The sequence below is a fragment of the Helianthus annuus genome, chromosome 11, assembly GCF_002127325.2.
Source record: "Helianthus annuus cultivar XRQ/B chromosome 11, HanXRQr2.0-SUNRISE, whole genome shotgun sequence".
NCBI lineage: Eukaryota > Viridiplantae > Streptophyta > Magnoliopsida > Asterales > Asteraceae > Helianthus > Helianthus annuus.
Window position 1 is genome coordinate 171,563,664 of NC_035443.2, and position 72,089 is coordinate 171,635,752.

The window sequence follows — 72,089 nt, forward strand, 5'->3', positions numbered from 1 at the left end:
GGTATGTTTCATTAACGGTTTGAAAAGTTAAAGTATCTAGTGAATTTATGCGTTAATTTAGTTGTCCCAAATATGCAATATATATACAAATCTCCACAATTGTTTATTTTGAAACCACTCTAAAGATTTTAATAATATAATTCTATTTGTATGTCAACTAACTCTTGGAAGATTTAGTTTTGGTTTTTGAATTGTAATCAACTTATTACTTGTGGGATAAATTGCTTTTATTAATATGGTTATGAGTTTTGATTGGTCCATTAATTAGTTTTTGGGGTTTCAAAGAGACATTACAAATTCTAAATCATTATTTGCTTTTATTATTATGGTTATGAATTTTGATATCATTATGTGCTTTTATTATTATGGTTATGAGTTTTGATTGGTCCATTAATTAGTATTTGTGGTTTCAAAGAGATATTACAAATTCTAAATCATTATATGCTTTTATTATTATGGTTATAAGTTTTGATTGGTCAATTAATTAGTTGTGGGGTTTCAAAGAGACATTACAAATTCTAAATCATTATTTGCTTTTATTATTATGGCTATGAATTTTGATATCATTATGTGCTTTTATTATTATGGTTATGAGTTTTGATTGGTTCATTAATTAGATTTTGGGGTTTCAAAGAGACATTACAAATTCTAAATCATTATGTGCTTTTATTATTATGGTTATGAGTTTTGATTAGTCCATTAATTAGTTTTTGTTATTAGTATTTAGACAATTTATGATGAACTACCAAATTACAATTGGTATTACAATAATGCACATGTTTATATGATAATATGTTATAATATGACAACAACTTAGTTAATTTTGTTGTATATCATTGTTATTGCAATTGTATAAGCCTTTTAGTTGCTATTTGATATTTAAATATGTGATTTGATTCTATGAAATATTTGTGTGGTAAAAATATTATTTGCAAATTAACATGACACTCAAGATGCCTGTTATATTTTCTTAAGCAACAAAATTTATTAGTATAAGAAAGCTCATTTACGAGTAATAAATATTCATATGTTATTATATGATCGAGAAAGTTGATAATGACATTTGTTTATGTTTTAAACTATAGTGACGAATATGTGTATATATGATATACTTGTGATTGTCTACATCATGTTACATTTATGCATAAATTACACAACATGTCATAAACAAATGGGTACGTTACTTTAAATGACCTTTAATATCCATTTAATTACAATCTTAAATAATATGGAGTTATGAACATGGATATTAATATATATGATGTTGGTTAATGCTTAGAAAATAAAATCATTAAATATCATTTTTCCCATTTAATTGATTCTTATTAATATCTTTTAATCATATATGTATATGTATAATGTCCTAGGATTGTGTGTGATTTATATATGTAATTGATATGCATATAAATTGTGAATAATTAACATGCATATGACTTGCTTATGGGTAGATATTACGGATTTCATTTGTTTAGCAATACTTCTGTTGGTCTCATTATTTTATATAACATATATGTTATATGTATGGCATTGATATAGTCATTAGAAATGTGCCCTCACATGAAAATGATGAAAAATAGCTATGAAAATAATTAGTGGACTTTAGCTTAAGTAAACTACTCTGATGTTAGTTACTTAAATTGATAGATAATAATTCATTTGAGTTAGTGTTGATGCTCACATGAATACTAAATCAAAGATGAGAACCCGAAGTTCTCCCAAAAGTATACAAAGTCCCGTTTGTTTTTAATAATGATTATTCAAGTTCAACCCAAACTTTAGTTCATCGCACTTGGCGTTTTTGGCTAACATATAGCCTAGTGATGGAAAACCTTATGAATAGTACATGTTTTCCCTCTAAACAAAGGCTAAAACTATAATATTTTACGTGTTAGAGACGCTATTGATACTATTTCACGTGTTAATAGCATATTAAATGCTCCAAAAGAGCATCGATAGGTTACCCGGTGATATCGAATTTTGTAATTCATAATGCATCATATTATAATGTATACCGAAGAAATTTATTAAGTTTCCACTATGTTTGAATGAAAAGTCATCACCTTAGAATGGTGTAAAAGAAAATGTATTAAATATCTAAAATATATCATATAGCAAATATGGCCAGAAGTCTATATTAGAAGTTACTAGAAATGATACTAATTTTCCACAATATTCCATTAAATCAAATATGGTGAGTAACCAGAAGTTACTAGAATATTTATACGTTCACCACATGGCAGGTCATCAAGATAGCATCATAATATGCTAAACAATCAAACATGCTAACCGGTACCTTAGCACCTCTAAGTAATCTAAAAACATTGCTCCCAAAATGCCTTATTATATGTCTAGTTAGTTTTTTTTGTGGCAAATAAATTTTTATGCCCTTCCAAACAATAGACTCCTACAAACAATCCCTCTTATATGGGACCATTGAAATGTACAGTTGTGTGGATAGTGGCATTCATACATGGTTACATGTGAGTTCTTAGCTACCCGTATGTAGCATATGCCCAACACTATGGAACGTTGTTTTTTTACATGGTTTAACACTGTTCTTTGACAACCCAATTGTAGGGACCATTGTTGGGCACAATGTGAAATATAATGAGAGGCATACGTAGTCGAGACGGAATTCGTCGATTAATTATATAATTCAAAACCAACTGCTTATCACAAATACTCCCCATTACAACTGGTCTCCTGAAGAGAACCAAGTTTCCATTTTTTTTATATATTTTGTTGTGCAACCTATGTACCAATAGCACCACCATAACATATAAATGGGATATGTACATCGTATTCCCAGTCTTAGGGGGAGACAAGAAAATGAAAGACTGGTAACATAAAAAAAATGCATCATATTATATATCGACCCCTGAAGTGGTCAATACAAATCTGAAGTCCAAAAGAAAGAGCGTGTATTTGCAAATAATAACAAATAAAATACAAGATGCATTCACTAACACAAATAAGGTGACAAAGTCACATATACCAGCTTAAACTTATCTGCTTGAATGGAAGTACTCACAAAATGATTATCATATTAATAAATTATGAGAGATAAATCGGTTCCAAAAAGATAAAACCCACAAACACAAAAAGAGCAGAGTAACGCAGTTGGTGTAACCCCAAAAGAGGTGGCACACAAAACACCATAAGTGGTTGCATACAAAACCCCAGAAGTGGTTGCATACTAAACCTTAAAGAAGGTTGTTGTCAAAACCCCAAAAGAGGCTAATGGAGTTCTAAAAGAAACTCTAGTACCAAACAAATATGAGATTGCGATGAATTATGTACAAAATAAGTACACTATGGAACCGTAATGAAACACGTGTAAAATGATATATTTGATTATGCTATAGCAATATATGTAATCAATGAAGAAAAGGATTACATATATAGAAAGTGTGCAAGAGTGTACGCACACAAATAGTCAAAATGGCTACATGACTTAAGGTTGAACTAAATTTGCTCGACAAACTAAACGTTTTCGAACCAGCAGTTCGAACACCCATAGACGTCAAACCAGTAGGTTATAAATGGGTGTCTTTAAATAAAAGGAAACGTAAATAATGAGTTTTTGCGATGTAAGGCACGCATTTTAACATAAAGATTTTTCCCAAATCCTAGCAGTTGATTATGAGGAAACGTATACCCCTGTAGTGGATGCGATAATCTTTAGATGTTTAAGCGGCCTCGCAATCTCAGAATGACTTCAGATAAAACAACTTATGGATGTCATCACCGTATACATGTACGAGACAATTGCAAATGGCATCTGTATGAAAACCCCTGAATGATTAAAAATACTCAAAGCATTATGAAACAATAACCCCATATGTGTTATATATATGGTACATTCGACTATACTCTGAAAAGAGAGGCAGAATTATAAAGCGCATTAAATAATTATTTGACATATTTACAATCTCGAGACACGGGATAGTTCCACAAGAACAATATGGCGTCCTGGGTTATGATTGATATATATTAGACTTGCATAGAGTTCGATCTCAATCCAGATACAAGGTATGAAGGTCGAAGATTTCAGCATATTTAAGAAGTATGTAGATTAGAGTAGATCAAGAGAAGCTCAAGCCATACTGTATGAAGACAATGCAGACAACAACACTTAAATCAAAGAACACTACGCCAAATATCAAGTCAAGCAATTGTCACAGAAGATTGGATTCAACATCATCAAGATATACAAGTAAAATTAAGGGGGAGTAATGTACCCATAATATACACAGTGTATGTACTCTTTTTCCTTAATGAGGCAACATACCTGATCCAGAAGTATCAGGGGGAGACAATACGCGCTGCACTCTTTTTCCCTTAGCTGAGGTTTTGTCCCACTGGGTTTTCCTAGCAAGGTTTTTAACGAGGCAGCATCACCAAGCATATTAAAGAATAGTATATCATCATGTCGATAGTCAAGGGGGAGTGTTATGAATGCATCTATTATTAGTGACTATCCACATTTCAACCTCCATGTCAAATTTATGTTTGAATTAATGTTATAGCCTATATATAGTGGCTCATGTATTTTGTATGTGATATCAATAAGAAATTCATCTCTTGAACTCCCATTCTCTTCTATACATTGCAAATAGGTTCTAGTTATTACATAACAGATCTTAAATATTACCATTTTTTTTGTTGAGTTGTAATAGCTTATGGCTATTAAATTAAAATAAAAATAAATTGAAAGGTTAGTTGTGTAAGTAACGAAAAAGTTGGAATTAAATCATGCTATTTTAGTAAATTATGAATATGTCCCTTTGTCATCTCCTTAACACCGGCAAGATTTCCGATCGCATAATCCTTTCCATTTTGAATTCATTTCCTAACCGAATAAACTTGAATGTTTGAGCATTAATAGAATATCTTTTGTAGCCGATAATCATTGTATATACTCTTATATCGACCCACCGTTCCATTGTTATGTTCGTCTTCAAACCCGATCCGTAAGTTTTCACCGTCAGCGCACTTGTTATTCTATGTCACTGCACTCCGTCACCTCTGGTGATCACCGTCAACACTCAACATGATTCTGCATAATCTTCAGTTCACCATTAGCCGCCGCCACACACCGTTCGATGCCGCACCGCCGTTATTGGATTGCTTTTCGCATGTTCTTTTGTCATCTTCGTAACAACATTGTGTCCCTGGATTAGTTTTGTTTGGCAATTAAGGTACCAACTCGAATCCCATTCTCTGATATACGAATTATGTTTGGTCCGATTGTTCCCGCGACTAAAGATTTTACAATCTAGAACTCAACATAAGCTGAAAGTAAAGAACTTAAAATTTTCATACAATAAGAAGTTGTGTTCGTTGTCCTTACCTTCATGTACATTGATTCATGCCTCACTTAGTCTAGAAATCCAAGAGTTTATAACCCTCTGTAAAGTTTTAGTAGGTGTTGTGTAGTGTAAAATTAAATTAAATATATAATTATTTCTTTTATAAATATTTAGCCACTATTTCAGCATGTTTAAGGAAATTCCTACGGGTTACTAGGAATTCTTTTCTATTTATTTAAAATAAATAGGCAGTTTGACAAATAGCAATTTAAATTATAAATAATTTATTAAATAACTCAAATGGTTAACACATGATAAGAGTGTGTTAAGAACGACCAGGGACTTATTTTATACGTACTAAACTCAAAACGTATTTTGTAACTAAGTAATTGGTTTCAATAAAAGATATATAATTACATACATAGATATAATATAATATGTGTTTTCTTCAAATATGTTAGTAACTTGTGTATCGCTATCCTAATCAAATGCGTATATAACAAATTTCTTTTGGAATGACTACTAGTTTAACCCATCATTAAAAGAAGGTCATGAGTGGTAAGGTCTTGGTTGTCGGACAATCGAATAGTCAACGGATCATATAGCCGAATTAATGTTCGTAAATTTTACAATTATAATATAGGTTTGCATACTTTTGAGGACGACGTGTTTTTATTTGTTTTGTTTGGCTAAACTAAGGTACGGATTCCGTTTTTTTTACATCATAGTATAATTTTATTTTTCGTTACTCGTTGGTACAAATCTGTTTCTTTTTATCGTAATATAATTTTCAATTTCTTCTACGCGTACGAATCCTTAGGTCTTGATATCGTAGTGAAATTTGTATTTTCATTACTCTCTGTACGAATCTTTGTCTTTGTTTTGAAGTCCGGTAACCATGGTTTGATACCTATATCCTTTTGATATGTGATACATTATCTGAGTCAGTATTATATTGTCTACTTGTTTGTTAGTGTGTTGTAGCATGCCATACCTCAGACTTGTATCATGGTCGCATGTTCCTGTTAGTATTATTTCCAGTTGCCTATAAATTATTTATAAGGCTTAGTATTTGTACTCTGTCACCCAAGCATGTCTGGCTTGTCGTTTGGGCGTCAACGGCATGGCACTTGTCGTGACAGTGCGTAATCAAAGTTCACGGCATCTCTAGCTCGTGCTTGTGTAGCACCTTGGCCACTAGAGGCGTATAGATCGATCTTAGCTCTGAGTTTGAGTTTGTTTGTCTGGAGATGGAATAAGGGGTGAACGCCACACTCACCATCTCATAGGTGCATGGACTAGCTAGCTGTGTACCAGTCTGTTTCTGTTTCTTGCTTTGGGTGCTTCTGTGTTACACGATTTATTTTGTTGGTATATAGTTGTCGTGTAAGTTAGTATATGTTTCTGTATGTAAATATGTTAAGTATCTGTTCTGATATGTCTGATATGTTTGTACGCATCCGGTTTTGTTTCCGATCGTGTATTGGGTTAATTATGCTTCTGATTGTATTCAGTATCCGATTCTGTTATGTATTAGCTATGCCTGTTTTGACTCAGTATCTCTACCGGTTTGTATCACATTTGTCTCGATCACTATATCAGTCTCAATTTGGATTTAGATTCCGTGTTATACGTTTAGTTTGTGTCCGGCAATATCTGTATTCAGTATTTGATTCAGTGTCTGTCAATACTTGTCATTGACTCTATCTTTGTTCCGTGTCCATTTTTCTTATTGGTTTAAGAAATTTCGTAAGGATTAAATTATTCTACTTTTAAACTCAAGTTATCTAGATTATTTTGGTTATTAAATATAAATCTCCAAAGCTATACAAATAGTTGTTTTTTTAATTAAATAATAATTTATGAACTTTGATTAATTAATATAGATGGACTTGAATCTAAACATTTATTTAAAAATAATAGCATTATTAAACGTTGTTTAAATATTCGATAGTTATTATTTCTTGGATTTGTTTAAACGTTTCATTTTACAAACTACGAACAATAGGTTAGAAACTTTTCTGATTATACGGATACTAGATTATTTAAACGATGTTTTCAATAAGTTCGTTTATACAAGATAACATATTTTAGTCATCGTGGTCAGCTATGTATCAGTCTCTACAACGGTTTTGTGTTGGGTTCGATATCAGTTATGTGTATGGTTGACTTTTGTTTCCATATCAGTTTTCGTTGAAGCTTCAGATCGGTTAGTGAATCAGTTTTCAGTCTTTTGTCTGCATCTGTTTTTCAATACTCGTGTCAGTAATCGTTTCAGTTCAGTCTTAGTTCTATTATGTTTTTTCCGCTGATATGACTTTACTTGTACTGTTGATTTCTCCGTTACTGAGCAATTTTTGGCTCAGCCGTATTTTTCTTTTTGTGTTTTTTCCTTTTTGTTTTACAGGTGATATGGGATGATCTGGGATTTCAGTGAGGAGCGTTAGAAAGTTGTTGGCCAAGATTCGTTATTTCAGTAATGTAATAAATGTAATTAGGATCTTTTATTTAATGCTATGGATTGGTTTTTAGTTTTGATATCTGTAAGAGTGACACGTCAGCCCTAGCAGTGGGGTTGGGGTGTTACAGGTTACCTGAGAAAATGTAGTACACGTTTGAGAAAAGTCCTTCACAGAGATGTTCACAAAGTTATCCTCTCTATCATCCCATTTTCCAATACCACACTTGTGAATGGCTGTCTGAATTTCAAGTTGCGCATCAAAGAAAATTGTCCGTGTGTATATGTTTGCCGCCTGTTATTCTAAGACAAACTCTTTTGCAAATATTTGGGGGTTTGTGTGCCTAGTATCGTGATCATTCTTCCTGTGCTCGTGTTGGGCTTCAATTGCAGAATCAAAATGCCTCAAGAATTCAACAAGCGTACAGTTCGGGTTGCAAAACTGCCCAAAGAAATGGTTCTCACTCTCCGAACGTGATGAGGTACGCATCAGCCCAGACATGTGTTGATCACGATAGTACGCAGGGATCCATGTATCCCTAATCTGATAAATTAACTGTAACCATTCATGATTCACCAAATCAAAATCAGCCAATATAACACCCCATTCGGTTTCAAACTGTTCTGGTAGTAATGCATCGGTCCAAACAATATCACACAACCTCTTCTTAAAATCGGTGCTATTGCATAGGTTGGCGCCAACCTAATTGTGACATCTGTGTCACTTCAACCATCAAACAAATAGCAAATGAATGAAATATTGTATTTCATACTTGGGATTTGTAAAAATATGTGTATCATTTGCACATATCAATTCTTGTTCGATTTCGGGCTCTAAATCGCTTTCTGGAAGGTTATATGCGCACTGATGCATAAATATAACCACTTTAATGCAACAAACACTCCGGAACAGTGACATAGGCTTAACATACCTTAAATAACCTTTATATAACTTAGAAATAAATTTTGGAAGGTTTGGTATGCCGAAATCAAGTCTTTTCGCTTACAGGGACTAAATATGACAAACTACGAAAGTATGCCAATTTGAACTGTAACGAACATTCCGGAACTTGACCATAAAACATACCCTAAATATCCTTTACATAGCTTAGAAATAGACTTTGAAGGGTTCGGTATGCTAAAATAAACTTTATTAATCAATAGGGACTAAAAGCGTCAAAAAATGCACAAGTTTGCATTTTCGCGCATATTTTACGTTCTGAATAAATCCGGACATCCAAAAATTTATGTAATCATTAAAATATTATGTTTTAGTGTATGGCATGATAAAATTTCATTCGTCGCTTAATTTGGATCGTTTTTGCGTTCGTTACGACTTCCGTCGTAATTAACCGAACAACGCAACCGTACGACCAAACGAACCGACACCCGAGATATTTTTGAGCATGTTTTGAGTTCCCTATACTTTAACTTCATTTTAGAGCCTTGAAATGAGGCTAACGGGGCTTAAACGTGTCAAAAATGACCCGAAATGCAAGTTTCTGATGTGCAGGGACCTGTTTTGACAATCTGCCAAAGTTGGCCAGGCGACCCGCGTAAGCCAAGCTTAATTCTTACGCGGGGTGCGAGAGCCTGTCAGACAGAAACTTCAGATTTTGCAATCTGGGTCGAATTCAGGGGTTTTAATGCAATTTTTGCAATACCATGGGCTAAATTTGATGGTTTTCTTGTGCCCCATTGTTTAGCAATACCATGGGCCCAAGTGGAGGGTCTAGATCGAAGCTCGTTTCCCGATAAATGATCCTAACGGTTCTACCTCTCCTATAAATACCCACCTTCATTTCATTCTTTCCTCACTTGAATTCTGAGATTTTCTCTAAGTTGGAGTGATTATCACTTCATACCTGAGAAATACTTGGAATTCAATCTTGCGGGGACCCTCTGTAAGTATTCTTTCGCATTTTCATTCGTTTTAGCGTTAAAGTCAAACTGCGTTTGACTTTCTGCATTGACTAGTTTATGGTCAACGCGAAGTTCGTTTGAACTTCATAACGTGAGCGTAATCACGATGGTTATAGTCCCTAGTGACTATACCTACTGATTACCACGTTATCTAGGCTCAGTGACGAGTCGTAGTTTCGGCCAAAATACGTTTTCTCGCGTATTTTGTAACCAAACTACTCTAGGGTATTAAAACCGTTTGTTTTAATACCAAACCTGTTTTCTCACTTAACTAAACATGTTCTAGCATGTTTAGCTCGTCACTTTTAGATTTGTGCTTGTCTAGGGTCGTAAAGGTAAGCGATCTAAACAATCGCTTATACTTTCGAACCCGACCCATTTGGTCGATCTTTAGGATCCGACCAAGCACTTTAGGTGACCATAGTTGTATAGGGAATAACCTTCTGAGGTTATACCTTATGGTCACATCGTTTAAATAGTTATATGATGAGTAGTTCTTATGCCTTAGGTAAATTACCAAAATACCCTTTTTACGCATAAATTCATTTTAAGCATATGTAACGTAACTTTTGACATATAAACTGATTTAGCAACAATATTAAACATGTTAAGGCATATTTCACTTGTCATAGGGCTAGTTAGGCGTTCCGAATGCGTTTTACGTGAGCGACGCGTTAAAGTAGCATAAGCTACCTAAACGGGTCGTAATGGGTCTTAAGCACTTAGATTAGGTTTCATTTTAGTATGTAGGCTTTATTAAACCATATCATATGAGTTCCAATACTCATTTGGTTTACGAAACCTCATACTATCCAATCCCCCGATTTAGGTCCGGTTATTTATGTAGTTATCTATATAGGGTGCCGTTTGATTCCGTGATCCCTCTAGCTTTGCTTGGTTGTTGTTCAAGACTTCTAAGCACCCTCAAGTGAGTACATAGTCCCCTCTTTTACTGTTTTTCAAACATTTTGGGGTGAAACACATGTGCCTACTTGTTACTTTCATGCTTTTCATGTTTTCATATCATATACTTGCTATGTTCACTAGTACACTATTAGTACATGATTTCATTATGTTTTTGCTATGTATGTCCTTTGTTGCATACTTAGTACATTTGATTTACATTACCTTTTCATGCTATGTATGTTCATCATACTAGTACATTGTTTTACATCACATCACATGCTATGTATGTTCATTTTGTTCATACTTAGTACATTCACATCACATCACATGCTTACATTTTGGTATGACATTTGGTTTGTTTAAATGGGACAATGTACATTCATTAACATTGATCACGCCGCTCGGTAGTAGGTAATGGTACCATAGGACTTGACAAATCCCGTTCCTAAAATCCTAGGTTTGTTTGGATGGATGGAATGACCAAATCCGAAAACATTTCTTTTTGATAACCTTTACTCTAAGGTTATCCTGCTGTCTCAAGGCTTGAATGTATGGAATTTTCACAATACCGCATAAATGTTTGTATCAGTATAGCATGCATTTCCACAAAACATAACATTGATTTAAACCGAGTTTTACTTCAATTCATTGTTTTGTGCATTTTCACCTATGGTTTAGTTGATACATATTTCACTTGCCATACATGACATTTTGTCTACACATTACATGATTGACATTTTGACATAAACATTTTGACATGGTTTTCACAATGACATTTGACAATTGGTTTAGACATGGGCAATTTACATTGGTGGTTTGTTTGGGTAAGTGATTTAAGTAACGAGACATGTGTAATGTGATACAAGCATGGTGGATACGCCGCTGGTACTTCCTATATATAAGTGCTTGTATTATATTACATGTCGTAGCGTTATTTAAATCATTCAATTTGGATTTACACATTTTTACACAAATAACATATTTTTTTTTCACAAGACATTGTTTTACTAAACAGTTTGTTTTATACAAATTCATTTTACTTGGTTATTCATTTAACCTTACAATCATTCTTTTAACTATACATATCTATCATCGCTTTTCAAACGATTTGTAAAACAAAACATTTTACAAGGATCATGACTGATTTTTGTTAAACAACTTTTTCTAAACTTATAAGTCATGAATCCTAAATCAATAAAACCTATGTACTCGCCGGCATTTTTATGTTGATGTACCTATTTTCACATGTGTTTCAGGAGATGATGCATAGGATTGATCAAGATACACATAGGCGAACTTGAGCCTTAGTGACAATAAAAGATGCAAGACTAGTTAATTTTGTTATACTTCTTTGTTTGTTAAGACATTGTAACTCTTTTTATCAATAAAACAACATTTTAATTTTTCCATGTGTTATGAAACAATGATTCTGTTACAACACTCCCCGACGATTCCGCCACGTTTTGTTGTTTTACGTGGTCGGGGTGTGACACTAATAAACAACGAGTCAACAATAAAAAAAATTAAATATACAAAATACATGATAAAACCAGATAAAACATCATATAAAAGTAAAACAACATCGATAAACAAAAAACGACATATTCAGATATAAAAAAGTACAAAAACCAACAAAACAATTCCATTAAAATAATAAACGTCGTAAACCATAATTTTGGTATTTAATAAACCTTGGTAGTAAGTTTCTCCATTATATGCCACATGCAAAGCCTGTGCCTACTTTCAGGCTAAGTATCTTGAATAGCTTTCCTCATCGCTGGGTCTTGATCAGTTACAATCACAGGTGGTGCGCGCCCAAACGCCTGCCGAAATGCGTTAAGCAACCAGCTATATGTTTCGGCAGTTTCATCCCCTATTATAGCAGCACCCAAGGTAACATTACGATAGTGATTGTCAACGCCGGTAAAAGGTACAAACATCATATTGTACCTACACAAAAAATATAAAGTTAACGAGTCTTTTCATGCATATACCACTACACTAAAAACATTATCATGGTGATAAAACACTATGATATAGATCTATTATGGATGTAATGAATCTAAAAATAAAGGTAGGATACGAACTTGTTACGACGATAAGTAGCATCGAAGGACACAACATCCCCAAAAATATTAAAATTTCTCTTTGTATCACTATCGGCCCAGAACAACGCACGTAAAACGCCATCGGCAGTTGTAAGGTATTCCATAGAGAAATTGGGCATAAATTCTTTCTTCCTTCTTAGGCGTTTGATAACCATGTCAGCATCGTACTCAGCTATATACCTATTTAAGTCTCTCTTGAAGTTTTTGAAGTCAACTTTAGTGGCACCTACCTTATAAAAACCTCCATAAAGAGTCCTCATAATGTTAAACGCTCTAACTGGACCAACGTTTGTGGCACTCAAAGCATTCACGGCTTCTTCCTGTACGTAATTCATAGATCTGTTTTCAGGAAGCAAGTACCTCTCATATTCAGCAACAAATGAGTGATTATGCGACTCCTCGAAGTAATAAACCACGTAAAGATTATCCGGGGTTAACTTAACTTGAATGCACGCTTCACATCCAGTCCTTATAGAAGGAACCCTGCGAGTAATCTTAGACTTCGAGTTAACATTAGAATTACCAGCTTCCTGAGTCGAGTCAATCGCCTTTAAGGGTTTAGTACCCTCTTTTGAGCATACGAACCATTTATTATGTATTACACCCTTTCGAGGCTCGTATTGAGTACCCTTCCTAGCTGTGAAACCTCCCGCCTTAGCATATCTTTGGTAAAAAAGAAAGGCATTTTCCAGCGAATCAAACATCATATGCATCTGAGGTTTAATCAAATCATCAACATCTGAAATAAATGTCCTCCTTCCAGAATTTGGGGACACCTGAACATTACCAACGGGCTGGTATGTAGGAATATCTACAACGAAAAATCGACACATCAGTCGTTTATAAAAACAGTGATAAGAACATGTTTCTAAATTTGATAAAAACACTATATGAAGAAATAACAATATCTGTTTCCTGTAAAGACACTATACATCTTAATTAACAAATAATCTGTTGATTTAAAACACTTAATAATAATAAAACTCTATGACGAATAAAATAAATATGTCTGCACAGAATATAACAGTATTGGTGTGGGGTAAAACACTATGAAAAGAAATTAAGATTGCTGTACATAATATAACACTATATATTGTGGATACAAACACTATACATCTAAATATCAAAAAAAAATAAAAAATAACTCTATTAATGATAAAACACTACAACATACAATTCAATGTATAAAACACTATGAAGGGGAATTCAGATGTGTGAATAGAATATAACACTATTGTTAATACATATGACACTATACACCTAAATATGAAAAAAAAATATCTTTTTTAATTATAAAACACTACAAAAACTTACTAAAACAAAAGTAAACAATTCAATGTATAAAACACTATGAAAGGAAAATAAGATGTGTGAGCAGAATATTGATCATGCATATAACACTACACATCTAAAAAACTATAAAAAGAGAATATTGATCATGCATATAACACTACTAACACTAAACATCTAAAAAATAAAAAAAATAATAAAAAAAAGTGATCAAGAAAAAACAGTAAAAGAACAATACCCTGAACAACTTAATGTATAAAACACTACATACACACAAAATCAAACCATACTAATGTCCTGTAAAAACGGCATACTAAAAAACAAAACGTCGAACAAATAACACTAATTATCGGAACATGATAACTATTAAGAGATTAAAATACTATGATACACATGTACCTGCATCGTCGGACTCCTTTGAAATTGATATAAAACACCAGAATCAAAGAAGGGCGCAGATGTTAAACAACTGTATTGTGTCTATCGATTTGATAAGCCTTGTTGTATTTATAATTGATGATGAATGATACATAGATAACAATCGTATTGTATCTTGCAAAAAAATACAAAATTCGATCCAATCCCTAAACAATCTCATCGACAGTTATTTTTTTTTTCAGTTATATTGTAAATCAATTAAATGACAAAAATGTACAATTACTAATCTACCCTTATGAATTAATTAAGAGGAGGGACACTTATCATTCCAAGATTATTTCTTACACTTCTTACAAAAGATGGACTTTGTACAGGATCCTTTACCAATATATAGATATCACTTATCTTTATCCTTATTTTTTTCTAATACTAATCTAAATTCTAATAAAAGATTCTAATTAATGTCACATGTCAACACCTCTTTAAATTTATTTTTTTCTTTATCCTTATTTTTATCTAATACTAATCTAATGTCTAATAAAAGATTCCAATTAATGTCACATGTTAACACCTCTTTAAATTTATTTTTTAAATTAATTATTTTTGTCTTTTATCTTTTTCTATTATTGAAATTATAATAATTCTATTACAACTCTTATATTTTAATAAGAAATACAATTATGGATAAAGTAACAAAACAATATTTATATTGATTAATTTCTTTTGTTTATGTTATTATGTTATCTTTTACGTTTAAAGATGTTATTTCTTTTAAAGTTATTTTTTATACTATTTCTACTTTTAATGTAGGACATGTTTAGATTTATATTTCTTTTGAAGTTATTTTTATATACTATTTTTTTATGTTTCGAGAATTTATTGATTTTTATATTTGTTTACATGTTATCAGTGTAAAATAAATAATACAAATTACATCGTAATAAATAACTTTTTACAGACAGTTTTTTTTATATTAGGGAACAAATAAGTGAATAAACATTTTAAAATTGACTAATCATTATTATAATACACACAAAACAAATATTTATATCTACATCTATATCGTTGTATGTATCTATATAAGTATCTATCTATACTATATAATAAAAAAATTACGAAGGACACGCGTAATCTATTGGAGTCATCTATTTTCTTTTTGTTTTCTCGCTTCTCTCTCTTTTCTATTTAATTATGGATAGTTATTTTTTTCAATTAAAGATAGTTATGCTATCTTTAACCAAATAAATTTAATATGAAAACCAGGTAAAGAATATCATTTCACCACATTTTTTACGATCAATCGAACGGTTGATTAACAGAATGACGCAAAGTGTAGAACATTGCAAACAATAAGTGTGTAAGTGTCCATAGTTTCCTTAGGGGGGTCGCATGTTGATTCTAACAATATAGCAGAGGGACGCAAATTGCAGTTTCTCTTGTTTTATAAAGGACAATTATTATATTATCAATCAAATGATTTAATATGGAACTAATTATTATTTTTTAAATAAAAATATATTTTTTTACTTAAAACTTCAAAATTTTCAAAATTATGTTAGATAATGATAATGATAATGATAATGATAATGATAATGATAATGATAATGATAATGATAATAATAATAATAATAATAATAATAATAATAATAATAATAATAATAATAATAATAATAATAATTGCTTTTATGAGTGGTTTCTAACAATTGTCAAATATTTAATGTAATTAGATGGTAAAAAATTTAAAAATACAATATGTTCACTAATAATAAAAAATAGTCGGTATGAAAAAATCAAAGTTAACACCCAGTTCAAAGAAATAATGTTTTAAAAACTAACTAAACAAAATTTATAACTGTCACGCAAATGTTCATTTTATAAATATATATTTTGACGATTGTGTATGTTAACAAATTACAGTATATTTTATTTTGTTAGTATAATACGTGAGTTTATTCAACCGTTCAATGCATGTATTGTTTTAAAACATAACATTTATATTACTAATTATATAATATTACATTTATCAACCGTGTAATACACGGGATTGTAACCTAGTTTGTTAATATAATTAGGATTTAGGAAAACTCTCTGTATGATTGTGAGTTGAAAATGTAAATTAATTATTGACGTACATAAAGGAATGACTCCGAAAAGTTTCCGCCCCCCATGAAAAAACCCTCTGGGTGGAGGTGGTCTCATACGCCGGATAACAAGATTAACAACACCTAGGTCCGAATCAAAGGTCACACACAGCAACGGAGGACCCAATCGGTTTCCAATGACATGATCCAGGGTTCCGATGACGATATTAATTAGGCTGGAGGGTTTGGTATAAAAGCCCCTAGGGGCTTTATCACGCCACGTTAGCGTCACGTCAACGCCACGTCACACAGGGGGCTTTAAAGCCCATTCCTTTAACTTGCAGGGTGTGGTATAAAACCCCCTATTAAACAAAATTAAAAAAAACATATTGGTTGAAAAGAGGTGGGCCCCACCTACACCCCCTTTTCTTCCGTTAACACAATGGCGAGGAGAAGGATGGCGCCCCTCTTTCATTTGCTCGGTGTGGACGATGTCGCCCTAGGGGCGCAATGGAGGCTAAGGTGGCGGGTGGCGCTAAGCCACACCCACCGGTCTAACAGACCGGTTACTTGTTCGGTGATAATGTGTGCTCGATATGTATTGCCCTCCTTGATATCACTTACTAAATTCCATTTGTTAATATCTTTTTTTCCTCATTTATAATTCCCCCTTTACCTTCCAACCTTAAATATTCATAAACTTTGGATTATTTTTAGAATAGACACAGATGTGGATATGATTTTGATGTGTACCGGGTCGGATTTACGGGTCGGCTTGCATGGGGCTGGGTCGTAAAAGCAGTTTATTGTTCTTTTTAATTATCTTTACGTGGGTAGTTTAATTTCCTTCAAGTGTGGCTAGAATAAAGGGATGGAGGGGGATGCTCCACATTCCACGTTTGTGTTTGCAGTTAGTTTTCTAAGTTTTAGTGGGTTAGTTGAAGACCATGTAATCCCTATATAAGGGTTTCTTCCTTTTATTTATTGTTATGCAGAAAAGAATTATTCAAGTTTAATACTTGTTTTTCCCTCTCGTACTCTCTATTTTCTATTTTCTTGGCCATTTGCATTATCCAATCGATACACATCATTTGGTATCAGAGCGGACGATCCAATGGAAAACTGAAAACTCTCAAATGCCGAGTTCCAACAGTAAACACACGAGCGCTTCTCGCAACATGAAGCCATGCTTGAGAAGATCCTGACCGAAATCCAAAGCATCACCGCAACCATGCAAGCACAGCGTGAACCAGGCTCATCCGGTGGTGAAAAGCTCGTTCCGCGCCCCTCAAAACCCTATCTGAAGTTATCTTTTCCACGTTTCAGTGGCGAGGATCCTGCTGGTTGGTTGTATCAGGCTGAACAGTATTTCTCGTTTCAAAAGGTGGAAGATGCGGACAAGGTCAACCTCCCTTCGTTTCATCTCGAGGGCATCGCCCTACAATGGCACCAATGGATTGAAAAGTCGGGGGGCCAATGACTTGGGCCGAGTTTTCTAAGGCTGTCCATGCTCGATTTGGGCCGACTGATTACGAGGATCCGGGTGAAGCTCTCTCCCGCCTCAAACAAACTACCACAGTGTTCGCTTACCAAGAGGAGTTCGAACGCCTCTCCCATCGAGTCGATGGCTTACCGGAGCCATTCTTGATTGGCTGCTTTGTGGGCGGGCTCAAGGATGAGATTCGCCTGGAGGTTAAGGTGAAGTCCCCGCGCTCATTGGCTGAAGCCATTGGGATGGCCCGCCTCGTTGAGAAGAAAGTGAAACTGGGCCAAACTTCCGATTCCGGCGATGAACCAAGAACTACAGGGCTGCTGGGTTCAGCTCCCACCAATCGAGTGGCACTTCCAGCACCAGGCCCGACGTCTCACCAGCGCGGAGATTCGAGACCGACAGGTTAAGGGCTTATGCTACTATTGTGATGAAGTTTATAAACCGGGACACAAGTGTTTAAAACCACAGCTCATGATGCTCGTTGACACTCACGACCCTCTCGATCTTCACCTTGAGGACAAGGCGAATTCGGGCGGCGTGGAATGATGTGTACCGGGTCGGATTTACGGGTCGGCTTGCATGGGGCTGGGTCGTAAAAGCAGTTTATTGTTCTTTTTAATTATCTTTACATGGGTAGTTTAATTTCCTTCAAGTGTGGCTAGAATAAAGGGATGGAGGGGGATGCTCCACACTCCACGTTTGTGTTTGCAGTCAGTTTTCTAAGTTTTAGTGGGTTAGTTGAAGACCATGTAATCTATACTACTTTATAATACATATTAGAAGGACTTCTTAAAGTCCATAAAAATTTCCTTAAAACACCTTTAATGCACAATGTACAAGTTTTTAAGCACAAACAAACACATTTATAACCTCACTTTCCAATAATACCCTTACTAACTCAAACAAAAACACATAGATAATGATCCTACCGTCCATCACTTCACACGGATCATGATCAAACCATCCATTACTCTTCACACGGATCATGATCCCCAATTCACTTTTGAAAGCTGTACTTGTCTACTCGTCAGATCAAAAGCTTCCAAAACATTTCCCCCAGATTTCTCTCTCTGCATTTTCAAATTTCTCTCAACTTTTCCTCTCATCTGCGTTCTCTCCTGAGTGGTGTAGATGAATCGAAGATAACAATCAAAGGGAAGATGACGATCGACGTTAAATTGAAGGTTCAGTAGGTCTGGCCGGTCTTTCGTCACCCTTGGAGAGTTGTTCATCTCTCTTGGTCGTGTTTTGGCCATCCGAGAAGCAGTGGTCTATTAGCCTTCAATGGGTGCTGAAGAGGTAAGTTTTTTGTCTAATTTAGTTCAGATGATGTCGATTTTAGACTGGATTGAAACAAGCAAATGATTTGGGTGTTTTATAGTTACGATTGAGTCTAATCTTGTACAAGTTTGAACAGATCTAGGGCTTGATGGTGCTTTTGTAGAGAAACTGACTAGCAATATGTGGAAAACGACACCAATCTGTGTTTTTGGGTGGTTAGTGATCCATATTTTATATTTTAATAATTATGCTAATTTAAGTGTTTTGTTATGGGAATGATACATTTATGAATCTGAATTAAGTATCTCAGTAGATTGTAACTGGAGTTTACTGATTACTGGTATTGTGTTCTTTCTTTTATGAGCATCTTACATTTGACAATCTTAATGACTTATATGGATTAAATTTGGTGAGATCGTGTGATAGCTTACAAAATGATGTTGCTTTAGGTTTTTTTTAAGTTAGGAAAAAGCTTGGATTTAAAAAAAAAATTGTTTTTAATTTCGTTTGGAGCTTTTCAAGAACTGTGTTCTTTAAACAGTTTATAGTTGACCCTAATTTGTGTTCCAATGCATCTTACTAGGTGTTTTGATGCTACAAAAAGCAGAATTTTGAGACCTTAAGAAGCTGTAGCGTTGTTTGCGAATCTTTATTATAACTATTTATATCGAGAAATTAAAGATTACAAGTAAAGGTCAACTACCGACATCTATTTTGAAATCACGGGCTGCGACTTTTCTAGAATGTGCTCGTGTTGTGATACCGTGCAAGACGGAGTTGTAGCTGACCCTGGTAATACTGGTAAGTGAAAAACTCATTTTTAGACGTTGCAGTTTCATTTCTTTTATCAAGCCTGGTATATTTAGATATTTACCTTAAGCATATATGATACTCAATGTTGAATCGTACATTTGCGAAATTTGATCAACGTAGCGTTTATGAAGGTAAAACATATAATTAAATGCGCTCTGTTGTTTCAGGAATTCATATCAACAAGGGCTTATTGGCTCTGTTGTTTCAGGAATTCATATCACCACCACCACCGCCACTCCCACCACAGACGCTTCAACGTCGTCCGGCGCCCTACATTCAACCGACACACCCGCAGCCGCCGTCCAACGTTGGGCCTTTGTTATCTCACAACGCTACCAACACCTGTTGGACAAGTCAACTCTGTTCTTGCTCTACCGTTAGATCGTCTTCTGCGTGATCGCGATCATCTACACTGCACGCGTGCTCCACTTGCAAGGGTTATATGTGGTGTCGTACGCGCTTGGGATTTATATTCTTATGCGCTTGGGATTTATATTCTTAGTCTCCTCATAGGGTTTCTGTCTCCTCAGGTTGATCCCGAGTTTCAAGACCTATCTGATGGCCCGGTTCTTCCTAATCGGAGCTCCGATGAGTTTCGCCCCTTTGTTCGTCGCCTTCCCGAGTTTAAGTTTTGGTAACTATTGCTACAGTTTTGTTTATTGTTTAACATGTTTTAATTGGAATAAAAGGGATTGTATAATATAATTGAAAAAAACTAAAATAATTGGAGTATCAGATCTGAGTTTTTTTCTTTTTTTTTTAAGACTTTGATATGCAGGGGCTATTTAAAAGTTTTGTTAGAGAAGATGACAAGCTAAGGAATCTATGTCGCTTAGTTCGTCTCGTGGTTTGACCGATCCGTTGACTGAAGATGAATCTATGTCACTTAGTTCGTCTCGTGGTTGGCCTTCGTCTGCTTATTTTATTCAAGGTATTTAATTTAATTTGTTTGTGGCAGTTTGGATTGTGACAGATTTATAATAAAATTTTGCAATTTTATATCACTATTATGCCGAAGAAATGGTTGATTTGGTTGCAGGTTATATTTTAGGAGCTGGTAAATCATATTATGCCGCAACACTCCTCGGTTTAATTGCCCACATGTCTTTTTTTTCAGGTAAAGAAGATTCCTTGCAAACATCCGTCTCTCTTTAGTGACTAAATGTTGTTAAAATATGTCTATAATACCCAACAGTAAAGAAAAGGTGTGCAATAACTTTGTTATTTGTAATGATGACGCTTGGTAAATTCATAATTTTTGTTTGTAAAACATTCAAGAAAATGAGACATTAAGCATCATGGAATCTTTTGCAATATAGATTTTGCATTTGCAGATGCATTAGAGGCATTTGGTGGTGGCCAACATGATCCTGTGAGCTCATCTATTATTGGAGGTTTGTTAATGGTTACCCACGTTGCTTTAGTGGACCCTTTTACCAAATACATGTTCTTTATCAAATAATCGGTTTGATACTGGCTGAAACAGGACTGACATGCACTTGGTTTTTAATGAAAACAATTTTTTTGATAAGTGTCTGAATGATAAAAAGCTAACATTTTTAATATGTATCGAACCTTTTTGTTATCACAAGTTTATTAATAACTTAAAGCATATATATGGAAAGTCAAAGTCATCACTTTAAGTAGTAATTTAACTTTGACACCTTTGTGCAACTTTTCTGCACCTGCCCAAATTATGGGATCAATATTCTGCTTAGGGTGATCGGGGCACTTTCGGTGACCCCGTGCGGGAACCTCCTTACCGATTAGAGGGGGTGCCGCCATCAAGGCGGTGAGGTATTTGGGGGACCAAATTCGGTGGGAAGTCACCGAAGAGAGGGAGGAGAGAGGGAGGAGATGGGCCAATCAAAAATTTTCTTTCTTTTTTTTTAATAAAAAACCAAGTCATCTAAGAGGGGAGTGCCGCCATCAATTTAGGGTGTTAGGGGAGTTTAAGAGGGGAGTTGACGTGGCACTCGAGGATTGGTTAAGCGTAAGAGAGGGGACTCCCCTCTTAGGGGAGTGCCCCTTACACCCTTATGAACATTGGGCTAAAATTGAAGTAAATCCTTATGCCATATCTTACATTTCTTGGTACTGTTCATCTTGTAATAATTTTTAGACTTTTAAAAGTTATCTTTTAATATCATAAAACTTATCTTTTATTATTTAAAAAAGACAAAGTCATAAAATTAGATCATTTACTGTTAGTTAACTATATAATAGTAAAAACATGCCAGAGTCTAGACGCAAGCGTAGGCTCTCGGGGCAGGGCGAGGCGAGGTAAGGCACAACTTAAGTGCCTCAAACACACTCAGGTGCTGAAAATGCTCTGCACTAGCCTGACTAACCCGTTTATATTTGTAACATGCAGTTGTCCTTTGTGGGCGGAAGGTTTGTCATTGCAAGTGATGGCGTTTGGGTGCCTTATCTGCAGAAACGGCTTGAAAGTGCAGTCGTGGCAGTAGCCCGACAAATTGTCAATGTAAGGAAACACATAATTTTCAATTAATATCTCACCCTCCTATAAACATCAAATTTCTGTTTATTTATTCTGTTTGCTGTAGAGCCTAAGGGATTAAGAGATGGTACAACTTGCATGATGATATTCTACATGAAGAAAAGATGAATACTCTTGTCTCTTTGACTATCTTTTGTGTTTTTTTATGAATTGAAGTTTGTTTTATTTCATGCCTTGTAAGGTGAAATGTTGGTCAAGGCTTTTAGTTTTGTACCATGCCCTTCATATAATGTCTCGCTGTTTTTTTTAGCAGCGGGTTTTTTCTGGGTATGCAAGTAAAAATGTCAAATGTGTTGGGGGTGGCAGGCTTTAGTAAGCTGGTTTGGGTTGAGGGCTGTAATTTGATAAACCAAAGATCAAAGATGTTCTAAATATTTATTCATGTTGAAGTTTAAGACATTAGTTTCGTTTTAACCTGGTGGGTGGGTTGACACTCCATTAGCCCATCAATGGCCAATCTACAAATATAGTTTGCTTTTTTTTTTTTTTTTTTTTTATTATAGTGTTGTCTCTGTTTAAAATTATGACATGATTATATATACTATATACTATGTTAGCATAAATAATAGAAGAACAAAATGATATCTTTACAAAAATTTTAAGAGGCTTAGAGTTACAAGATCTACAAAACAATTTACAAGTGAAAAACAGAAGAGAAATTGGTATATATATGGTGTTTGAACATGTTAATTGCTTTAACCTTATCATGAAGTACTAGACGACATACACAGAAAACGATTTTTCCTATTTTGGTCTAAACAATATCTAACGAGATAATTGATAAAATAACAAGAAAACAAGTATCGCGTTGTAAATTGTCGCATTGAGCGAGAATGGTAAACAACTACATGGGTTTGGGTTGAAACACGTAGGGTTAAGCCCAGCCTATTAACACCGTTTTGTCTTTCTTTCTTTCTTTTTTTTTTTTTTTTTTTTTTTTTTGATTATGAAGATAGTTATGATATTATGGTTAAGATATGTTATATTTAAAATGATAATGTAATTTCTTTGAAGAACAATTTTTTAGAACATGAAAGCATTTCAATAAGGCTATTTTGACACACACGTTTAACCTCATTGTGGCATTTGACCCCTTTTTTAATTATTTTTATTACTATAACAAACTTTGAATGTTTTATCCATCATTTATAAAGTCGATTTAGATTAGACTTTTCAACAAATGGGTCAAGATGGATATCACGATAAAAAATACAAAGGTATTATTACCTCCTCCAAAGACTTAGATGAGACGAATTATATATCTCAAATGTTGCTTATCGGAATGATTGAAAAACTAAAAGAAAAGGAGGACCGTGTTATAAATCGTCGTTTCCGCCACATCGTGCGGGTTTCCGCCTTGTAAGACAAACGAGTGCCAACATATCACGAATAAGAAAACTAACTTAAGTACTATACAATATATGACGAGACGACTACTGATAAACTAACGGTAAATGGGTATCCTATTGTAAATCGTCACTCCCGCCGCATCGCGCGGGTAAATGGCTAGTCCCTATATAAGGGTTTCTTCCTTTTATTTATTGTTATGCAGAAAAGAATTATTCTAAGTTTAATACTTGTTTTTCCCTCTCGTACTCTCTATTTTCTTGGCCATTTGCATTATCCAATCGATACACATCAGATTTTGATGTCGTATCTCTTCAATATAGGATTTTATAGCGGATAGCTCTTTGTAAATAAAGCTATCTTAAATATTAAACCTTATGTCGCATTGACCAATACACCTAGAGGTGCACAAACCGGGTATATAACCAATTTCGGTTTTGGAATTGGTTTCAATTTCTCGTTTTAAGGGTTGGAACCGCTTATTGCTATAACCGGTTCGGTTTCAATTATTTAACCAAAAAACCATACCCTATGTGCCCGGTTCCAGTTTTAATAAACTGGGTATTAAATACCCTATCTTCGGGTTTTAGTAAACCCTATTTCCAAGTTTTTTAGTATCCAATTGTTAGATTTTTTTAATACTCTATTGTATTTTTATTACCTTATTTTCTCGTCTTTTTGTTTATTATTATTAAATATGTATTGTATAATGTAAGAAAAAAATTTAAATAATACACTAACATAAATTTAAAAGATAGACATTAATTAGAATAATGTATCGGGTCTAGCCGAGTATAATTTGTCGGTTCTTGTCTGGTTTCAGGTATTAATTGGGTATGATCAGTTCCGGTTCTAGGTATTGAGATCAAAATGCATACCCTATCTATACCCTATGGGTAGGGTCGGTTTCGGTTTCGGGTATAGCATACCCGGGTTAAAAAAACCAGTTCTGGTTTTTTTAACGGGTCCGGTTCCAGGTAGGTTTTTTTGTGCACCTATAATACACCACATTATTTATAAATGTGTGATAATGTTGTGTTATAAGCCTAGTGTTGTTCTTTAATGCAAAAAAGGATCACTTTGCTGCTGTAGATTTACATGAATAAAAGAAATATCTGAACATATGAGACACTATCACTTTGCTGCTGTAGATTTACAAAAGAAATATCTGAACAAAAAAAGAAGGCACGTTGGCTCTACAACTAATAATACAAGTTGGCTTACGATAAAATTTCTTGCAAAGATTGCCATAATTCGTTTATTTGTTTAATTTTTGGCAAACGAATAATACAAGTTGCGGGGAACACGATATGTAGATTTTTTTTTTTTAATGTTAAAGAGGTATGTTGATGCTGCAGGTATTGGTGGTTTTGCAGTGCAGCATCTTGAACAGACATGAATCAAAATTCTACAAATACTTCTGCTTCCCAAGTAAATAAAAGTACATTAATCAAGTAAAGGTGGCAATACGGACACATTTACTTATAAACGGATTGGTTCGATTTAAGTTTGTCACGAACCCAATTGATACTTTATTGAAATGGTCGGTTTTGACCCGTTAGTTTATATGGCCCGCCTGCCCGTTTTGCAAGGATTATTTCTGAATAACATTGCATTTGATGTTTAAACGAGCTCTTTTAACTCAATCCCATATGTTTCTAGTTATATCATTAAGTGACGGACATGATAAAGAAATGCTAGATGTGTTCTAGCAGACATTTAGAAAAAAAAAACATATTGGAGAAAGTTTATTATTGTTAAGCATCACATATGAATCTCTATTTATAGGCTACACTCATTACTGAAGGATTAAGTTCCGACAAAGTAACCTACGATATAATTTGATAATCAGTTCCAAAACACAAATCCAAACAACCCGAGACTCGGTTTACCTGACATCCAAGGTACTTAGCATAGCTGTAATCAGCCAAAGGGTTTTCAAGCAGACCCATGGTGAATTTGACCCTTAAAATCCTCTTAACCGCATCGTTTACACGTCTCATGGGTATGAACTTGTTCTTGACTAGGTAAGTTAGACTAGTGATGAACTCTTTGTAGTTGTATCCTGCCATGAACTGCATACAGTCAACATGTTAAGAGGCTATAAAAAGTCAACTTTTTTAAGGATGTTACAAGATAACCGACCATGTCTATGCCAGCATTCATCCCCTGAAGTCAAATTTAACACAAAACTTCATAAGTTGATGCATTTGTGTTTAAAGTCATTTAATGTAATCCGAGAAGCAGATGTTACTCTGAATTTGAGTGTGTTCTTGACGTAGTCAGTGACAAGGAAACGGTTTTTGTGCATTTTAACTCCGTTCCAACTAGAATACGAGGTCATAATAGTAGACAGTGATACACCCTTGATGATTGAATCATAGTATGCTGAATATTCTTGAAACATAATGGTAACTTGTGGCATTAGGGGAGTGGGGGTAGTCACTAGTGATAGAATTCCATCACTCACAATATCCAATCATGTTCCGTCATGTCAGCAACCATTTTTCCATCACTCACAACCTTTTTTAGTGGCGGTGGTCATCACTCACCACCACACCCAACAATTTCCCCCCAACCAACAACTACCCTCACAACTAAAAACTATCACGCCGTGAAAAAAAATCACGGAATCGGGTTTACGTTGAACTATCACGCGTTGAACTTGGAGTGGCGGTGGGAATGTTATTGTATCACGCGTTGAACTTTGTGTATCACGGTGCTATAACGCACCGCCCCCATATGCCTTAGGGGAGTGGGGGTGGTCACTAGTGATAGAATTCCATCACTCACAAGCACCCAATCAAGTTCCGTCATATCATCAACCATTTTTCCATCACTCACAACCTTTTTTTGGTGGCAATGATCATCACTCACAACACCCAACAATAAGCCCCCACACCCCCTCACATTCATTTATCACTCACACCCCATAACGCGTTGATTTTATCACGGAAATGGTCCTATCACTCGTTACCTATTATCAACCCTGTCTCCCCAAGATCTACCTTGGTAGCCCATGAGCCATATTTAAAATTTAGCAGCCCACGAATTTCAAAGCCTCATTTCCAGCTGCAGCCCACAAGTTAAAGAAAATCCATTCTCTATATCTACAATCAAAACCTTGATGACCAGTGCCATGCTGTACCAATTTCTTTTTTTCTTTAGTAAACTGCGATTTTGGTCCCTGAGGTTTGATCACTTTTGCCATTTTAGTCTAAAACTCAAACTTTTTTGCATCTGGGTCCCTGTGGTTTCAGTTTTATTGCCATTTTGGTCCAAAAATGAAATCAGGTCATACTTGTCTTATAAAATTCTGCAATTTTGTCATTTTCCTCAGGGGCAAATCAGGTAGAATTTTTCTTATAAAATATGATATGTATTTATAAAAAAAGAAATGATCATTTGTCCCTGCGGAAAATGACAAAATAGCAGGATTTTATAAGACAAATATGACCTGATTTCATTTTTTGGACCAAAATGGCAATAAAACTAAAACCACAGGAACCCAGATGCAAAAAGTTTGATTTTTGGACTAAAGTGGCAAAAGTGGCCAAACCACAGGGACCAAAATGGCAGTTTACTCTTTTTTCTTTTAATAAGTTTTGTTTTTTTTTAACTTTTACCCTTCAAGATTTAGTGTTGACACTTACAACCCTTCTTAGCCTTTACCCTTCAACATTTAGTCTTGACACTTACAACCTTTCAAATTTCTAAAAGCTTTATAATAATTTTTTACGTGTTTTGAAAATGGGTAGTCTCAGATATAATATGTTTTTTTTACATTTCAGTTAATCCACGTTTTGGCATAAACTTTGTTTTATAACAAGTTGTGTCAAATATAATATGTTTTTATTAAACTTTATAAATTCGGCTTACTTTACTTTTCGGCACCACCACAATGCATGGTACCATTTTTTACTTCAAAAGACATATTTTTTTGCTTATTTTTTTACGTGTCGGTATAGGTTCAGGTTGGTATGTAAAATTCTTTCGCAAATAAGTGGGGTCATATATAATACGTTTACGTGTTTATTTTTATGTACATCTTCAGTTTATCTATGGTTTGACGTAACTTTTGTTTTGAAACGATTCAGGTCTTTACTTTACAAATACGAGTTACTTTACATTTGGACCCGTTACAACTCGTATGGAAATTTACTAGTTAATTACACCCAGAATCTCTGTCTTGGTCCAACCCATACCTATGAATGTCCAACATAGGGGTGTGCATGGGTCGGTTTGAGTCGGTTTTGACCTAAAACAATAACCATAACCATGATATCGGTTAATGGATAACCATAACAATAACCTTTCGGTTATGGTGGTTATGGTTAATCGGTTTTAATGGTTGTAGCGGGTCGGTTGTGGGTGGTTAACCGTGTATTTTGCCTAGCTAATAATAGCTTATTTTTTTTAACATGAAATAAATTGTTATTGTATATTTGTATATATTAGTATATTACATAGCAGTAAAAATACATATAATCTATAATGTTAATAAAGCTTATTACCGAATATATAAAGTGATATGATATATTCCATAAATTCAAATAAACATTCAAACAAAACCGCAAAACGATATGAAATAGCCCATAAATACTAAAAATCTTTAATAAAAAACATCAAATATTAAACTCATAAATACTAAAAGTCTTTAATCAAAAACATCACATACTAAAAAATGGTGAAAAGTCCTAAATCCTTCCAAGATTTATTACATGTTGGTTCGGTTCGGTTCGGTTATGGTGGGTAGGTAAACATTGAAAACCATAACCGACTTGCTACTTTCGGTTTTCAAAAAAAACCATTAACCGACCCACTGGTTTTGTATTTGTTTCGGTTTTTTCGGTTAGTTTACTTACGGTTCGGTTAATTCGGTTTTTTGCACACCCTACGGACTTATCCTATTAGAGCATTCTCATCCAATCCATCAAAACTTGTGAGGGTGAGTTTTTATATTGTAAAGGGTAAAAAAAGTGGTTGTGAGTGGAGGAGAGAGAAAATGTTACTGTTCATCTGTATATTTGGGGGGACACTGTTCACCCAGTATAATTTTTTTAATATATATTGAAAGTGGTTGTGAGTGAAGGAAAGAGAAAAATGTGATGATAATATTATTTAATTGAAAAGGATAGAGAAAAAGTATTTGTTTTTAGTGGAAATATATTGATATAGGAGTTGTTTTTTAGTGAAATGTATGTATAATTTGATGGATTGGATGAGAATGCTCTTATATACCCCTTTATTTAAAACTTTGTTAATTATTAATATATCAAATTTATATAAGATTCATTTATTTATAATTAAAGATAAATCTATAACTTTGTAAAAAAGAAAAGAAAAGAAAAAGACGGTCATGACTAAAAATTATTTCTTTTTTATTTCTTAATTATAAGCTCAAAGCTAAAAACTAGTCCTTTCACAGTTTCAACGATTGAAAAAGAAACCGCTCACAAAAAAACAATACTATTCCGTGGACCCCACGTTTCTTATCTTTAACTCCTAAAAGCTAAAAAAGCAAGCATATGATTTATAACCTGAATTCATAACTTTCTATACTTTATCTGCCATCAATAAACAAATTAAACAATCTCAATGATATATGTCCAACATCAACATTTACCAACAATATTGTGTTAAAGTCGTACATAACAATATTGTGTCCATGGCTTTATAACAATAGTCGCATTTTTCAGGTGGGATAAGACTTTGGTAGCAATCAAGGGCGTAGCTTTTAAGGGGCCGGGAGGGGCGCCCGATCCCCCGAACTTTTCGCTCAATAGTGTTATGTATGTACATTTCGTGTAGAATTTTTTAGGTATATACGTTTTCGACCCCCCCGGTTTTATAAAAGAAAATTTTAGTTATAAAGAATTTTTAGGTTCGGTGACTTCCGACCCCCCGGTGGAAATTTTCAAGCTTCGCCACTGGTAGCAATAGGTATTGAGTTCGATTTCTATAAGGGTTTTTTTCCTCATATTTATTGGGTTTACTTCTGAATTGATGTATAGGTATTATGCCTAGTGGAGATGGATATGATCGGGTGGTTCCGCTGGTGACATGATGATACTTCAGTCAGTGGCGAAACTTGAGATTTCGGATCGGGGGATCGAAAACGTATATACCTAAAAAAATTATAAAACCGGGGGTCGAAAACATATATACCTAAAAAAAATTCTATACGAAAACTACATACCGGGCACTACTGAGCGAAAAGTTCGGGGGGTCGGGCGCCCCTCCCGGCCCCCACAAAGCTACGCCCCTGACTTCAGTGATCCGTCAGTAATACAAATTTGCCGTTAAAAAAAAGAATAACGTTCTATAAAAATAAAAAATGAAAAACCAAAATCTATTACTATTAGTATCATAATCATTGTATTATAATTATTAATTAACTTATAAAACTATCACTAAACCACCATCATCAACTTCTTCCCCACCAATCAAAATTACAATTTGCTCCCTCAAATTTGACATTTGAAACTTTACCTTTAGAACTCAACGGAACCTTCAAATCACATTCATATTTAGCTTTAAATTTTGGTGTTTTCATCCACAACACTTTATAACTAATCTTCAACTTCAGCTTCAAATCAATTTTGTACACACCATCACTCTTCTCTGATTCATATTTCGATCTATCACCACCATCAAACACCACCACTTGCTCTCCTTTAAACACGGGACCAATATATTTCTCCTTCTTATGTCCCAAATAAAAACCATCAACCTCCTTGGTCGAAAACCGCTGACTGGAGTACATTGTGGTGGCCTCGATGTTGTCGTAGTAGATTCCTAACCGGCGGTTGGGGTTGCGAAACGTCATGTTGACGACGAGGTTGTAGTTGAGAGTGTTATTAGTAGGGGACATGGTGAATTGAGTGAGGGTGGCGTTATCGACGTGAAATTTAGGGACGTTTGGGCGGAAGATGAACCAGAAGATTAAGCCGATGATAGCTGCGAAGACCGCGATGGTGATTAGGATTTGGCAGATGAGTTGGATGATGCAGTTGCAAATGCAACTACAACAACATGTTATAGGGTTACACGTGCTGCCGCGGCCAGGGCGGTGGTAGGATTTGGTTTTTGGTTGGACCGGAGGGCCGTAGAAGGCGCCGTTGAGGTGTGGCTGTGCAGGACGCGATGACATTTTCGTAACGCACTAAAGAAGTTATTGGGAGGAAGTTGGATTGATTTGTGGGTTGTGATGATGTGAGTTTTATGGTGGAGTGGTGGCTTTTGATGGAGTGGGGGCACTAAAAACATGAACGAATATAATGTAATATAACATATTTGGTTGTACACATGATTTAAAGGTTACTGCCGATTACACGGAGATGTGACATACACGTTTTCATTTTTGTTAAAAAAGGTTATTGTTTTAAGCTATGTTGTCAAAAGCTCTTCAAGCACGCGACTAGGCCCTCAAGTGAGACGAGGCGCGAGAAAACACCTTTTTGCCATGCAGGCGCTTAGGCGAGATCCTAGCCAAATCCTAAAATTTCTGGTAAAAATTGCAAATTCCGACAAACTGGTCCGAAAAAACCTAAAGTGGTTTAGAACCACCCTAAACATGTCTAAAACCCACCAAAATGGTATATCTATTAGAACCAGCCTAAACATGTCAAAATGGTATATCTATAATACGCTCTTTGCTTATCCCGGGTTCTCGCTTTTTAAGTGCTTTGTGCCTAAGTCCAAGGCTCACCCTTTGCACATCGCGTGTTTGACTAACATAGTTTTAATCAATTTTTTTTAGATATAACGGATTTAACATTTGCTATTTATTATATTGCGTAACACATTTTGTCCTTTGTCACTATTTGCGTAACTGACTTTAAATGACCTATTTTTAAAATTGTATTTAAAAATAAAATCAAAAGAATAAAGATTAAAAAGGAAAGCCCACCCATCATCTCTCCATTCCTGGGCGGATTCTCGGGCCGACCCCTGCAGTACACGCTAGCCTGATAGTCCATGAAGCATACACGTTTTGCTCTTTTAATCATTTGTTTTAGATAATGAGTTTATTTATTGTTTTAGAACATAACTAGGTTAGAACCCCGTGTATTACACGGGTTTAATAAATGTAATTTTATATAGTAAATAAAAAACAATATATTTTTAAAAACCCCTTTTATTACACGTGTCGAGTAAATATAATTTTATATATTAAATAACAAAAAAAAATTATATTTTTAAGAAACTCGTGTATTATGCAGTTTGAATAAATGTAATTTTATATACCAAATAGTAAAAAAAGTTATATTTTAAAAAAAACCTATGTATTCACGGGTGGAAGAAATGTAATTTTATATACTAAATAATAAAAAAGTTGTATTTTAAAAAAACTCTGTATATTGTACGGGTTGAATAAATCTAATTTTCTATAGCAAATAATAAAAAAAGTTATATCTTTAAAAACTCTGTGTAATACACGGGTTTATTTATTGTTAAAAAAAATCTTTCTAAATCAAAATGGATTTTTTTTATTATTTTTATCCATTAGTTTTGATAAATATAATTTTCTTATTATTTGGTATATAAAATTATATTTATTCAAGACGTGTAATACACGAGGGTTTTTAAAGATATAATTTTTTTTATTATTTGGTAAACAATATTATATTTATTTAACCCATGTAATACACATGGTTTTAAAGATATAACTTTTTTATTATTTGGTATATAAGATTACATTTATTCAACCCGCACAATATGGTTCCTATATATATAACTTTTTATTATTTAATATATAAAATTGCATCTATTATACCCATGCAATAAAGTAGGTTTTTAAAGATATATTGTTTTATTATTTAGTATATAAAATTTATTTATTCAACTCGTGTAATACACGTGGTTATAACCTAGTTATTATTAATATTAAATATAAATTTGAAAATCTATCAACATCTAATTTGATTTTTCATTGGGGACAGTTTCGATTCTTTCACATAAATACTGTAGAATACCGAATATATGTGGCAAAATATCCGATATTATTTTTGTATATAAGATTTATATTAATGCAATTAATATTTAATAAATGTGTGGCAAAAAAGGTTATCCGATATTATTTTTGTATATAAGATTTATATTAATGCAATTAATATTTAATAAATATGTGGCAAAAGAGGTTATCCGATATTTTTTTTGTATATAAGATTTATATTAATGCAATTAAAATTTAATAATTTAAATTAAATAATTAATATCTTTAATTAAGGATGCTCTAGAATAATGACAAGTGTCCCTTCATTGGTTTCTTTTATTATATAGTATAGATTGGGGTAATTAGATAGAGCCACAACTGAATTGAATGGTGTAGTTTTATAGCAATTGATAAAATGTAAATTTGGTTGATTAGATGTAATCTTTGGTGTATCCTCGTTTTTTTAGCTCCTTGCTAAGCCGATTCTCATTCTGATTTGAAAAGTTGCCGTTTGGAAAAAGATAGTAAGATTTGTAAGGGTGGAGGGTATCGTCTCAATTTTCTCCATTTTCCCTGTGTGACACGTTAGCGCCACATCAGTTTTTTTTGCGAGTTAACTGCCATTTTCGTCCCTGTGGTTTGGTCACTTTGGCCATTTCAGTCCATTTTTCAAAAATGCGCCATTTTCCTCCCCGACGTTCTGGAAAGGTGCCATTTCAGTCCAAAAATCGTAACCCAGTTAAGTCAGTTAGTAAACAAGGACTGATTGTGTAAATTTGTAACATAAAGGACTGATTGTGTAAATTTGTAACACCACCACCACTCCGCTGCCACCACCACCACCACCGCCACCACCGCCACCACCGCCACCACAGCCACCACCGCCACCACAGCCACCACCGCCACCACCGCCACCACAGCCACCACCGCCACCACAGCCACACCGCCACCACAACCACACCGCCACCACAGCCACTGCCACCACCACCACCACCGCCGGAACCGGAGCTCCGGTGGTCACCACCGCCGCCGCCGGAACCACCACCATCAACGTCATTTTGGCTTTTGAAAATTCACCGTTCCAAGAAGAATATTCAGAAATGTCAAGCTTTCTGTAAGCAAATGCTAGTGTACGTAACCCGGCTTCTGCATATTCATTTAAATGCTTTTTGGTGGCTTCCTCATATAATCTTCCGTTTTTTGGATAAACGATCAAAGATGATGCAGTATAGTGAAGCTATTATTAAAAGATGATTTATGTAACCAACCATTAACAAAAAATTTGAACTTTTTGGACAAAGAGTGTTTCCAACCAGATTTTAAGGGTGGTCTGACCTGTCTGCGCCTTTGCACAGTAACAATATATGTCCGGATTCATCCTGAACAATAACTGACATCCTCTTTCGTTTGCTTGTGAAATCCAAAATATTCAGAAGTTTGAACTCCCTGTGTAAGAAAGAATATGATGACATGACAAAACAAAACAAAAGATCAATTATATATGTATGTATACACGGTACCTACCTCTCAATGGGCTCTTGAGATGGGATGTGTCTTTCACGAACAAAGATACTTGATTGAGTTCTTTTGCAATACGCAAACCCAAATTCTCTTGCTGCGATAAGAAAAGCTCCTTCATCTGGTGACTCCGCTTCATAGTTATACATCCCTGTTTCCTCATTTAGCTCCGGAATTGCAGTGTGACAAAGAGCAAGAATCCGGAAAAACAACAAGATAACATCTTTGTTGGGTTCTTGAACCCAATTTCCATTCATGAGCCGATTATCTTCAAAACTAAACCCCTTGATTCGGTTTTGACAACTTACACCTTTAGGTACAACTTCCAATTCGATTTCGGGCCCACTTCGTGCACCGATTCTTGAAGATTCGTCAAGGTCCATAGCCATCTGGCTGGCAGCAGCAAGTTCAACTTCACTAGAACGGATCCCATACGGGATTCCAGCTTTCGAATGGCTGTGGTGGCTGTGGTGGCGGTGTGGCTGTGGTGGCGGTGGTGGCTGTGGTGGCGGTGGTGGCGGTGGTGGCTGTGGTGGCGGTGGTGGCTGTGGTGGCGGTGGTGGCGGTGGTGGCAGCGGAGTGGTGGTGGTGGCAGGGCTAGTGGTGGTGGTGGTGTTACAAATTTACACAATCAGTCCTTTATGTTACAAATTTACACAATCAGTCCTTGTTTACTAACTGACTTAACTGGGTTATGATTTTTGGACTGAAATGGCACCTTTCCAGAACGTCGGGGAGGAAAATGGCGCATTTTTGAAAAATGGACTGAAATGGCCAAAGTGACCAAACCACAGGGACGAAAATGGCAGTTAACTCTTTTTTTGCAGATATTTTCGAAGATTATGCGGTGTCATCTTAGATTTCCCCAGAACCAAATTATTTTAATTTAATTTAAGCTTTAAAACAATATATAATTTAAAATTTTTAAATATAAATTAAAATAAAAGATATATAAACAAAAACAGAAATTAAATTTCAATATATTTTATTTGTAAATTAAAACGAAAGATATATATTTTAGGGATTTTTACATATTTCCCCCTCCTAAGCCTCCTTATTACGTATTTCCCTAAACCAAAAAATCAATTACATATTCCCCTTTTTTTGAGAAATTACCCAATTACCCTCAAATAAAGTCATCAGCGTATATCCCAGTTGTATAATCAAGAGAAACCCTACACAACAAAAAGGCCCTTTCTTCTCCAGTTCTCCCCCACCAAAGAAGACACTGCTGTTCATCTTCTTCAGATATGTTAAAAAAATCAAATCTTGTTCAGCACGCATAATCACGTTGCTGTTAATCTTGTTCATTACACATATGATTTCTTGTTTTTTAATTGATAATGGATGATTTTAATATTACCCCCATATGATTATGGCTGATCTTACTATTACCCCAAGAAATCATCACGCATATGATTCCTTGATATGCTATTCAACTTCTACAAGTTTCAGTATCATTCCATGATATGATTTCTTATTTTTTAATTGATAATGGATGATTTTCGTTGATAAGCTTTTGTTTTTTTTAATTTTATTTTTAATTTTTAAATCTGTATAAATTAAAAGATAATACTTTCAGTATCATTCCATTACTTTTACTTTTAATTTTTTTAACATTGTATATTTTATAGTAAATCTGTAGTTTTAGAGTATTAATATGCAATAATTTTTTGTTTAAGCGGGTCATATTTTTATCAACCCACAACAGATCTTTTTGTATACGGGTTCATGCGTGTGGCACGTTTATTGATTTGTGTCATGTTCGGGGGGTTCAACCTGTGAATAGGACCCATTCAACACCCCTAACTTAAACGCACACTAATAATCATTACATTCCCGACAGGAACTTATGCAATCAAAATTGTATTTGAGAAAACAACAGTGAAGACAATAGGAAATTTATCACAACTGCCACCATTGGAGATACCTCAACTACCCAAACAATTTAGGCCATCAACTAACCGAGGGAGCGGTGATTTTGATGTTACTTACCTCGATTCTGATCTTTGGATCACACGAGGAGATAGAGGTGAGCTTAGAGTGTTTTTGATCTCATATAAATGTAATTTGAATTTTGAAATCACATTTCTTCATATGTACAATTATACAATATGATCTACAGGTTCGTAAATAAGAATGGAATATAAATTTGTTACAGATTCATTTCTCTAAAAGTTTATTATCCATTTTGTTACAAGCTCAATCAACGCGTTTGTTCTTCGTGTGTTCAACCGTTTAATCATGTGGTTTTTGGCACACCCCATCATGTGCTTTGTGCTTTCATTGACTGAAGATTCACCGTTATTGCTCTTCTTTCTGGACCTGTGGTTAGATGACTCATGCCCGTGAGACGACCGCCTACTTTGTCTTGCCTTGTGTGGGTCACCTAGTGAAGAGTAACAAGTAGAAGAATTATGTAATTGATTTTACATATTCGAATGGGGAAATATGTAAATATTCATTTAATAAGTCATTAAGGGTAAAATAGTCATAAATAAGAGTCATCTAGAAAAGGGGAAATATGTAATATATATTAGTTAGGGAGGGGAAATATGTAATTGATTTTTTGGTTTGGGGAAATATGTAATAAGAAGGCTTAGGAGGAGGAAATATCTAAAAATCCCTATATTTTATAACTTAAAATAAAAGATATATAAACAAAAAAGTAAATCAAATTTCAATATATTTTAGTTATAAATTTAAATAAAAGACATGTTTAAATATAAATTAAAAAATAGATAAACATTAACCAAAAACAAAAAGAAAAAAAAAACACAAAAAAACTTGTGTTATAATATTAAAAATGATTTACCATGAAGATCAAGATCTACCTCTACATTTACCAAGCAAGTGGATGAACTCTTTGTCAAACTTACGGATAGCCTTATCTACCAAATAGTTAATCTTGTCTACCAAATAGTTAACATTGTCTACCAAATAGTTAATCTTTTTGTAGTATAAATACTAGCTCAAGATAGAAGAAAAAATGCACCTCATGTATACACTTTTATAAGTTATACAACTCTCTTATACTTTCTCTTATAACATTTCTAAAATTCTTAAAGTTTTAGCACTAATCTTGTGTTAATTCTTGTTATATTATAACACGTTATCAGCACGAGGCTCTAGTCAAGGAAACGTTCAAGCAATTATAATCAAAGTAAGCATTTGATTAATATATAAACTATAATTGTTATGATAAACTAATACCAGTGCAGATGTATCTTACGATGGATATTCGATCGTTGTTGGACTACAAAAACATAACATGTCTTTTTATGTATCATGGGATTGTTTTCCTTTAGGAGACCCTGTTATCCAGACACTCCTATCATAAAGTCAATTAAGTCCCATACTTAAAAAAAAATGAAAAATAAAGTAAAGTAAAGAGACTGAAAGACTTGATAGCACTTGTATTTATTTATGCATCTAACTTTTATTTATACGTACATACTAACATTTAATTTAGAGTTTACATTCATGTATACTAACATTTTTTTTCTTACTATACATCCTGATTTTATATCTTATAAAATAACATTTATGTAATACATCATTTATTACAAATACATATATATGTATATAACCGTTATATAACGTCTATAAAACGGTAATATAACCGTTGCAAAACGGTTATAATTTACCACTATAAATTACCAATTATCAATCTCATTATTCCACAACAAACAGTTTTCTTTTCAAGGCTATTCAAAAAAATTTCGAAGATGATTCACCCGATTTTAATATTGGCCGGCATAGTATTAATATTGTTGCCGACCTTAATGTATGAGCTTCCACCTCATTTTTTTAGTACTTATGTATTCATTTATTTGTTTATAGCTGTACCTTTGTATGTTATCTCATTTTTAATGAGTATTTAGATTTTAATATTTACCTTATTTATGTTTAGCAACAAAAAATGGCAAACATCGCAAAAATTGAATTCCCGGCTCTTAATATCACCGGAGAAAATTATATGCCGTGGACGGCACATGTTAAGCGACATCTCAAGTCAATGGGTGTTTTGGAAACGATAACGGAGTGGAACGAATGTAGCGATCAAGACAGGGCAAAATCCGATGTCTTCCTCGATAAACACATTGATGAAATGTTGCAATTTGAATATTCAAATTTTGAGGATCCATACGTTTTGTGGGAAGATTTAAAAAGCAGATTTGATAATCAAAGGGAAGTTTTACTTCCCACTGCTAGAGATGAATGGAACAATCTCAGGTTCCAAGATTTTAAAAAGGTGAATGAATACACCTCTGCTTTGTACAGGATATGCTCAACGCTCCGATTCTGTGGGCAAACTGTTACGGAGGAAGATATGTTGGAGAAAACTTTCTCCACATTTCATGCATCAAATATAAACTTGCAACAACAATATCGGTTGCAAAAGTTTCAAAGATATTCTGATCTGAATTCATTTCTCCTCGTAGCAGAGAAAAACAATGAGCTACTAATGAAAAATCATCAAGCTCGTCCCACTGGATCATTAGCCATTCCAGAAGCAAATGCTGTTATTAATGATGATATTAAAGACTCTGGAAGAAAATGGGGACGAGGCCGTGGCCGTGGCCATTTTGGTAAAGGTAATGGTCGAAATTATTCCTTCAAAAGAAATAATAACTTCCGAGGCAATTCCCATGGTCGTGGACGTGGTCGCGGTCGTGGTCGTGGTCGAAATCAAAGAACCCCCAATTACCACACTCCACAAAATACCAATTCCAACCAGTATAACAAAAGGAATGAAGCTGGTAGGTCCGAAAACAATGGCACTTCTTGTTTCAGATGTGGAAGTGCAAACCATTGGTCAAAGGCTTGTCGTACACCTTCACATTTATGTGAACTTTACCAAGCCTCTCTCAAAAGAAAAGAAAAGGAGATGAACCATGTGGATAATTTTAATGATATCAACGTCGAAATGAATGTCGCCGACTTTAACAATAACATGGAACTCTGAAACGAATGTTGCTAAACCATAATAATTATATGCAACAATTATGTAATTTCCTTTATTATATATATCTTTATTATGTTTCGGTAGTTTTTCTTTTCATGTAACGTCTTCAACTAATAAATAAACTTCTTATTATAAAATAATTCACAATGTCTTCGTTATACACTTATTATTATTTCTCTTTATATTTTCAAGATTAAAATGAATACCACTGGAGCACAAGAGCAGACAAATGATGCAGATATATGTATAGCGGATAGTGGAGCCACACACACTATACTTAAATCTAAGAAATATTTTTATGAGTTGAAACCAACAAAAGGAACCGTTGATACAATATCAGGTCCTACAAACTTGATAGAAGGAGTGAGAAAAGCTAATTTAATATTACCAAATGGTACAAAGCTCTTAATAGAGAATGCTTTATTTTCCCCAAAATCAACAAGAAACTTGTTGAGTTTCAAAAACATATACCATAACGGATATGATACTCAGTCAAGGACTGTTGATAATAAGAAATATTTACACATCATGAGCAAAGACCATATATTGGAAAAACTGCCAATGCTCGACTCTGGATTGCATTATACACACATTAATGTGCCTCAAGCACATATGGCAGTAAAGGAAAGTACTTGTGATCCTGAGACATTTAACTTATGGCATGACAGACTAGGCCATCCAGGATCTACAATGATGAAAAGAATTATTGAAAACACACATGGTCATCCATTGAAATATCAAAAGATCCCCCAATCAGATAAAATGCCTCTATGTACCTCTTGTTCACTTGGAAAACTAATTACAAGGCCTTCATCCTTAAAAGTTGACAAGGAATTACCAATGTTTCTTGAAAGAATTCAAGGTGATATATGTGGACCAATTCATCCACCATGTGGACCGTTTAGATATTTCATGGTCTTGATAGACGCATCCAACAGATGGTCTCATGTCTCTTTATTATCAACTCGCAATATTGCCTTTGCAAAATTTCTTGCTCAAATTATCAAACTACGAGCACATTTCCCTGATTACACTGTTAAAAGGGTGAGACTTGATAATGCTGGTGAATTTACATCACATGCTTTTAATGATTATTGCATGTCTGTGGGAATTGTTGTCGAACACCCTGTTGCTCATGTACACACACAAAATGGCTTAGCTGAATCATTGATCAAACGTTTACAGCTAATCGCTAGACCATTAATAATGAGAACAAAACTTCCTGTGTCAGTTTGGGGTCATGCAATTTTACATGCTGGATCACTTATCCGTGTGAGACCAAGTGCAAATCATAAGTACTCTCAATTACAACTCATTTCTGGCAATGAGCTAGACATTTCCCACCTTAAAATTTTTGGGTGTGCAGTTTATGTTCCAGTTGCACCACCACAACGCACAAAAATGGGACCTCAAAGAAGGTTGGGAATATATGTTGGATATGAAACAGCCTCCATCATACGATATCTTGAGCCTTTAACAGGTGACGTATTTAAAGCCCGTTTTGATGACTGCCGTTTTAACGAGGCAATGTTCCCAGCATTAGGGGGAGAAAATAAAAAACGAGAAAATGATGTCTCATGGTGTGTGCCTTCATTGTCTCATCTTGATCCAAGAACAAAACAATGTGAGACAGAGGTTCAAAAGATAATACACTTGCAAAACATTGCAAATCAATTGCCTGATGCTTTTACTGATACAAATAGAGTTACTAAATCTCATATACCAGCTGCTAATGCTCCAGCTCGAGTTGAGATCCCAAGTAAGGCAATAGATAATAAGATAGCTCATGAATCTCAAAAACGTTTAAAACGTGGAAGACCAATCGGTTCAAAGGATAAGAATCCACGAAAAAGAAAAGCACTTGTAAAAGAAATTGACCACAAAGAGAATGATCTTGATAAAACAGTAAATACCGAAACCTCTCATGAGAAAGATGTTGATGATACTAACAAAGAGATATCAATCAACTATGGTCATACACATATTATATGGAACCGATATGAAATGGAAAATATTGATGAGATATTTTCTTATTCTATAGCAAGTGACATCATGGGTGAAGATGATGATCCTGAACCAAAATCTGTCAATGATTGTCAAAATAGACATGACTGGGATAAATGGAAAGGCGCTATGCAAGCTGAATTAGATTCACTTAACAAACGAAAGGTTTTTGGGTCTATTGTTGTTACACCTAAGGCTGTAAAGCCTGTAGGGTATAAATGGGTTTTCGTAAGAAAACGAAATGAGAAAAATGAGGTTACAAGATATAAAGCGAGACTTGTAGCTCAAGGTTTTTCACAAAGGCCAGGGATTGACTATGAAGAAACATATTCTCCCGTTATGGATGCAATAACCTTTAGATACTTAATCAGCTTAGCAGTTTCTAAAAGGTTAGAAATGCGTCTTATGGATGTTGTTACAGCTTACTTGTATGGATCACTTGAAAGTGACATCTATATGAAAGTTCCTGAAGGATTTAAACTTCCTGAAGCGTTAAGTTCAAAACCTATAGAAATGTATTCGATCAAATTACAAAGATCTTTATATGGGTTGAAACAATCTGGAAGGTTGTGGTACAATCGTTTAAGCGACTATTTGACAAGTAAAGGTTATACAAATAATCTTATCTGTCCATGTGTCTTTATTAAGAAGACAACATCAGGATATGTGATCATAGCTGTATATGTTGATGACCTAAATATAATTGGGACGCAAAAGGAAATTCATGAAGCAATTATTCTTTTAAAGAAAGAATTTGAAATGAAAGACCTTGGAAAAACCAAATATTGTCTTGGTTTACAAATTGAACATATGAGCAATGGCATACTTGTGCATCAAACGAATTATACTGAAAAGTTGTTGAAACGTTTCAATATGGACAAGGCAAATCCTTTAAGCACTCCAATGGTCGTTAGGTCACTTAATGTAGAAAATGATCCATTTCGTCCTTGTGAGGACAATGAAGAAGTTCTCGGTCCAGAAGTACCATACCTCAGTACAATTGGAGCACTTATGTATCTTACGAATTGTACGAGACCTGACATTTCTTTTGCAGTGAACTTGTTGGCAAGATTTAGTTCAGCTCCTACTAAAAGGCACTGGAATGGGATTAAACATATTTTTCGATATCTTCGAGGCACTGTTGATTTAGGCTTATTTTATCTCGATATCTTCGAGGCACTGTTGATTTAGGCTTATTTTATCCTAACGATTCAAAAGAAGGGTTAGTTGGTTATGCAGATGCAGGTTATTTATCTGATCCTCATAAAGCAAAATCTCAAACTGGATATGTATTTATGAACGGAGGAACAGCGATTTCATGGCGTTCTCAGAAACAAACACTTGTCGCAACATCCTCAAATCATGCTGAAGTCATTGCACTACATGAAGCTTCAAGAGAATGTGTATGGCTAAGATCTATGTCACAACACATAGTGACTTCTTGTGGGCTAGAGAAAGATCGAAGTCCAACTCCTATCCATGAAGATAATGCCGCCTGTGTCTCTCAAATGAAAGAAGGGTATATCAAAAGTGATAGAACAAAACATATACCACCAAGATTCTTTGCATATACTCGGGACCTTATTAAAGACAATCAGGTCGAGATGAGATATGTCCAATCCAGCAATAATTCAGCCGATCTTTTCACAAAAGCACTACCTACAGCAACTTTCAGGAAACATGTTCATGACATTGGCATGCGTCATGTACGGAGAATGTGATTCCTTACAAATTGCAAACTTGAGGGGGAGCTATAGACTGCACTCTTTTTCCCTTAGCTAAGGTTTTTTCCCACTGGGTTTTTCTTTAGCAAGGTTTTTAATGAGGCAGTATATAAAGACCCCGAAGTTTGCAAAGTGTCATCCAAGGGGGAGTGTTATAATATTAAAAATGATTTACCATGAAGATCAAGATCTACCTCTACATTTACCAAGCAAGTGGATGAACTCTTTGTCAAACTTATGGATAGCCTTATCTACCAAATAGTTAATCTTGTCTACCAAATAGTTAACATTGTCTACCAAATAGTTAATCTTTTTGTAGTATAAATACTAGCTCAAGATAGAAGAAAAAATGCACCTCATGTATACACTTTTATAAGTTATACAACTCTCTTATACTTTCTCTTATAACATTTCTAAAATTCTTAAAGTTTTAGCACTAATCTTGTGTTAATTCTTGTTATATTATAACTTGTACCTTTTCTTCATTATTCCTTCTTCACCTAAAAACACACACACAAACAAAATACAAACACACACATGAAAAAAAAAACAAACTCCCCACTCATTGGGGTCGTTTTTTTCGCTGGGCCTGAGGCCGGTGTTCCTGGACAGGGCTGGGCTTCACCCGGCCTTCCCCGACCCCACACTATTCGCCCTAATATCTAAGCAATCGGTAAAGAAAGTTTTTGGATAACATGTTCAATTTAAGGCGAAAATCGGATGCACATACTTAAGTATAAAAGTTACACACTAAAGCATGTGCGAGACCCGAGTTATTGATTGTTACTTATTATAATTAGTAATATTACTAATGGCGGACTCATAATTTTTTTCTGGGGTGCGGAAGATTTTTAAGGATTTTAGGTCCTTAGCTATATAAAAAAAATTTCAATTCATAACGGGTCAGAACACGTTAGAACCAACAATTTCAAGTTCGTATAGGTACAAGCTCAATTTTTTTGCACAAATTGAAAAAGTTTTATAATTAATTTATTATAAGTTAGGTTGTCATACGTATAGCAAAGTCCATTGTGTCTCATCTTGCATTGGTAATAGAAATTACCGGGTTGCACATGTTTTTAATTTTACTAAAAACGAGTAACTAGTAAGTTTAATTAAACGGGTATTTTATACACCAACCAAAACCTAAATCTACACTCAAACTCAACCATCACCCATCATCAAATCATAACACCAACTTTTTATAAAAAGACTATGACTAGTTTCTTAATCACCACCTTACTTGACAACCGAAATCTTTAACCCCCCCCCCCCCCACGCCAATCAGCTACATGACCCCTTCCCTTCTAGCCTTCCTTCACCTTTCATGGCCACATATGTTTCCGACTTAGGATGGGAAATCCTTCTCCTGTTTCATGAATCCAATTTGCATTTCATCCTGGAAAAGCCATCTTTTTCTCACCAATGTCTTTGTCATTTGATCCAATAGTGTTTCGTTAGACAGGAAAAAAATTGATGAATACTAATAACTCTCGGATAGAGTATGAGAACGGAAAGATCCATTAGATAATGAACGATTGGTTCTATGCCATCTATGGCGATTAATCAACAATTCGAAGTGCTTTTCTTGCGTCTTCTTGATAAACCGACATTTATATACAGATGTAGGAGGATTTGTTTGGGGAGTAAGAAGCCCCTTTGACATCTCTTCATCTGCAAATAATTCTCGATGTGAAAACACAAAGACAAAGGGTTGAGCTTTGAATAGGAAAAAGAGTGGATCTGCAGGGTCTCAAATGAATGAATTGGCTTATTCGTAAAAGGCCTTATTCTTTGGAAGATCTATCTCGTGTTTGGCACTGCACGGTTTCACTCTGCAAGAACTCCGAATCATTCTCTTGAAGCTCATCCTCTTCATCATAAATGATCCGCTTGCCTCGAAATGACCTGGACCAATAGGGAAATCCCAGTTCATTGGGCCTTTCGATACAATCAAATAGAAAGCCCCAAGGGCGCCATATTCTAGGAGCCCAAACTATGTAATTGAATAAATCCTCCTCTATTTGTTGCCGGTCGAGGGCTCCTTCCCCCTCTTCAAACTCAAATTCGTCTTTTTCATAGAGAAATCTCTGATCAAGGATAGAACAAGATCCATTTAGCATCATATCTAAGGGATTACTTGGTTCAGGTCAAAAAAGCAATGTCACTCGATCCTTATCAAACTAGCTGCATGTCCGTGAGGATCCCACAGAGCGCCTTCCACTTCTAATAGGCCACGAACTAGACCAGAATCATTCTTAAAGTCCATAAGGAGTGATCCCATTTTTTCATCTGGTCCGGGTAGAGACCAAAGATCTTGAGTGACCGATCTGGCAGAACAACTCAAAGATAAAGAAGTATCGTTAATTTCTTCATGCTCGTTCCAAGTTCGAAGTACCATTACAAATAAAAATCCATTTCGTTACATGATTTCCTTTTCATATAGATAGATATAGGATATATGGGGCAATTACTTAAAAGTACATTTTGTGCTACAACCCTACATTTAGCCAAGTTGCAATTAAGCGGTTACAGTCCTACATCTAGCCAAGGAGCTCGTGAATTTGAGGCCGAAGTTAAGCTCCTTTCTAGTTTACGTCATGGTAATCTGATACAAACCTGATTCCTATATGGGTGGGAAATATGGTCAGATTTATTAATGGGTTAAAGCAGTTATTGAAAAGGGAAACTAATGGGGGAATGGAAGCTGAAGGGCCAGTTATTACTGATATTATTGCTTATTTATATCTTTGTTCTAGTTTTTGAGGATGGTGTCGATGATTATTATCTAATTGGGTATCTATACCTTTGTTCTTGGAGATTAACCCATCTCGAATCAGGTCTTCTATCTTGTAGTATTTCAGTTTACAACAATAAAATCTATGAGTTAGTTTTGTTTGATTTTGGGTTCTATCATTTAGTTCCATTGCCGGGAAATCGAAGATGGAGTAGACTCGGAATAATCAGAAGGAAGGCGGTGTTCATCCAGACCCAATCGCTGACTAGTTGGCATTCATTATTGCTAAGCTTGATTCTTTGATAGCCTTGAAGAAGGATATAACAGCAATCAAGGGCGGTATGTTCAACTTTGAAACTGATTTGTTTGTTTCATTCAAGGGCGGAGCTTTTAAGGGGCACGGGGGTGCACCCGCCCCACCAATTTTCGGTTAGTAGTGAAATTTTTCCGATTTTCGTCCGAAATTTTTAAAATTATATAGGTCTACCCCCCGCCAATTATGCCTAAAAATTCTCTGCCCCTATTTTCGTGTTGAGTTAAAAAAAGTGAAGAATGGGGCTATTAGTAATTTTTTATAATTCTTTTTAAACTTGAAGTGAGTTTAAATAAGTCTAAAACTAGCTTTTATTTAAATGAAACTTGAGAGTTCAAATTTAGCTTTTTTATATGTAAGAACAGGTCCTTTAATTGAATGAAGATTATTTAGTTTTATTTGGAATGATTATTGTTTGACCTGGCCCGAATTGAATAGCCGACCCAAACACATAACCCGAAACATAGCGATAGGAAATTTTTTTTTGGGGGCCCATGACTTTCAGCCCTCGCGAAACTTTTGGTTAAGCTCCACCATCGGTTATATTCTCAAAATTTAGGATCATAGGTTACTCAACGCCTTACCAATCAACATAATAATTATGCCCTCATGCTGATAGGACTTTTAGCTAGTTTGACAGTTTTTGCAGTGAAAAGTTAGATCCATATATTATTTTGTAGTGGTCCAGCTAGAAATGCTAACACAAATGAAAGTATTTTGACTAGAATAGACCTGAGGGAGAACGAAATTTGGTCCTAGCACATGAGGTAAAACTGGAAATGATTCTCCCGCAGCCTCAAAATGATAATGATCCTACGAAGGGAGCATTCATGTTGGCTCAACTCGTTTTCAAACTATATGCAACCAACACAAGATGAATGCCAACAATGGAATATCTCTTGCAAGTCTTGCATGAGTGTTATTTAGAACAGATTTGACCCCCAAAAGACAAACAAGTAATAGTAAATATTTTATGAAGTATGTATTTGGTTGTAGCATTTTTAGTTGATAACTTTCATCTAAAAAGTTATTATTTCTATCCATATGCATAATCATCTGGTATGGCTCCAAATCATGGCTCTGGAAATAGATGTAGAGGTAGAACTGGTGGCCGACGTTCATGACAAGGTGACGATCGTCGAATTCATCAGTCGACGACGGTTCGATTGTCGGCAAATCAAGGGCCGTCCCCAGAATCCTAAAAAATCTTTGGGCCCCTGGTGTTGACAACCGTGCCCTAAAATATATATTTTTACAAAATATATTTACAGAAACTTAAAATATATAACAAAAATTTAAATATATATATTAAAAGCAATTTTATTCTTAATTTCGGGGCCCGGAAATTCGGGGCCTCGGGTGATTGCACCGCTTACCCAGCCCCTCTTATAAGACGGTTCAAAACACTTTTTTTACATACAAAAACAACCATGCCGATTAAATTCCAAAAATAGCTGGGGTCTGGGAAGGGTGGGATGTAGACAAACCTTACCTTCATCCCTAGGATAGAGAGGTTATTCTAGAGGACTCCAAACAATGGAAACAAACAAAACTAAATGAATAGACATCAAAAGCTACCGATAAGAAAAAAAAGGGTGATGAAAGAGTAAGATGGTAAAAACAAGAATTGAACAAGTATAACATAATACATAACTTATAGACATGCACAATTACAATCATATGCAAAGTCCACCTAAAGTGTATGGACATCTAAGTCCCTAATCCAAAGCTAAGGCACATCTGTACCATCCCTTAAAACTTAAAAGTAATTAATCTTAAACGTACGCCTCCATGCTCTCATATCTTGGACCATGTTCTTAGAGAGGCGCACGTCTAGCTTGATACTCAAACCGAAGAATATGAACTAAAAAATTAAGATGATTATAAACTAAATTTTAGAGTTGATAGAGTTATAAAAGACAAAAAAAAATTAAAATAAAGATAAAAGAATATATATTTTCAGAATAAAAAATTAAGAAAATATTTATATTATTAGAAGTAGAAATAATGGGTGGCCAATGGCTTATTATTAAAAGTCAAGGGCAGCAAGACATCTGCACCTCCAGAAAAGAAATTAGGTGAAGACCAAAAAGTCAACGCTTGCTAGCAGAGAAGACTTGAAGTTGAATAAAAACATCCGTAGGCCAGCAGATCTGAAGTATCATTACAGAGTAATCAAAGAGAATTTTGCAGATTCCAAGTCCCGTACGGATCGAAAAATGATGCTATCTGAACCTATCAAGGAGTCCATGCTGCCAGACCAAACATGTCAACGTCTTACACTTGCACAGGTTCAATTGGCAACCAACAACTTCGATCAGGCATTAGTCATCGGCGGTGGGGGGTTCGGCAAGGTCTATAAATCTCTAAGCAACTTCGGGTCATCAATAAACGAAGTTGCTATTAAGCGGTTGAATTCTTCATCTAGCCAAGGAGTGAATGAATTTGAGGCCGAAGTTAAGATCCTTTCTAAACTGCGGCATGGTAATTTGGTTCCGCTGATTGGTTATTGTAGTGAAGGAAAAGAGATGGTCTTAGCTTATGAGTTTATGCCCAATGGGACCCTTGAAAAACATCTCAAGAGACGTGATACAGAGTTATCGTGGTTACAACGACTAAAAATATGTATAGGCGCTGCTCGTGGATTAGACTACCTTCACACGGGTACGTCAACTCAACACGGAGTGATACACCGAGATGTGAAGACTTCCAATATTTTGTTGGATCCTAACTTTGATGCTAAAATTAGTGACTTTGGATTGGCGAAAGTGGGCGCAATAAATCAGACACAAACTCATGTGAGCACTTTAGTTAAAGGGACATTTGGATATATGGATCCATGCTACTTCTGTAGCGGAAAATTGACAAGAAAATCTGATGTTTATGCCTTTGGGGTTGTCCTTTTTGAGGTGTTATCTGGGAAGCAAGCCGTAGATCCAACACTTGATGAAGATCAATGGAGTTTGGCAGTATGGGCTCAAGACCACTTCAAAGCTGGAAAACTCAATGATATTATTAACCATAAACTGATTGGACAAGTCTCAAAAAGAGGCTTGAAGGAATTTGCAAGCATAGCGGTCCAATGCTTACATATTCAACCAAAACGACGGCCTACAATGGCGGAGGTTGTAGTCAAACTTGAGTCTATTCTGACAGAAGAAAGAGTAATCCTTGATTCTGGTGTAGAAGACGATGGGAACTTCTTTGACAAGGTAAGATATTTTTTCATAGGCAAAGCTGACCTGATTCCGGCTCATGCGGATGGAAGCAAATCTAAAATCAGTGCTCAGCATATTCGAAAAACCAATAATCAAAGTTTAAGAGCTTTCACGTATGCTGAACTGGTAAGAGCAACAAATAATTTCAAAGACGAGTTCTCAATATGTTCACATGAACCCATTTACAAAGGTTGGGTCGATGAATTGACATATGCCCCGGCAGATGCTGGTGTTGGTTTGGCTATGTATGTTGTGACAAGGGATATTGGAACATCTAAGGTAACTTGAAGTAACTTGAAATACAGACCTTTTTTCAATCAAAGTACTGAATTATAATAAATGAATTTAAAAACAATTTTTTTGTTTTGTTTTAGCAAGCATATAAATCTACTGAATTTTGATTTGCAGCTGGATCTCAAATCTGAAGAATTTAATCATCCCAACCTTGTCAAACTCTTAGGATATTACTTAAATGGGCATGAACTTTCTTGTGTTTATGAGCTAAATCCGAGCTTAGATAAACTTCTATTTGAAGGTAATAAAATCTTCTACTTGTAAATTCGTAGAATTCTAAGGATTGCAATATGTTGGGTGTCGAATCCAACAAATAAAATAATAAAGAATGAGTGGAAGTAGAGTTCGTGTCCTTAGGGAGACAGATTAACTAGATTATACCAAAACGTTTAAAACACATATACGGCTATCTTAAGGAGGGGGGGGGGTACCGTCAATTAAAGTGGTTGTGTAATTCAAATGTTAAAAACTAATTTCAACACCAGGGCAATTTCTTGATTCGGTTCGGCTACGGTTACGGTGCAATGATCATATTTAAATAAGAGTTTGTATCAATACTAGATGTCACGCAGTTCGGACATCCCCTCCATCTAATGTCTAACCAAACGCAATTCGTCGGTTAGAGCCAACCCGCTACTCTAAATTCACGCCGTTCTGATCTTAGTGTGCGGGTCGCGTGATAGTCAGACACTCACGCCATTTGTAATGTTTAACTTATATTATATGATTCTATAATAGTTTGGGTTCATAGACAAACTCAAAATATTATTTTGTTCCTAGTATCAAAAATTGAAACTTTATCAGAGTTCTAAAAATCAATTGAACTTTATTAGAAAAATTAATACGTTGATCAAGTTTACTAACAATCTAATATTTTCCGGATTGAATCCGTATAAAAACAAGAATCACATAAACAAACAATTAAATTATAGAATCTAACATAACCGTTTCACATAAGTTTATGGCCCAAAACAAAGAAAATAAACCCCGATGTCGAAACTATATGATTTTAGTCAGAAATGGTGGCTACAACAATTAAGTCAAAAACATGGAATTTAACAAAGTACTAAACCAAAATTAATTCCCAGAATTCTGAATTGCCCATCATAATGTTAGCCCACCATACTTGAAGCCCAAATACACAAAGATAAAATGAACCTGAAGACCCAAACGTATCATCTCTTTGTATACTCTTAAATCTCTAATTAATCATGGAGACAATTATGATTCGAACACAACTAGAGTAACTTTTGAGCATCAACCGATTTTTCTTTCTTTTCAATTTCTTCATTTTTAACTCGCTTCCTAAATAATCAATCGTCGTTATCGGCACTTGCAATTACTCCACGCCTACAAAATCAACCAGAAACAAACCAAAGTAGATTCCATCCTACAAAAGTGTGTATTTCTCAAAATGATGCAATATCTATAGTCTAAATGCATAAAATGCAATGGAAATATATGCTAAAATATGCCTAAAAATGCATCTAACACAATATCACATTTGGGATACATATTGATAAACCTCACATTGAATTAAACATTGTTAATTTGTTCCACCATATGTGATGCCGCTTTCGAGTCCTTCTGTCGTAGTCCTAAACAATTAGTCTATATTTAAGTCGTTGAGGCATTAAGTATATGCTCTATATATGCAGAGCCAGGTACAACTTCACTTTCTTGGGCTGCAAGGCTGAAAATAGCAGTAGGAGCAGCTAATGGCCTTTCTTTCTTGCATAAGAAGGGACATCCCGCATATAGCCAATTTAAGACCACTTGTATAACGGTGGATGCGGTAAATAAGACGCTCTTTGACATGCTTGCATTTTGCTTTTGTAACATCAATTTTACATCCTTTTATATACCTCTTAGGACTATAATGCTCGACTTTGGGATTTTGATGTGGAAAACCTATTTTTGGCTCTTGATTCATACTCGTTCAAAATGGATGCACATTATTCCGCACCTGAGTGGTTTCGTTACCAAGCAGACGTAATATTGGAGGATATTAACATTGAACCTCATGGCAAACCGGGTATGTTTTGCTTTGCAAAAGGCTTTTTTACTCAAAATTTATGATCATAGGTTACACAACTCCTCATGTCCAAGCTAAAGGGGGAAGTAGTTGTGTACGCGTCAATGGCTGACCAACCAATGGTCACTTTGGCAGGTTTTGGAGTGGAGTGTGAGATCTATTCTTTTGGAGTGGTACTGCTGGAAATCCTAACAGGAATGAAGGTGTTTGACAGGAACAGACCACAAGGAAAGCAAAATTTGGTAAAATGGGCTACTCCATTACTAGCACATGAGGCAAATTTGGGAATGATTATGGACCCACAGCTTCTGGATAGTTGTAATGATCCTCCAAAGGGAGCATTCATGTTGGCTCAACTTATTACAAATTGTCTGCAACCAGTAAAAGATAAACGCCCATTGATGGAGAACATATTGCAAGTCTTGCGCCAGTGCTATCAAGAAACAATATGACTCCTAGAAAGCAAACAAAATAGATCATTTCATCAAGTGTGTATTTGGTTGTAACTTTTTTATAAGATAACTTTCTTGTGTATTGAAAAGTAAAACAAAGCTAATCTTGAAATTGCTTCTTGATTTTCATCACAGAGAAGACTATTAGACACATCAATGGAGGTTTATGTACTTTCTTGAAGTGTAATGAGTTCCAAGGCAATTTTCTACCTTAAAAATGATGGTTGAGACCTTGTTGAGCTTCTCCCACAGATACTTCGGGTGCATGTGATATCAATTCTTCTTTTTACGGGTATGCTTTTTATTGGAATCGAAATTCATCCGCACATTGGAATAGAGTATTATATTGGTATCGAAATTCATTTCTGTAGTTTTTGATCCATGTAAAATACGTAACTACATAATTTTTTTGGGGTATATCACCATCTTTTCTTTTTAATTTTTTTTAAACTGATGTCAAAGGAGTTCCCACCGCATAGCGTGGGTTATCTTACTAGTTTCTTATAATATGTTATATGAAAAACTCAACAAATATTGATGGGCGTCTAGGCAATAATTAGCACCTCAAACTCGTTTCATCAAAAAGTGAAAACTCGTAGAAAACAACTTTACATATATTAGACCTTTTTATGTATTTGCAATAACGTTAGACAACCTTTTTTAACTATATATAATTTAGTTTGATTTTCTTTTTTTATATAAACCGACATGATCCGGACTGAACCGGACAAAAAAAGTATTATATAGCGATAGACAAATGACCTCTACAAATATTACGAGAATTTTTTTCTGGATCCGCCGTTCACATTAAAACGTTTAGATACACATAAACAAAAGTTAACAAAGTTAAGATTCGTAACAAAAGAGCACGTGACTCGAAAGATTTGTAAAACAAAGAACACACAGTAGTAATATATTCTGACCAAAACAAGCCCATGTGATCCACGTTACTCAGCAACCCGACAATAACAAGCCCATCAATAGCCCAGCAACCTAAAATACGAATACTTTTTTAGTTAGAACACAATATGGTAGATAAAACCGAGTGGATGTATTCTCCAATAACTAAAACCAAGGTCGCTAGAATGTTGGTGCACTTGTGTCTGTACTTTGTCTGTATTGGGTCTGTATGTAAACGATGTCCTTAGTAGTCTGTAAGTTGACCAAGTCAACCATCCTCCGGTTTGACTTGGACAACAGTTGAAAGATGTTCTGATCGAAGGATAGCCTCGAAGGATACACCTGATCCTTCGAGGTGATCGAAAGATATGGTTCGACCATGGTTCGACCATTAGACCTCGAAGGATGATCCTTCGAGGTCCACGCTGATCTTTCGTGTAACATGTGGTCGACAGATGATCCTTCGGACCATCTGTCGAATCCTTCGAGCAGACCTGCTGAGCTGGGTATATATACCCATGCATGTGTTGAGTGTTTAGAGTTCTGCCATTTTCACACACCCGAGAGATAGAAGCTTAGAGAGCATTCTGCCCAGAACTCACTCACACACTTAGAGAGTTTATAGAACACTTCTGTAAACATTGAGCTTGTAACCGAACCTTCATTTGCATTAATACGACTAGTGTTAATCGGTGAATCTTTGTGTGTTTGTTTCTCTACTTGCTACTAACTCGGTTTGCTTGCTAGCTTGGATTCCGCACTCGCTAGTAGGTTTGTATAACAAGGTTTAGGTTCGTAATCCTCCGCGAAACAGGGACCTACAAGTGGTATCAGAGCTAAGGCTCTTAACCTTGTTTAAAACCGGGTTTTTACAAGTTTTGGTGTGTTGAAACACTTGGTTTTGCACCTGTTTTTACTTGTTTTTCTTGCATTTTCTTTGAGTAAAAACGTGTCTAAACTAACCGGGAGTGTTTAAAGTGGGGTTGGGTAACTTGAAAACTTGTTTTTGAGTGATTTGGTGAATTCCGGCAATATTCCGGTTAAAGTTCCGGTCACCGGTTTCTGGGTTAAGTTTTCCATTTTTGGCATATTTTATTTCAAAATCGTGGTTGGTGGGAAAGTTGTCAGCCTGCCATACCCTTTTGCCGAAAGTTGACTTACCAACCAATCACCTTTTCACCAACCCGTCACATCTGTGTCAGTGTGTCAGTGCTCATTCGAAAGATATCCTTCGACATCGAAAGATATCCTTCGACATCGAAAGACAATCCTTCGATCAGTGACAGCTCGATAGATAAACATCTTTCGAGTAGTCCTTCGAAGTTCGAAACATATCTTTCGATCAGGGAATCTTTTCGAAAGATAGTTGTTTTATCTCGGAAGATAAGGATCTTTCAAGTGTGAATCTTTCGAGATTTTGAGTCTTTCGAAGCCAGTGCTCGAAAGTCAACAGTGATCCTTCGAACACTGTTGATCATTCGAACAAGTGTGATCCTTCGGAAGGTAGCTATTCGAAAGATAAGTGTCCGAAAGATAGGGATTGACTCGAAAGATAAGGATCTTTCAAAAGGGAATCCTTCGAGTTCTTGAATCTTTCGAAATTATTGTTCAAGACTCAACAGTAATCCTTCGAGTACTGTTGATCCTTCGAACAGTAGTTGATCTTTCGATTGTGGTCTGTTTATTGTTAACAAGTTTCTGTGATTTCAGATCTTTCGAACAGGATCGTTCGGCTGTGTGATCTCTCGGATTATTCACTTAGAATTTATTTTTCTTGTCAAAGATGAATCCGAGTTGGTGGAATCCTGCCCCAGACAGTGGTAAATATACAAGTTCAGGAGTTACTCCTTCATGGTGGGGTACACCGGCTCCTGATAGTGGAAAGTACACGTGTACAAGTCTATCACCATCATGGGCCGAATCTCCAGTATCTACATCTTCACAAGCAAATGCTTTACCATCAAATCAATGGGCATTAGTAACGGGTCAAACTCCGAGTGTACAAAGTATCTTATTAAGCGAAAGCGAAACAGGAAGTTTGAATCGACCCCCAAAACTGATGAGTTTGAATGAATATCCAGGATGGGCTGAGAGGTTTAAAACATATGTTCTTGGTCAAAATACGGAACTGTGGATACGTTTCACCACAGATTTCGATCAAGCCATAGAGGTTGCTGCTTCAGAGACTGCGTCATTTGCTGATCTTCCCGAAGATAAAAAGAAAACGTATGATCTGGAAAAGAAAGCATACGCCATTCTCACCCAGGCTTTGAGCAAGGATATTTATCACCAGTTTGTCAGCTTCAAGACAACTAAGAAGTTGTGGGACGGGTTGAAAACAAGAGGAGTAGGGAATGAAGCAACACGTCAGCTGCGTCATGACCTACTCAAGAAAGAATTTGACAGCTTCGCTTGCATGGATAAGGAGTCTCTGGGAGACATGACAAGTCGTTTCTATCACCTGCTTACTGAGTTGAACAATTTTGGAGTTACAACAACTCAAGCAGAGGTGGTGAAGAAGTTTGCTGATGCCTTACCTCCTCAATGGAGTAGTTTCTTGGAAATCCTTAAGTATAACGGAGCGTTGAGAACTACAACTTTTAACGACTTCGTGCAGCTTTTGGAAAACAAGGATCAGGAGGAAACATTGAAGGCGAAGAGAGTTTCATTGCCACAGAATCCAGAAGTGTATTATGGAACTTCCAGCTCTTCGTCTGCAAGAACTGGTTCACATGCTCCAATTCAAACGGCGTTTGTCACAAGTACAGATTGTTTTGGCAATCCAATACAAGTTCCTGTTAAGCCACCTCCCACCACAGACATATTTGGAAATCCAATCCAACCACCTCCACCTCCTCCTGCTCAACAACAACGTGCATGTTATGGAGGAACATCATCTGCTGGTCAACAATCAAAGCCAAGTACAGTACAGCTCGACACTTCAAGCTTCTCCAAAGTCAGTGTAGAAGTAGCCAAGGAACACATGGAGCTACTTAACACTATAGTGAGCGCGTACTGTGGGTTGATAGAAGGTCAGATTGGTAACATTAATCTGACACAGGAAGACTATCGGCAGATAGATAAAGAAGAGATGGACTTGATGGATATCAAGTGGGCCTTTGCTAGTGCTGTGAGAAGAGCAAAGGATTGGATGGAAAGTACTGGCAGAACCAGCTTGGAAAGTAAGCGAGACACCAAGTATGGGTTCGATAAACAAGCAGTAAGGTGCTTCAACTGTGGTGAACGGGGTCACTTTAAACGGGAATGTGCAAAGCCAGCACAGCATGGAAACCAGAACCCCTTCAGAAACCAGGGCAACCAGCAGAACCAGAACAGAAATAATGAACGTACATTAGTGCCTGTCAACAATCAAGCCAACCGGGCACTTGTAGTTCAGATGGATGAAGGTTGCGACTGGTCAATCCAGTTTGGTGGTGATGGTCCTAATGGTACAGCTTGCTTTGCTCAAGTTGTGAAGGATGTAGTTAACACCAGTGGTGGAGAATCTTCCGCCAGTGGTGGTGAATCGTCTGAAGATGAAGACTCTTCTGGGTACAGCAGAAGTGTTGATGAAGATTCATCTGGGTCAGGCGATGAGAATATGGGTGAGACATCTGGTGTCTCAGTTGATGCTGATATTGATGAACTTTTGGAAGAAGCTGCAGCAGAAACTCAAAGAAGATCTGTTCTGATGGATCAAGCTGCTTGTACTTCGTCTTCTCTCCATTCAGCCTTTATGGCTAATGTCGACAGTTCTTCAAGTCAGGTATGTGTCGATGAACCCATTGCTGTAAACTGTGATAACTGTGATAGCTTGCAGGCTAAATGTGCTGAGTTTGAGGCAAACATGTCTGAGTTGCAAGCCAAACATGATGCTTTACAAGCTAGTTTGTTTGACTTGCAAGACAAACATGATTCCTTGAATGCTGAGTGGTGTGCATTGCAAAGCAAACACGAGGCTTTGCAAGAAAAATATGATGTGACATTCATCCACAATCAGAAGTTGACTGTGGATCTTTCAAAATGCACAGAAGCCAATATGTTTTATGAAAACCATGAAAAGGAATTTAAGTCAATGATTGAGACATTAAAGAAAGACAAAACTGAATTGACTAAAATGGTTTCCAGAAAACAAACGGACATTAATTTGTACATCTCACGTCTTGAGGCAATGCAAAAAGAAATGGTCTGTGTAAAAACGGAAAGTGAGGCAATCCAACTCAAGCTAGACAGCTATTTGAGCTCTAGCTACGTGTTGGATCACATCATTGACGTTCAGAAAGAAAAACGGGATGTCACATGCATAGGATACAAAAAATGTCCACCACCAGTCAGACACAATTATGATGCCATGCCTGATGAGGAGGATAGAGTGTTCTTCGAACCATCTGTTCCTCTTGATGTGAAGGAGTTTGCAGCAGGACTCGGATACCAGAAAGAAGTATCCTCAGATTCGGATGTGTCAGCAGATACATCTGTAACTGCTGAACAGAAACAGGATCCTCCAGTTGAGGTTGAGGATGCTGATTCTTCAGATGATGAATCTGATGATGCTGCTCCAGCAAAGTCTGATGCGGTAGTCAAAAATGAGGACATACCTCTTGAGAATCACATTCTATGTGATCCCCCTGTCACACCCGCTAAGACTGTTGCAACTGAGTCCTCGTCTGAGAAGGAGTCGGAGAGTGTGACCTTGCTGTACACTTTGGTTGGTGATGATAAAATTTACTCAGACAAAGATTTTCCTATTAAGAACGTTAATCAATCCTTAATCGATAAAGTCTTTGAAAATTCGACAAGTAAGTTTTTGGGGAAGAAAGGACCACATGTTACAGTTACACAGTGTCCTCCAATCCCAAAGGCTGAAGTTCGAAAGCAATTTGGCAACAAGAAATTGCCAACAGTGCCAACACAGCAAAATCACACCAAACCCAAAGGTAAAGCACCGGCTCAAGTCCAGAAGAAGCCGAATCAAAAGAAGAAGAAAAATGTTAACTTTGTGAAATCGACGGGAACGGACAAAATTGAAACGTTTGAAAATAAATCTAACTTAGATTTTGTCAAGAAAGCTACTGTTTTGAAAAGGAATGAACAAAACAGCTCAAAGCCTAGTACCTCGAGTTCACAAGGTTCAACATCATCAGCTAAGAGAACACATGATTCTTCGAGGTATGTTGAACGAAGATCATGTTTTGAGTGTGGAACCATTGGGCATATAATTCGAAATTGCCCTTACCTTCATAAGCAAAAAGGGAAGGTTGATGATCCCCGTGACAAGACTGACCGTAAGCCATCTACTTCCACAAAACAAGATCCCCGACTTGTAAAAGAAAGGGAGAAGAAGCAGAAACGCCAACAGGTCAAAAGGATTGAAAAAGCAATTAAAACCGATGTGGTTCAAAAACAATCTGTTTCTGTAAAATCAACAAATTCAAAAACTTCAAACTGTAATGAAGTTAAAATTTTAAAGAATGACACTGATAAAACAAAACAGACATGGAAACCTAAATCGGTTACTGAATCAGGGGGACCATCACAATTTACAAACCATCAAAGACAAGAAGTTATTGTCATTGATGAAAATGGAAGACCCAAGACCACAATGGCTTGGGTCCCTCTCTCCAACTAATCTCTGAGTGAGTGTGCAGGAAGTTCCAGGAGGAACTATTGATAGTCTTAGGATTGTTGATAGTGGAATGTCCTTGCACAAGATAGGCGACAGAAGAAATTGTTGCCTTTGATGGAGAGAGAGAAAAGAAAAAGAGAATGTGGCTGAATGAAGTTGCAAAATTTGACCAAATGAAGAACGTGCCAAAAATTTGGTCTTTCTGGTTTTGATCGGGTCCTCAGGAACGAATGAAGTGAAATGTGTGCCGATGCCTTGGCATGGATTGAACATCCGCACACCATTTCTGAAAGAGAAAGTCAAAGACCTTCGCTGGTGGAATGTGGAAGACCAGCCGGACCCGGAGGTTTATGACTTTGTTGCTGTCAAGAGACTTCTCAGCAGTTGCAAATTCGACCTTGAAGTCCACACCGGGTGGATATCCAGTTGGGAGAGTGCTTAGATTCCTTGCAATGCACGGAACAGTTGCAGGATACGCCTTTAAATTCTTAATCTCTCCTATACTTGTCGATATTTTAGCTGCTCTGTGAATTGTTATTATCTCGTACAGCACTCTTTGACCTGACACGTTGATCTCGGATATCACCTCACACGTGATTGTTTCAATATGAAACTCATCAATGTTGTCAAGGTCCGCACCGCTTACCGACCTGCCAACTCATTTTTCCAAAATTTGTTAAGTCTTTTCGGATAAAACTTAATTTTGGTAAACGGCATTAAGGTCAAGCACAAGAGTAAACCAACATCGGAAAATCATTTTTGTAAATACCTTTGTGTTTTAAATTTATCTTAGTTTGTTGATTTTAGGGGGAGTATATCCAAAAATCTGAAAATCCAAAAACATCGAAAAATTCAAAAACACAAAAACAATAGAAAAACAAAAATGAGTTTCCTGGCGAGCAAAAGAGAAAATGATAGTACATCAGTGGTCTATCCAAACCTCTTTAAACCTTAAATGCAAAACGATAAGCAGCTCTATATAAGATGTATCGGTAGGCTCACAATCATTTTAAAGTGTGCAGGGTGATATAAATCTTAATCGACTGAAGATCAGGTGGGAACCATTCATTGGCATATGGTCTTAGTACCGAAATTTCGTTTGATAGATTGCCGAGGTTCTGAGATATTCGGTCTTTATGCTGCTTATCATCTGGGTATCATGGTTGTATCTTTTACCGAAAAATAACGGGGACGCAAGTCTAGATCTTCCATGATACTATACATACGTGTACATATTGCATACTGCATTCGACCTCAATAAGTGATAAACAATCACATGTCCAAATCAAATAAGTGATAAAATATCACATTTATCCGGGTGTCAAGTTCGTCTCTCTGCTGTACGGAAGTACTGACCTGTTCACGGACTTGCACCTGTGCCCTCATGCATACGAAAATCAAGTTCCTCATCAATAAGTGATTATATCACATAGGACTTGTTTTCAATTCAAAATAAGTGAGTATCTCACAATTTATACGGTCAAACAGATGATAATCGGTATACTCACCGGTAAGATGAACTCTCGTGCATACCTTGATACGGGAATGTGTCGTGATATGGATGAACACCGGTCGGTAAGTATAAATCATACCTTAACGTATCCCCTCGCCATGATTACATCTGATAAGTTGAGCTTAAGTGGACAACAATACCGATAATTGTTATAGGATGCTTATCTTAATGTTAACTAACTGAACAACAAGAGTGTTTTGGCATGACCGTACACTGATATGATTCTCTTACCCTCGAAACTCGCAAAAAGAATGTTTGTATATATTTATTTATTTACTGTTTAACTTTTATTATTTCTTTTAAACAGTTTCGTCGTTTGGTGCATATCAGCACGACATTAGCGGTGATGTCGTTTGATAACACTCAAAGGATTTTAAATTGTTGTCTTTTAATTTCAAAAATACCAAAAAGATTTTAGGCTTGTTTTAATATAAACTTTATAAAAGCCAAAAAGATTTTATTTCTGCTTTATTTTCGATCGTACGATGTTGGAGCTCAAGTCTTCGTTACCTGAAACCTGACTGAAAACCGAACTGACTAAATCTTCATAAACGGTCGAAATTTGCATGTTTTGAAAGCTAAAAACTAAAATTGACAAATTTTATTAAACTTTCAAACTGTCGGACGGTGTTTGATTATGACATGGTCATTCGTGTGTCATTTGTTTATACTATATTCCAAGCAATTGTTCTCATTACGCGTTTAGATTTCTTGCGTGTGCAGATTCTAAAGGCTAGGAGAACATGGTCGTTGACGAGCTTTGGAATGAAGACACGAAGGCACTCAATGAATGAAGATGATCGAGTTGCCGCTGGCCATCATCATCACCTCAAGGATCTTACTTCATAAAGTTAAAGTATTTCACGAGCATAACTCAAGGGGGAGCTTATGTTAAGGGGGAGTTTGTCAACACACTTCCTACATGATACGGGTAGTTTGTTGATACACTCTCTGCTTTCAAGACGTGAAGACTTTGAAGATCCTCCGACATTGAAGACTTGAAAGGACATCAGAGTCTTGAAGACCTGAAGACCAAAGACCGTCGAAGTTCAAGACGAGTCTACACTTTTAGAAGAACAAGACAAAGCTTAGAGATCAAAGACAAAGCTACAGCCAAGGGGGAGTTTGTTGGTGCACTTGTGTCTGTACTTTGTCTGTATTGGGTCTGTATGTAAACGATGTCCTTAGTAGTCTGTAAGTTGACCAAGTCAACCATCCTCCGGTTTGACTTGGACAACAGTTGAAAGATGTTCTGATCGAAGGATAGCCTCGAAGGATACACCTGATCCTTCGAGGTGATCGAAAGATATGGTTCGACCATGGTTCGACCATTAGACCTCGAAGGATGATCCTTCGAGGTCCACGCTGATCTTTCGTGTAACATGTGGTCGACAGATGATCCTTCGGACCATCTGTCGAATCCTTCGAGCAGACCTGCTGAGCTGGGTATATATACCCATGCATGTGTTGAGTGTTTAGAGTTCTGCCATTTTCACACACCCGAGAGATAGAAGCTTAGAGAGCATTCTGCCCAGAACTCACTCACACACTTAGAGAGTTTATAGAACACTTCTGTAAACATTGAGCTTGTAACCGAACCTTCATTTGCATTAATACGACTAGTGTTAATCGGTGAATCTTTGTGTGTTTGTTTCTCTACTTGCTACTAACTCGGTTTGCTTGCTAGCTTGGATTCCGCACTCGCTAGTAGGTTTGTATAACAAGGTTTAGGTTCGTAATCCTCCGCGAAACAGGGACCTACATAGAATTCCGAAACAACTTTCATTTTCATGTAATACTAGCATTTTTACCCGTCCCGCGTTGTGGTGGCGTCGAAAGTTAAATTAACTCGTATTTATACTTTATATTTGATCTGACTCTTTACTGAAAAAAATTACGTCACCGTGAAAAAGTATTATATTTGACCCGACTCGCTTTCGAATAAAGATTACGAACGTACACAAAATAAGTATAAAACGTATTATTTTTACCAGACTCGCTTGAGAAAAAAAGTTTGTGACAAAACGTGAGTTGTTTATGTTGAGACGTGAATTTAAAATGACAGGTACGTTAAAACTGCGATTCACAGACCTTTACGTCGCCCCTTAGTTGTTTATAGTTGACAACACGTTATTTAATGCGTTGACCACATAAAACACGTGTTTGATGTATCCGATCAAACTCAGTGTAACCTATATAAGCATTGTGGTTACAATGTACAATGATAACAATAATGTGTGATGCCCGCACATGACATTACACGTTTTTGACTTTGTTACACACGGTACATTCTTGACATTAACGTCATTAGACAACCGAACGGCTCGCTCATTAACAATATTTTAGACAAGCGTGTAAAGTCGTAAAAGTAATTTAGACATTAACATGGTTAGACATAGATAAAATAAATAGCATATTAATGTGTTACGCTATGGTCTAAATTCGTAAAAGCAATTGAAATAAAATAAAATAAAATGAGACGTCGAGTTATTAAGTAGAAAAAGTTGGCGGATCAAAGTTATCAATACCAAAAGTTAAAAGTGAATGTGTAACTTCATTAGTGTGAGAGTGTGAAGTGAAATAGTTAAAAGTATAAGGGGTTAGAAAGTAAAAGTATAGGGGTTGGAATTGTAATATATAAAAATTGAAATGAGTAAATGTGTAGGGGCTAAATATGTAGTTTTTTAAAAGTTATGGACTTAAAGAAAAAGGTCACCGACTTTTATCTTTAATATATATGTAATATGAGTAACCAAAGATGTACAATTTTATAAATTAGATGTACTAAAAATATAAAACATCTAAAAATAAAACAATTTTACACTTCATGAATCATGTGATAATAACAAAGCATTAATATGAGATAACTCACAATCTTGTGTTAGGGTATACGCATGGAAGCAACATGCACAAACGATCAAACTGCAAAAAATAAACGAACACAAGAACATAAGGATTTACGTGATTCGGTCGGCTGACCTACGTCCACGGGCTGCAACCAGGATATTTTCTTTATTGGGTGTTGCCTCTCTCGTGAAGAGGAATTACAAGTACAAAGACATATATTTATAATAGAGATTTAGATAGAATGAAAACAGTTCTTGAACAGATACCATTTTGAATCGATGATTTCTCGTTCTTCTGATACGGGCAATCTTATACATCTTTTACGGTTTACCATTGACTTTTGTTTATGTCTAACAAGTGTTTGATGAAATGCACCAGTAGGGTCCTTGTTTATCCCCTTGTATCTTACAACCTTCTAAGTCAAAGTTGTCACTATGGTCGGAAATAGCTCCGGTAATACTGTCGGCAAACCTATCCGTTGCAAAGGTAAGTTTCTGAACCTCAAGTTATTCAATTTGGTTTATTCGGTTTAAAGTTTTATTTCGTCAAAACCGGAAAATAAACTGAACAGAATTCAGAAACTGAATTTATATTCATTTTGGTATTCAGTTTTCCATGGAATAAATAAACTGAATAAATTGTTTTAAATTTATTTATTTTTAATGTTTTATACTGGTGGTTGTTATTGGATTGGGTTGGGTTGGACTAGAGAAGAATAGGATAAAGTTGTAACGACAAGTTAAATGAAAAAAAGAAAACTAAAATAAGCACTATTTGATATTCAGTTATGTTATAGATTTAAAAATGATAGAAAAATTACATAAGAATAGCAGGTAAACGGGCAAAAAGCTGTTTTGCAACCCTTTTGAATAACACTATTTGATGTTCAGTTTAGTTTATTCGGTTTAATCAGTTTGAAAACGAATAATGAACACTCGTAGTTGTTGGCAATGACAGCTGCGATTGTTCGGAAACCACGGGAGCCGCTTGTGATTGAGGAAGTGATAGTTGCCCCACCAAAACGTCGCGAAGTTCGAATTAAAATCATATGTACTTCCCTTTGTCATAGTGATCTTAGCTTTTGGAAATTGAAGGTAAATGGTCATAGATTTTGAGCCAAATTTGAATCCAATTTAATGTTTAGTTGATGTTAATTAACTAATCTTTCTTTTTGTTCATGGAGGATCCACCTGCTATTTACCCTAGAATACTTGGTCATGAAGCAGTGGGGTAAATATTATTTTATCATTGGATTAAGTAATTTGGCATTTTAATTTTGTTGAGTTTTGTTTGTGTATGTGTGCATGCCTAATTTTGATTTATTTTGGACATTATTTGATATGTTTCTTTTTAATTAGTCTTAATTGAACTCCCACCCATTTACCATATGAAAAAAAAACATATTTTGTATATCATATTATCATGTTGTTACCGGTAAAATGGGTGCCGCTAAAGAAACCCCCTCCCCCTCCTCTCGCAAAACATGGTGGACCGTCCCTCTTCCCTTCTCACAAAATATGTTGGACCCTCCCCCACTAATAAAATATAATATCCCTCTCATACTGAGGGTACGTTATCTAGGGGTGGGGTCGTGAATAGCCATCATACACTAAATATATCATGAAAATAATCATTGATGTTGTAAATCAACGGTCTATTAGCAACCAATATATAACTCTAATAAATATGAGAGAACAAGACTATAAATATCATGTAGAGAACAAGAATATGGAGAATAAGAGAACATGAATTCTTATTATTAAGATATAATCATGCAATACAAAGAAACCTATATATATAGAGTTCTTACATAATACGAAGGAAATGAAGAGATGGGAGTTAGGATGTGGATAGTCACTTTAATATAGTTTATTTATAACACTCCCCCTTGACTATCCACGTAATAAAAGAAAACAATGTATTATACACTTGGTGTTGCTGCCTCGTTAAAAACCTTGCTTGGAAAACCCAGTGGGACAAAACCTCAGCTAAGGGAAAAAGAGTGCAGCGTGTATTTTCTCCACCTGATACTTTTGGATCAGGCATGTTGCCTCGTTAAAAACCTTACTAAGAAAACCCATTGGGATAAAACTTAGTTAAGGGAAAAAGAGTGCAACTTGTATTATGCTCCCCCTCATTTTTACATGTATCCTATAAGTGACTTAGGTCCGGCTTTTTTGAAACTTGCTCAAACCTCGTAATCCATTGATGTGCAGCTTGGTATGTTGCTTGATCCGTTAATGTCAAAGCCTTCAATGAGCATTGATGTATGATCTTCATGTGAAATTTTAATTGTCTTGACTTGTAAGTAGATACCATAAGATCCATGAATATGTTTTGTTACATTCCCTGCACTTACAAAACTAACCAAACTTGTTGATGGGTTAGTAAAATATGAATCCATATCTTTTGTACCTTAAGGGTATAAAAATATATGTTTTACCCGTTACATTATCTCCTCATTATACACGAGTTATATATTGTCAATGAATTTAATGACATGTGTCTGTGTATAAATACTGGCAAGATATATAATTCGTATTTAACTATGGTACTTCTGGACCAATGATCTTTACTTCTCTGATAGGAGATGATAAGAGTCATTTTCTATACCAACTACTTGGTCATCATAAAATGTATGTATACCATAAGCTTTGTGCGTATGAACATGTCCACCATCTAGTATTATGATTGATTGATAATAATACAAATGCTTATTCTACATATCAAGCCACATATTTGCAATACCATCTTTAATTTGCAAATTCTTCCTTTAATAATTGAGCTCATTTTTATCTTTTCAGGAGATTCAATGATATCATCAACATATATTAGAATACTCATAAACCTCATATTGTTCTTTTAATGAAAACAAATGGATTCACTACAATTTATGTATTTCTCTCTTTGCTGAGCTCATTAGTAAGTCGATTATACCACATTTGAATTGACTATTTTAGTCCATACTATCTTTTTTAACTTTATAAATATACATTCTCATACTCCTTTCCACTTTGACCAACAATGTTTGTGCATACACTCTTTAGGAGTGTTGACACGCAAACCTCCTCATTGATTTTATGCAAGGATATCTTAAACACTTGCTTCATTTGTAAAATCCATATTGTACCATGTTTATACATTGTGTACATTGAGATACCATAATAGCCAGGTACACATTTTCTATGTATCTTTATTGGAGTATTGGTGCACAATAATTACATGCATAAGGTGTTTCAATTAACCTCTTAAGCACTCAAATGCTTTAGGATACTCATGGGAGTTCCAGTTATATTCAATTCAATAACATATACAACATGTATACGTATTCAGATTCGAATTTAAATAATAATCATAATATTCTCGAGAACTTATTTTATATGACTTAGTATCAAGTGATACATAACCTTCATACGACGCATGTCAATTCTCTTTTATATATTACCAGACTAATAAGATATTGGAAAGTCAAAACATCTACCACGGGAGGATATGTCTCCTCATAATCAGTCATAAGTCTTTGCAAAAATTCTTGTGCCACCAATTTTGGCTTATATCACTTAATTTGATTTTCACATGATTCGCGTAAAAGACACATTTATATCCAACATATTTTACAACTTCAGTTGTATGGACTGTTGTTCCAGAAATTTTTCCATTTCATTAGATAACTAAACTCTGCCTTATTTGCGTCTTTCTATTTTTTGGCCAATCATTTCTTACTATTCATTCATAGGCAGATCTTAAATCCGATCCTCATCATTTAATCATTTTAAGCGCTACATTATATAAAAAAAATATAACGACGTGGATTTTTATTTCGATTCCATACATATCTTAGACATGATACAACTTATCGAGATCTTTTTATTTTCAGGTACCTGAGGTTCTTCTTGAACCATCATGTCTATTGTCTCTTTTTTAGATCTTATTACTATAACCTCGACTTGACCATCTTAATTACTTGCTCCAATTTTCGAGGAATTTTATTATTGGAATCGACTAGTCTACCACGCTTCAGGCGTGCAATAGGCTCATTACAAAATATGTGGTTGTCCTCTTGGACACAAATATAACTGGAGCATAAGCAGTTGATTATGTGACTTACTTAGTCACTCTATTTAGGTTAGTGAACTTGTCTGGTAATTTGTTCTTTAATATTGGTAAATGAATTATACTTTAAATTTCCAGTTCATAGTTTATAGTCTGAGGATCAAGATGACATGATAATTCATTTCACTTTTCACTTTCCAACTGCTTGTTATCACCCTCTAATGTTGGGAAAATTCATTCACTAAAGTGAAAAACCAATGAGCCATAAACAAATTTCTAACAAATGACTTTAAGTATTCAATCATAGATGATTATTATACCCAACATATTCTTAAACTTTTTAGAAGTCTCATCTTTGTGCGGTTTGGTGGATGAGTTTCAATATATGTCGCACAACCAAAATCTTTGATGAGACATCTTTGGTTCCTGACCAAAAACTAACTGTATGGGGAGAACTATAACTTATTGGCTTGATGTGAATTGATGATACTATATATAAAATTACATATAGCTAAATGAACTTTTGCTCCTCTCATGATCATTGGCTTTGTAACCAATAGTAATCTGGATTAATATGCTTGCTATCACATTAGCTAAGCTACAATCACACAAGCTTCAGGTTGTGGATTTGATAACCATTTAGACGATGCATCGATTTCAAAATACTAAATGGTATCATGTCGGGATACACATATTCCCTTATTATTTCCAAAATATTTAGGGATCTAAACCATACTTTAGTTGGTATATCATTAACTTCCCTTGAGTGCAAATATTGCATGCACTTAACAAGAATAATCTTGTAGTTCTTCATTAAATTTCACATCATTATTGACTCGGTATGGTCTAACCGATCATGCCAATTAATCAAATAATCATTATTCATAAAATTTTGATTTATGATCAATATCATAATATGTGAGATAACAATGTGTTCTTATAATCTCTACCATAATTCCTTACTACAAGTTTTCAATCTCATTGTGACCATCATTACAATTTTGATAGTCGGTTTCATTATTAACTTGGCTATCTTACAACTTTTGATAGCAGGATCTCATTAGTAACATGATCAGCATTATAAGTTTCTCAATTACATCCATCATCTCAATATTTTCAAAGATCTTATAAGCATATTCACTTTAAGGAATGATATAAACCAACCAAGTTCATGGTTCGGACAAACGGATATGAAATCGTTTCAAAGTTGTTATCCTTGTTATATAATATTGCTACTTTAGCATATTTGAGAACGACAAATGAAAATTATTTTATCCGATTTTACCTTGTAATCTTCTCTTTGCATTACACCATAGAGAAATAATTACATGTCCGAATCATATAAGGTCTAACATCTTATGACCTTCTACATACTCAATATGAGATTTAGGGAGTATGACATCTCAGGTGTCATGTCTAAACTTTTGATTCCCTTTCATGAGAGATATTAAATAAATTTAGATGATCGACTGAATACTACAAGTGAGTATATGATAACATATGAAACACACAATATAAAATAAAGTCAAATTATATAATACATGGCATCATAATATAATATGTGACCACATAAAACAATTCACAATATGTGACCACATAAAAAGTTGGTATGAAAACTTTATGAAATATTCATCACACTTAAAAGCAAATATTTAAATCATATGTATTACCTGTAACAAATTAAAATTTTCACTTTTGATAACATCATTTAAGATAGAAAATTCATCAATTCTATTGTATCAATAGTTCAATCATCTCCATTGAAATCGGCCACAATACCAAAAACGTTTGTACAAAATAATATTTGTATGAAATACAAATTCATATGTTGAATCAAAATATTAATAACATCACTTGTTAATCTTGATCTTATACTACACCATAAAAACCTTTTGTATTTCTTAAATTTTGTGTAGTATTTATAATCATACAAACCACACGTTGGAGCACGTATCTAAGATACTTCATAGTATTCTTTGGAACATAAATGCATATTTATGTAATTCAAGTAGAAACATAAAAAGTATTTTAGCACTACATTAAACAACTAAAAATTTCACGGTAACACTTAGTATTTCATGATCCCTTAAATAGCATTTGAATTTCAATTCCATTATTTATCAAGACTTATAAATCTTTAAAATGATGTAAAAACAATAATTACCATTTAAGAAATATAACTTTCTTGAAAATCATTTACTAACATTTCAAACCCATTTGTATACTAGCATATTAAAAGAAAACATAACAATTGACATTTAGTGATAAACTAGAAACGGTCGGGAAGTATTAAAACCTATAACCCTTTTATATTTCAAACAATTAATCCAAATATGAAATTAATACACATTAAGGAAGTTACAAATATGAAATTATAGTTATTATTTATTTATTTAAAAGTCATCTATATCTAATTGTGTAAAAGTCTTTTGGCATGCTATATATTAACAATGACTAATGAAAACAATTAATTACGATCAACATTAATATTTTATTTTCTTTTACAGCCAACAAGCAAGCAAATTCAGTTAAAGGAATAAAAGGGACTTCACCTAGGGTTTAACAGAAAAAGTATATATATTATGTCCTTGATCGAGTATCCAATCAAAGAAACTTTGTATATAACAAAAGAGAGAAAATACTTACACCCGGATTCAATTAATTTTCAATCTTCTTCGTATATGATACTCGATTCATGAACACCAATAAATAAAAAGTTAAAATAACGATTGTTACAGTAAGATCAAATAAAACCGATTCATGAACACCGATAAACATAAAAGTTAAAATAACAATGGTTACGGGAAGATCAAATAAAACAAAATTGTTAAAGATGATTACAATATATGTGGAAAATCTCTTTTCATGATTCTTATTAATAATATTAAGTATATTTGGACATATTAAGAATTTTTAACTTGTATATTCACAAATAATATCAAAATAATGATATATCCAAATCATTAAAAACAATAAATATTAAAATTATAGTGTGCAACTTTGATAACCGTAGTACAAAGTGTGGATCGTCAAATTTATATAATATTTTAACTTCATTTACCAAACATAAATATTCAAACTAATCATGACAGATCTCTAAACAGCCTAATATGAAATATTATGTTAAATTAACAAGAATGAATTATAAAAAAAATCATATGCCACTCGTTTGAATAAATAGAGTTGATCTGTGGGACACCACACCACATGAAGTATAACTCAAATCAAAATATGATTTTATTTTTTTAACCACTAGAGTAGACAAATCAATTGACTTTAATTTCTAGACAATACATTCTACTTTTTGTTATTTACCTTTTTAAATGCCGTCGGATATATATATATATATATAAATGCAAATGCAAAATTTCAAATAGTGGCATGCACATGTTTAATATATCATAATCTAAGAGGATTTTTATAAGGCTACCTTTTTTCTCAAATGAGCATCCTTTTGCAAGGTGTGGATTTCACATCATCCAGAAAAGTGACCACCGTGTTTACAATCCTTACAGGTGATTCAGGTTTGTGTGATGTCGCTAGCGGCTACAAAACAAGGCTTTCGGAAAAACACCGTCGTGCTGATAACGTGTTGTAAATCAACGGTCTATTAGCAACCAATATATAACTCTAATAAATATGAGAGAACAAGACTATAAATATCATGTAGAGAACAAGAATATGGAGAATAAGAGAACATGAATTCTTATTCATTAAGATATAATCATGCAATACAAAGAAACCTATATATATAGGGTTCTTACATAATACGAAGGAAATGAAGAGATGGGAGTTAGGATGTGGATAGTCACTTTAATATAGTTTATTTATAACAATTGACACATTATTCCATATATAAGTTTGCAAGTGTTTTGTGCATCAGTTGTACTTTGTGCTTTGGGAGTTTTTCAAAAAAAAAAAAAAACTTGATTTTTTAGTTTTAAGCCAAGATTTTTACCTTTTTTTCAATTTTAACCTAACATAATTTATTTTTTTAACTTTAACCCAAAACTTTTCATTATTTGCAATTTAACTTCACAACTTTTGTCACTTATACTTTTTATCTTTCGCAAATTTTCGTTTTACGTATAGGTCTAATTTTTTTGAGTTAATACGATGCAACGTGCATCTGTGGTTCAATGTTTTTACCTCTATTTTTCTATGTTTGACAGGTTTGTCGCAACACGCATATGCTAGGTCAAGTCAGTGTTGGTGGTCGATGACGGTTGTGTGACATTAGTACTATTTGACACCGTTTTACGCCCCGCCGCAACGCGGGGTGTGCTTTAGGGGGTTTTCAAAGAAAAATGGTTATGCATATGGTCGTCATAACGTTGGCTTTGGGGGTTTTCTAAAAAAAATGGATTTTTTTTAACTTTTCACCCAAAAGTATTTCATAAATTACTTTTAACGCAAAACTATTTGTTTTTTTTACTTTTAACCCAAAACTTTATATCTTTTGCAAGCTATCCCCATAACTTTTTATTTTCAACTTTGATCCTTTATAGTTTTCATTTTCCGCAAATTTTTCGCTTTATGCTTGTTCTAAATTTTGTGACGTAACACATCGCAACGCAACGTGCGTCTTTGGTTTAACATTTTTACATTTCGTTCTAAATTTTGCGAGTTAACACGACGTAGCATGCGTGTGTGGGTGAACGTTTTTACATCGTCTATTTTTTCCCTGTTTGACAGGTTTAACATAACGTGCTGGTCCTAGATTGGCTTAATTATAACTAAAGTATCCCCGCCGCATTGCGGTGGGTCGCAATCCTAGTTTTCTTAAATTTGTTAATTTGGCCGTTGCAAAATCTTTTATCAAGTGAAACCCACTCAATACGGGACACATGGAACATTTTTGTGCAAAGCTTAGTTACTTTTGCTCTGAAAGCAATAACAAAATGATACGCATCATAATTGTTGAAAAAGTCGTTAACGTTTTTCCTTAAAATGGGTATTTTGATACATGTGGTGTGTTTTGACCGGATGAAATCATTTATAAAAAGGTCAGATTTATAATACTTTAAAAAAATTGATG

At 35.0% G+C, this 72,089-nt stretch overlaps 5 protein-coding genes and 1 long non-coding RNA gene across 33 annotated transcripts; 4 read left to right on the forward strand and 2 right to left on the reverse strand.

Moving 5' to 3' along the window:
• Nucleotides 1-12,347: 12,347 nt before the first annotated feature.
• Nucleotides 12,348-13,540, reverse strand: LOC118484180 (protein FAR1-RELATED SEQUENCE 5-like). The gene is made up of 2 exons (XM_035980162.1): nucleotides 12,687-13,540; nucleotides 12,348-12,549 (listed from the first exon to the last, which is right to left on the reverse strand). Exons 1-2 carry the CDS (start codon nucleotides 13,538-13,540, stop codon nucleotides 12,348-12,350), a joined length of 1,056 nt encoding a protein of 351 aa, XP_035836055.1.
• A 5,424-nt stretch (nucleotides 13,541-18,964) lies between these two features.
• On the forward strand, nucleotides 18,965-22,962 carry LOC118484144. Of its 27 annotated transcripts, none has more exons than XR_004872885.1 (10): nucleotides 18,969-19,247; nucleotides 19,366-19,444; nucleotides 19,813-20,030; nucleotides 20,210-20,494; nucleotides 20,573-20,676; nucleotides 20,807-20,973; nucleotides 21,082-21,159; nucleotides 21,362-21,436; nucleotides 22,417-22,527; nucleotides 22,610-22,962. It is a non-coding gene; the product is annotated as an uncharacterized LOC118484144 (long non-coding RNA). The 27 variants fall into 27 exon arrangements; XR_004872890.1 differs by having other exon boundaries at nucleotides 20,210-20,489; XR_004872889.1 differs by having other exon boundaries at nucleotides 20,210-20,489; nucleotides 21,377-21,436.
• A 7,305-nt stretch (nucleotides 22,963-30,267) lies between these two features.
• Nucleotides 30,268-31,178, reverse strand: LOC110868933 (NDR1/HIN1-like protein 3). Its single transcript, XM_022118213.2, has one exon. It carries the CDS (start codon nucleotides 31,061-31,063, stop codon nucleotides 30,338-30,340), a length of 726 nt encoding a protein of 241 aa, XP_021973905.1. The 5' UTR covers nucleotides 31,064-31,178; the 3' UTR covers nucleotides 30,268-30,337.
• Nucleotides 31,179-38,080: 6,902 nt separating this feature from the next.
• Nucleotides 38,081-39,460, forward strand: LOC118484145. Its single transcript, XM_035980075.1, has 2 exons — nucleotides 38,081-38,621; nucleotides 38,815-39,460. The coding sequence occupies exons 1-2, from the start codon at nucleotides 38,289-38,291 to the stop codon at nucleotides 38,833-38,835; spliced, it is 354 nt and encodes a 117-aa protein (XP_035835968.1). The 5' UTR covers nucleotides 38,081-38,288; the 3' UTR covers nucleotides 38,836-39,460.
• LOC110868932 (putative carbonic anhydrase 2) lies at nucleotides 38,835-39,335 on the forward strand. The gene has a single exon (XM_035980163.1). It carries the CDS (start codon nucleotides 38,835-38,837, stop codon nucleotides 39,333-39,335), a length of 501 nt encoding a protein of 166 aa, XP_035836056.1.
• An 8,694-nt stretch (nucleotides 39,461-48,154) lies between the features above and the next one.
• On the forward strand, nucleotides 48,155-52,554 carry LOC110868930. Of its 2 annotated transcripts, XM_035980076.1 has the most exons (6): nucleotides 48,155-49,610; nucleotides 49,740-49,866; nucleotides 51,284-51,420; nucleotides 51,498-51,660; nucleotides 51,796-52,148; nucleotides 52,248-52,554. In XM_035980076.1, the coding sequence occupies exons 1-5, from the start codon at nucleotides 48,333-48,335 to the stop codon at nucleotides 52,110-52,112; spliced, it is 2,022 nt and encodes a 673-aa protein (XP_035835969.1). In that variant the 5' UTR covers nucleotides 48,155-48,332; the 3' UTR covers nucleotides 52,113-52,148; nucleotides 52,248-52,554. The 2 variants fall into 2 exon arrangements, with proteins under 2 accessions (XP_035835969.1, XP_021973903.1); XM_022118211.2 differs by having other exon boundaries at nucleotides 51,796-52,554.
• The last annotated feature ends 19,535 nt before the right edge of the window (nucleotides 52,555-72,089 follow it).

What these genes read in the sequence shown, in the direction of transcription:
- LOC110868930 (XM_022118211.2), top strand. Translation starts at nt 48,333, where the DNA reads ATGATGCTATCTGAACCTATCAAGGAGTCCATGCTGCCAGACCAAACA. An exon ending in AGATAAACTTCTATTTGAAG is followed by an intron (nt 49,867 to 51,283) that starts GTAATAAAATCT and finishes CTATATATGCAG; the next exon opens with AGCCAGGTACAACTTCACTT. An exon ending in CTTGTATAACGGTGGATGCG is followed by an intron (nt 51,421 to 51,497) that starts GTAAATAAGACG and finishes TATACCTCTTAG; the next exon opens with GACTATAATGCTCGACTTTG.
- LOC118484180 (XM_035980162.1), bottom strand. Translation starts at nt 13,540, where the DNA reads ATGTGTCGATTTTTCGTTGTAGATATTCCTACATACCAGCCCGTTGGT. An exon ending in GCTACTTATCGTCGTAACAA is followed by an intron (nt 12,550 to 12,686) that starts GTTCGTATCCTA and finishes TTTTTTGTGTAG; the next exon opens with GTACAATATGATGTTTGTAC.
- LOC110868933 (XM_022118213.2), bottom strand. Translation starts at nt 31,063, where the DNA reads ATGTCATCGCGTCCTGCACAGCCACACCTCAACGGCGCCTTCTACGGC.
- LOC118484145 (XM_035980075.1), top strand. Translation starts at nt 38,289, where the DNA reads ATGGCAAACATCGCAAAAATTGAATTCCCGGCTCTTAATATCACCGGA. An exon ending in GGTTCCAAGATTTTAAAAAG is followed by an intron (nt 38,622 to 38,814) that starts GTGAATGAATAC and finishes TCCTCGTAGCAG; the next exon opens with AGAAAAACAATGAGCTACTA.
- LOC110868932 (XM_035980163.1), top strand. Translation starts at nt 38,835, where the DNA reads ATGAAAAATCATCAAGCTCGTCCCACTGGATCATTAGCCATTCCAGAA.